This window comes from Geotrypetes seraphini, chromosome 12 (assembly GCF_902459505.1).
Source record: "Geotrypetes seraphini chromosome 12, aGeoSer1.1, whole genome shotgun sequence".
Classification (NCBI taxonomy): Eukaryota; Metazoa; Chordata; class Amphibia; order Gymnophiona; family Dermophiidae; genus Geotrypetes; species Geotrypetes seraphini.
Genome location: NC_047095.1, coordinates 15,452,105 through 15,504,174, shown reverse-complemented (window position 1 = coordinate 15,504,174; position 52,070 = coordinate 15,452,105). Strand labels below are relative to the sequence as shown.

Genomic DNA, 52,070 nt, shown 5'->3' with positions numbered 1-52,070 from the left:
CTCTCCCCCACCCCAAACCATCTCCATCAGCTTCTGCCCCCTCTTTCCACCCCACATCCACGAGCTTCTGCCTCCTCTCTCTCCCCCCACCCCTACTCCACCAGCATCCAGTTCGCTCTCTATCCCAACTCTCAACACTATCAATTCCTTCCGTCCTTACCTCTCAGTTTGGTCCAGTTTGTATAAAAGCACTGGTTGGTCTCTAGTTTGGAAACTTTACCTCAAAGAGCATGTATAGTATTCTTTTGTTGAACTTAGGAAGCAGAGCATTAGAGGTGGATGGATTTGAGGGGAGGTGATAGGGAGGGGAACTGAAGGAAGGTGTTCTATATACCACAGTTGTTATACAGTGATTATACTATTGGTCACACTTCTGGGATAGTGATAATGAAGACAGTGTGTAATATGGGACCAAAAGGGGAGGGACCAAATCTGCATTAACAAATGGCCGCATATGTTGTTTTGGATGTTGCTTATGTGCCTTATTGTAATGCACCGTATTCTATTTTTATATTATTTTGTTGAATTATATTGGCAGATTAAATAAAAAATTGTAAATATAAAACTTAAAAATTGTGGACTGCAACTGGCTCAATATTGAACCTATGTATTTTAAATAATTCACTTCCTCTTGGGCTTAATAATGACCTCCTCACTACCCTCCCCTCCCAAATAAAATTAATTTTAGTACTAGCCATTGCTTGCTAGACAGCAATGAATGAGAATGTGTGAATCTTTAATTTACTAGTGGAGCTGTATTTTCTGTCATGCTGGATTTCATAGAATGCTTTGGAGGTGTAGATTTTGCTCTCCCAGGTTGAGATGGAAAAGGTGGTGCTGACTCCTGAGACAAGTCACTTATACAGTACAATGATTATAGGTTATCATGTGACTCACAGGAGGAAGGCATAATAAGACAAAAAAAATTCCTTTGCTTCTAAAGTGCATCCAGCATATTTTCACTTCCAGAGGAGAGGAGGAGGGAGCACTCCAGAGGAGCCAAGAGTTTTTGTAAGGTATGAGCAGACTGTACTTCAGGCTCCTAGTAGAAAATTTGTTTTAAAGAGTTTAGGTTCTTTCACTAAAAGATTGATTTTATTAGATGTATTCTACTGAAATAGACAAAGAAGAATGATGAGATAAGCATGTTGGAGGATTCAGGTTGACTTTCCAATGGATCAGTCTCATTTGCATCAGTAGCCCCCTCTTGAGTATACATTGTGGTTTTGTGGCAAATAAAGTGTAACCTTTTACTGGGGTTCAAAGACAGAATTGTTTCAGCAAAGTTTAGTTAGACCCTGAGAAATGCAAAACTCTAGCCCAATACAGATTGATTGCCTGTGTAGGGTGTGATAACACAGTGTAATGTTATGTATATCTGTACCTTTGCAGAACTTTAATGTGGTAATTTATATATTACAATATTTAGAGTCATTTTACTAAGCTGCGGTAAACACTAATCTAATCTAATACATGATTTATGAATTGCACTAATACCAGATAGTTCAAGGCAATTTACATCAAAAGAAGCCATGCACAGTCTATGAGAAGATCCAAAAGCCCATTTAAACACCTTAAATCAAATTGCAATAAAATTTAAATGATGTCATATAAGAAAGTTTTCAACTTTTTACAAAATCTCAAATGACTAAATTCGGTTCATTTCATATACTGTAATAATTTATTGACATTTTAAATAACAATATAACAAAATAAAACACAACAATATCAGTATGAGAAATCAAAAAACAAATTATGCTTCGCCACAGGCTGTTTCAAGGAATTCCCCCTGAGAAGCAAAAAGTATAATCAATTGCTTAAAATCTTCTTTTCTATTTAAGTCCTTCTAAAGTGCTTCAATCAATTAAAACAATAACTTAGAAAACAGTTCTTAAAGCATAAAGTGCCTTTAAGTTTCCGATTCCATGTTACCCTACCGTAGTGTTCTAAACTAAACTAAACTAAGCCTTAAGTTTATATACCGCATCTTCTTCACGGAAGTGGAGCTCGGCACGGTTTACAAAGCTTAAAAACATATAGAGAAAGGAGAGAGATTTACAGGAGCATATAAATAAGGGAATATAAGCAGGGAAATAAACTTATATGTTAGAGAAAAGCCAGGTTTTCAGTTGTTTGCGGAATAATTGGAGGGAGCCCAGGTTCCGCAGCGGGGTAGTGAGATCGTTCCAAAGGCCCGTGATTTTGAAGAGAAGGGATTTTCCCAGTTTGCCTGCGTAGAGAATACCGTGTAGAGAGGGGAAGGATAGTTTATGTCTGTGGACGGCTCTGGTGGTAGCAGGCCTTGAGGCGTTAAAGGATAGTGGGATTAGGGGAGGGAGGATGCCATGAATGATCTTGAAAGCCAGGCAGGAGCATTTGAAATGAATTCTGGGAATCACTGGAAGCCAGTGAAGGTTGGTTAGGAGTGGGGAGACATGGTCAAATTTGCGTTTTGCAAAGATCAGCTTGGCTGCAGTATTCTTGATAAGCTGGAGTCTTTGAAGACTTTTTTTTGTTAGGCATAAATAAATGGCATTACAGTAGTCGAGTTTTAGAGAGGATGATGGATTGGACAAGGACGGCGAAATGTTTTGGCGAAAGTAGGATCTTACTTTCCTCAGCATGTGGAGGCTGAAAAAGCATGATTTTGCCAGGAAATTGAGGTGATCGTTGAGGGAGAGAGAAGAGTCGATAATGATGCCGAGGACTTTACTAGAGAACTCAAGGTGCAGGGCGGAGCCTGTGGGTAGTGTGAAGAGGGTGGGCAGGTATTCTAATTTTGGGCCGAGCCAGAGTAATTTTGTTTTTGATTCATTTAATTTCATCTGTACCGAGAGGGACCAGGCGGGAAGTCTCATTATGCATGATGTAATGTTCTCATGGAGGTTTGTGAGGTTCTGGTCTGTTTCAAGGAGGATAAGGATGTCGTCAGCGTATGTGTAGATTGTTTCCAGGGGGGAAAGTTTGAAGAGCTTCAGGGAGGTCATATAAATGTTGAAGAGAATAGGGGATAGGGGAGAACCCTGTGGGACACCGCAAGATGGAGTCCACGGAGCGGACCTGGAACCATTTGTGTTGACGATGTAGGAATGAGAGCGAAGGAAGCTTGAGAACCATTTTAGGACGATGAAGTCTATTCCTATCTCAGAAAGTTGGTAGATTAGTATGTCATGGTGGACGACATCGAAAGCCGCGGAGAGATCGAATTGTAGCAGAACAGCAATTTGTTTCGGGAGTGTAGTTGTTGCACCTTTAAAATTAGGGAAACTAGGAGGGACTCGGTGCTGAAGTTGGGTCTGAATCCATATTAGTAGTGTTGGAGAATGGAGAAACATGACCGTGGCTTATATATATAGATAGATAGATAGATAATTCAAAAGAGTCAACATCATAGCGTCATTAAGCATATCGAATCAACAGGGACAACCCCTTCAATGACGTGGAAGCTTCTAATTGGGTTATTAAATTAATGTTATCCACTCTATCTCGGCATTGAGACCCATTGATTTAACACAATTCAGAGTGAAGATCTATTTCTGCTCTTTAAAATTAAGTCTCTATATAATTCCCTCCCTCCCATCCTAACTTAACCTCATCGATTACCCTCCATTTAATATCACTAATCTTATGTTTCTTATCGTGCCAATGTTGGACCAACGGAGCATCCACATTGTGTGTATTAATTTTTGATTTATGTTCTGTTAATCTAGTTGATATCTTTCTACTTGTTTGTCCCACGTATATAAGATCACATGGGCATTTTATCAAATAAACTACAAAAGTACTTAAGCAAGATGTATTGAAGTTGCATGATGGATTTTCTTCGTACCTGGATCCTTCCAACAGGAACCTGCCATCGCCTGTGTACGCCACTGGCATTGGCCGCAGATGTATAAAATTTATTTCTTGATCTCTAGTTCTTATCTCAAATTTATTCAAAGAAAGCACTTATTAAATAATAAAATAAATAGACCGATGAAGAGGTTGGTGCTTTTGATCTCTGTGTGGAAACTGTTATACACACAGTAGCACCGCTGAAGTCTATGAGTGAACTATTTAAGGTATTTCAGTTAATTTATTCTTCATAGATACAGGCCTTAAATTAAATGTTTACGGTATAAAGTTTTGAAGCCTTTGAGTTTTTGTATTTACTCTGCATAAAACATCTTGCAATGACTACAGCCAGGAGAAAGATATTTTTCAATTCATATTACAGCATGCAAAAGCATGAAAGACTATCTTGAAGTCGTCTCTCTCAGATGATATGTTAATTGTTTTTTCATGAAATTCTCCAAAAGGCTTACTCTCGACAGAAAGCACTTCTGTTTTGCCTTACCAAGGTTACATCAGGGAAAAAATGGTATCTTCACTCATCATTAGTACTTTATTTATTCCATTTTTATTTATTCAATTATTATTTATTCACTTCCAAACGCTTTCACACAGCAAAAAAAGCAGGAATGGCATGCCCCAAAATGGCTGCGAGACTGGGAGACAAGCTCGGCTCATTCATAAAAGGAGCTGGGCATCATGACGTCATCGCTAACGTGATGTGTGATATGCTAGACACGGACCAAAAAAAGAAAACGTAAATACAGTCTAAAAAACTTCTAAAAACAAAAAAATTATATATATTTTAGCTATTAAGTGTACATTACAGAAAAATCTTTCATTGTCAGTAAGTGATACTAGAAAACCACCCTCTGTCACTACTAGCAGGGTTGGATGTGCTGCAAACCAGGAAATGTTTTCATAGGCCTCTCCAGTAGTAAGTGATCATGACCATGACTCATCTTGCATCTCCTAAAATGTTCTTTCAGGATCACAGGTTGAGTGTTTGCAGATCTATAGAAAGGGATCCAATTTCTCTCAGTGAGCAGAGCAGGAAAACGATGGCCAGGGCTCTTTAAAGGCTGCTCATAAGCAACCAATGGAGCATTATTGTTTTTTTTTTTATAAGGCCTTGGTGGCTAGTAGGCTGTATTTCAGGAGGGCAGGGGGAAAACTCTTTTTCTCTGACTCCTGCAGTCATGCCGGATGAGGACTAGCTCACTATCAACATCACACCTCTGTTGAAGTTCTCTCTCCTGGCACAGTCACGCTCTCACTCGGCCAAGGAAATCCTAATAGCAACAGTCTACTCTAGTCTAGTAAAGATAGAATCCGGATAGTGTTTACTTGGTGTTGCTTGATGAAACAAAATAACAAATGAAATTAAATAGAGAAATATTGAACAAAAATGAGCATGATACTGTTGAGCAAATAACACTGTACTTCAAGTCCTTCTATCCGGGTATCGGACAGTTTTATTTTTTTAGGTCACTTTCCCTATATCAGCTCCTCTGTTTTCCTTGATCCTTGATCTCAGCCTCAGTGAGGTCAGCTCTCAATTCACTAATCCAGGTGTGGATTTCATTTTTAACCACTGCTATTCTCCCTAAGGTCTGCAAACCACTCTTTAAACTCAACCTGATTAAAGCTTGTCTGTTGACGTTCTGTGCCATTATCAACTTTGCTGCTCGATTCCTCATCCTGCGTAGGCTTTGGGACCAGGCTCTGCTGTATGATCAGTGTCTTTCAGGGCCTGCTCTCCCCTTGGGTACAAAAACTCCTTTAACTCTGTTGTGTTCCATTAAGTTGTCTTCCCTTTCCCTCTTGTTTCTAGTCCGTGTTTTATGTCTACAATTTAGCTTTGTTAATTATTTTAAATTTGTATTCCCACCCCTTTTTTTTTTTTTTTTAAAGTTAATGTATATCGCTTAGAATTGTAATAGGCGATTAATCACATTTTTAATAAACCTTGAAACCTTGATCTACTCTATTCTCATTTGTAAGTAATCTTATGTTTTGGCTTAAAATACTTCAGATGTCCATTAGCTGAGTGTTGCTTTTCAGCCAGTCGCATCATCAAGCTCATCGGTCATTTGGATGAATGATGTAAAAAAATAGTGCAGTGGTTAAAGCTACTATGCTGCTCCTTGTGACCTTGGACAAGCCACCTAATCCCCCCATTGCCCCAGGTACAATAGATAGATTGTGAGCCCACCAGGACAGACAGGGAAAAATGCTTGAGTACCTGAATAAATTCATGTAAACCATTCTGAGCTCCCCTGGGAGAATGGTATAGAAAACTGAATAAATAAATAAAATCTAATCTGGAAGTGAATAGGAAAATACATTTATATAATGTGTGTGTATATATATTTGACATGTTACAAAATAGTTCACAACATTGATAGAAAAGATGGTTGGAAAATTGTAAGTTTGGCTCCTCTACTGACGCTTAGTCAATCTATTGGATTTTCTACATTTGCATATGCAGATGATATACAATTGCTTCACCCTTTAAACCCATTAGACTCAAATGAGATAATATCCATAAATAACAAGTTAACACAAATAAGCCAATGGCTTAAAGATAATATGTTAGTGCTGAATCCAACAAAATCTTCAGTGATGTTTTTCCCCTGGAAAAAAGATCTCAAAGAACAATTTTCATCTCAGATAATATTAAACAATATTCCCCTTCAACAAGTAAATAAAACAAAAATATTGGGAGTAACCTTGGACCAAGAATTAAGCTATCATAATCAAATTAGTACAGTTGTCAAAAACTGTTTCAACAAATTGCGACTTATCAGATCAATAGCAAAAGTTCTTAAACCAGAAGCACTTAATATTCTCATCCACTCCCTAATCATTTCTAGGTTAGATTATTGTAATTCTTTATACTGCGGCATAACTCATAAAGAAATGAGAAGACTACAAATAATACAAAATACAGCTATAAAAATTATAACAAACTCAAAAAAATATGATCATGTTACACCTCTCTTACAAGATGCACACTGGCTACCTATTATACATAGAATTACGTTTAAAATCGCATTATTAACATTTAAAATCCAACAAACACACGAGCCATTATTTCTGGACAGATTACTAATCCCTTACTCTTCATTAAGGACGCTGAGATCAACGCAACAAAACCTACTAACTATTCCTTCTTTAAAAATAATTGGGACAAGAAGAACCACTATATTTTCTGTACAAGCACCCCAACTTGTGGAACAATTTACCTATTTACTTACGGAACGAAACATCACTAATCAAATTCAAATGAGGTCTGAAAAGCATTCTTTATAAAGATGCATTCAATACATAGATAGTAATCGTAATAAACACAATACTTGTTCTTTAAGGAATTAAATGAGCAGAACATCAATATAGAAACTATAAGTGTTTTTAATCTTAATTCTCTTTTTTTTCTTTTCTATCAAATTATCATTAATATTAATCTGGATCTTCTTACACTCTTTATATTAAAATTTTTCTAATATTAAACCGTTTAATTATTCCTAATATTACACCTCCCCTACCCTTATGTACAAACCTTAATTGTTCCCTTTTTTTTTTTTTTCCTTTTTTATTAATATTATAAATTATTTAAATTGTATTTCCACCTTTTGCCTACATGTTTCAATTTGTATTAATAGAACATAATGATTAGTCTGTATTTTGTCTTATTTGTATTTGTCATCCCTGGTTTCTATTGTACATTACAATTATGTAATACGCATTGAAATATTTGATATTGCGTAAAATCAAAATTTAATAAACTTGAAACTAAATTATATAACAGGAAAAAAAGAGACAAAATGTGGCCACAGTGTAGAGTAAATTCAGAAGCAAAAAAAGGTAACCTTGTTGACAGCCAATAATAGTATTAAAATAATAATTTCATTAAAAGAGCAAAAATAAATAGGGATCTAAATATTCAAGATAGTCAAATGGTCAACATGTTTCAGCACAAAGGCCCAGATTCTCTAACCGGCGGCTACCTTAAAAGCGGCCGATGATTGTGTGTCAATCGCGCAACGGTGCCGGTTAGAGAATTGTGCCTCCGGCAAAGATAGATGGTGGAAATGGAGGCCAGGGGTTTCCAGACCTACATGTCTGGCACCTATCTTTGATGTAAATCGTGCCTCTGTCTGTGTTAGCCATTAGGCGCTGTAAAGTATCTGTGGAGGTGCGATTCCAGTGCAGATTTTGTAGGCACTGGTTGGCGCCTTGAAAATTGGTGAAAAGCCATGCATAAACAGTGTTTTTCACTGAGCTTAGGTGACTATTGGTGCTTAAAAAAACAACACTGGCTGCCATTCGAAGCACGAACAATATTCAAGTTCGCTTGCATATATTTTTCAAGCTAGTATGGGGCCTAGCCCCACAGACCTATTATCACACTTCGTACTATACGGTCCCACGAGACAAACCAGGAATTGCAATCTATTCGCATATCCAAGCATTACCGGCTGTAAATACAAAATCTTCCTGGACAGAACTTTTAAGTACCAAGCAAACAAACAACAACACTGGCTGGACAACTACATAAATGGAGCCAAACTGACCTACGTCACCTTTAGAAAACCCATAAAAACTGCCTTATTCGACAACTAAACTTCAACTTCACCTCTCTCTTTTTCCTTTTTCTTTAACCTAATATGTCCCCCCTGAAAAAAATTCTAAACAAACAGTATTATGTAATTCACCACTTTATCAAAAAGGACCTCTCTAAATTTCTAAATAAACTGTATATTAAAATTGCTGCATATCTAAGATTCTGTATTCTGTAATTTCTCTATCTGCATACTGTAAATCGCTGATTGTCCAGCTCTCTTCAGTTGTAAACTGCCTAGAAGCCACAAGATTATGGCGGTATAGAAGAATAAAGTTATTATTATTATTTTTACATCAGGGACAAATTCAGAAACCACTCTAGCAGGACTATGATCCTACATCTGGTGCAAACTCCTGAATTTCTCAAAAGGCCTGGTCCTAAAACTAGGATATTATTTGATATGATTTTTTCTGAAGCAAAAAACATGCAAAGAATAGTACTGTGTGGTAGAATATGAAAAGATTGGTAATGTGCAAAATTGAATTTTGGATGCATTATTATTATTCTTGTATTATTAACAAACTTACAGCCTACTAGCTTAATATGCACAGTGGGTTACAATATGTCAAACATAGGGGTCCTTTTAGTAAATTGCAATAAGAGCTAACATAGGACATGGAAAGTGTTTTGTCTCAAGTTTCAAGTTTATTTAAATTTTGTTATCCTGCCTTTTCAAAATTTCAAAGTGGCTTACATTCATAATACATTTGAGTGGTGTAAAAACAATTATGACAAAATAACAAAATGACATCAAATATTAAAATAACATCAAAGTTTAAAAACAACAACAACAAAACAACAACTTTAAAACAGACAAATATACTGGCACAAAAATGAAGGGGAAGAACTACAATATTTTTGAAAAGAAAGAAAGAAAATGGAAAAAATAAAAGGTAGAGTGGACACTGCAGTTTTTTCCTGAGCAGAAAGACTGGTCAGAAGAAAATTCTACTATTTGGTTAAAAGACAGTTGCAAAGCAAATGCATCTTCAAAAAGCGTGGAGGGGCATAATCGAAAGGAACGTCTAAGCCCGTTTTCATCTAAGTCGCAAGTCGCCCAAAGTAAAAAAAACAGCCTAGGACACATTTTCAAAAAATATGTCCAATATTTTTTTTGTTTCGAAAATCGTCTAACTATACGTCCTGCCAATCTGATCGTCCAAGTCTCTAAATCGTCCATCTTTATATCACATTTTTGTCCAACTTTTCGTCCAAGTCAAAAACACCTAGAGCAAGCCCTGTTGGACGTGGGAGGGGTCTGCAAAGTGATGGACTGAACACCCAGACATGGCACCTAAATAGTGGGGTATCTTACAGGGCACTACTGTGAATTTCACAAAAAGGGTGCCATGTCTTCTCCTCACTACAGCTCCCTTATAGGTCATGGTGAGCCCCCCCAAACCAACTTCAGAATCCCCTAGACCCAGTTATCTACCACCCTAATAGCCCTTATGGCTGCAGGAGCCACTTATATGCCAGTAAAAAAGGGTTTTGGGGGTGTATAAAGGAGTGCACATGTTTAAGTATCAATGAAGTGATTACAGAGGCTTATGAACATGGGTCCTCCTCTCCATGAGTCCCTAACCCACCACCAAGAAGGCTTAAGCCGTGCTTTCCTATGCCAGGCTGCAGGTGATGATGGTCTGGAGGCTGAATTTTAAAGGTGTGTTTACGATTTTTATGGGGTTGGGGGGTCGGTGATCACTGGGGTAATGTGTGGGGGTCTGTATTATGTGTTTGCAGTGCTTATTTAGTGATTTTAGGTGGTTTTTTGTGACTTAGACCATGTTTTAAATGGTCTAAGTCACAACGTCCAAGTTCTGTCGATCCTGGGCTGTATAACTTTCAGTTATACATGCTGTACAACTAAGTCTATGCCGGCCCATGTCCCGCCCAACTCCCACCCTCAACACTCCTCCTGAACCGCCACGTTTAGCGATGGTCTTTCAGTGGCACTATGGAGGCCTAGGTCGTTTAGATATATGTCTAAAACCTGTTTTTATTGTCGGCACATGGACATATTTTGACAATGTTTGTCCAAGTGCCGACTTAGGCCGGTTTTTGGACGTTTTTCTCTTTCGATTATGAGCCCCATAGTTTTTAGGCTGGATCTAAATTTGTCTAATGAATTAATTTCTCGTATATAAGGTGGTGCTGAGTTCCATAGTGTGGGAGCGGTGATGGAGAAAAAGCAATTTCTCATAGTATTAATAACTCTTAATGATGGGTTTACGAGTAAGTTCTGGTAAGATGAAAAGAGTGTACTTTGGGAGGAGTGGGATATAAGGAATCTATTAATGAATTCTGGCTGCCCGGTTTGTCTAGTTTTAAATGTCAACAATATTATTTTATAAGTGATATGATGCGAGAACATAAGAACATAAGAAGTTGCCTCCACCGGGATCAGACCAGAGGTCCATCGCACCCAGCGGTCCGCACCCGCGGCGGCCCATCAGGTCCATGACCTGTCAAGTGTTCCCTGCCCTAAAAAAAAAAAAAAAAAAAAAACAAAACTATCCTTACTTCTATCTGTATCCTTCAATCCCCTTTTCCTTCAAGAATTTATCCAAACCTTCTTTGAATCCCTGTAGTGTCTTCTGCCCCACCACAACCTCCGGGAGTGCGTTCCATGTGTCCACCACTCTCTGGGAGAAGAAGAACTTCCTGGCATTGGTTCTAAACCTATCCCCTTTCAGTTTCTCCGAGTGCCCCCTTGTACTTGTTGTTCCCCACAGTCTGAAGAATCTGTCCCTGTCTACCTTATCTATGCCTTTCAGGATCTTGAAAGTTTGTATCATGTCTCCTCTAAGTCTCCTCTTTTCCAGGGAGAACAGCCCCAGCTGTTCTAGCCTGTCGGCATATAAAAGGTTTTCCATACCTCTTACCATTTTCGTCGCTCTTCTCTGGACCCCCTCAAGCAATGCTATGTCCTTCTTGAGGTACGGCGACCAATACTGGACACAGTATTCCAGATGCGGGCGCACCATTGCACGGTACAGTGGCATGATGACTTCCTTTGTCCTGGTCGTGATACCCTTCTTGATGATACCCAGCATTCTGTTTGCTTTCTTTGAGGCTGTCGCGCATTGTGCTGATGCTTTCATTGTTGTATCCACCAGCACACCCAGGTCTCTTTCAAGGGTACTTACATCTAGCAATGTTCCCCCCATTGTATAGCTGAACATCGGGTTCTTTTTCCCAACATGCATGACCTTGCATTTCTCTATATTAAATTGCATCTGCCACTTTTTGGCCCACTCTTCCAGCTTCGTTAGGTCCCTTTGCAGGTTTTCACAGTCTTCCGTGGTTCTAACCCTGCTGCAGAGTTTGGTGTCATCTGCAAATTTGATAACCTCACATTTCGTCCCTGTCTCCAGATCGTCTATAAATATATTGAACAGGAGCGGTCCCAACACCGACCCCTGCGGAACTCCGCTCGTGACCCGTTGCCAGTCTGAGTATTGGCCCTTCACTCCAACCCTCTGTTTTCTGCCCGCCAACCAGTGTTTAATCCATCGGTATTCATCCCCCTCCACTCCGTGGTTCCACAGCTTCCTAAGTAGCCGTTCGTGGGGTACCTTGTCAAAAGCTTTTTGGAAGTCGAGGTAAATTATGTCTATGGGTTCCCCTTTGTCTATCTGGCTGTTTATTCCCTCAAAGAAATGTAGTAAGTTTGTGAGGCAAGACCTTCCCTTACAGAAGCCATGTTGGCTCTCCCTCAGCTGCCCATTTTTTTCCATGTGCTCGCAGATGCTGTCCTTAATAAGTGCTTCCATCATCTTACCCGGAACCGAAGTCAAGCTCACCGGCCTGTAGTTTCCCGGGTCTCCTCTTGATCCTTTCTTAAAGATAGGCGTGACATTTGCTATTTTCCAGTCCTCCGGGATCTCCCCAGTTTTCAATGATAGATTACATATTTGCTGGAGTGTTTCCGCTATTTCCTTTCTCAGTTCTTTTAGTACCCTTGGGTGGATTCCATCCGGGCCCGGTGATTTGTCGCTTTTTAATTTATCTATCTGTCGTAGGACGTCCTCATGGCTTACTTCTATTCGCTCCAGCTTTTCATCTAGATCCCCACTTATAGTCTCCTCAGGTTCTGGTACATTGGATGTGTCCTCGCTCGTGAAGACCGATGAGAAAAACTTGTTTAACCTGTCTGCTACCTCTTTTTCCTCTCTTACCACTCCCTTTCTGGTTCCATCATCCAACGGTACCACTTCCTCCCTTGCCGGTTGCCTCCCCTTCACGTACCTAAAGAACGGTTTGAAGTTTCTCGCCTCCCCAGCCAGCTTCTCTTCGTATTCTCTTTTTGCTTCCCTTACCACTCGGTGGCACTCTTTCTGGTGTTTTTTGTGTTCCTTCCGGTTTTCCTCAGTTTGGTCCTTTTTCCATTTTCTGAATGATGATTTCTTGTCGCTTATCGCCTTCTTCACTTCCTTTGTTATCCACACCTTGTTTTTTGTTTGATTCTGTTTGCGCCCTTTCCTAAACCTGGGGATGTACATGTTTTGTGCATTTTGCACCGTGTTCTTGAGTAGGGACCAGGCTTTCTCTACGGTCTCCATCTTCCGTTGGCTGTTTCTGAGTTTATGTCTCACCATTTTCCTCATAGCTTCGTAGTTCCCTTTTCTGAAGTTGAGTGCCATCGCTGTGGTTCTCTTCACTTTTGATGTTCCCATTTCTAGTTTGTACTAGATCATGTTGTGATCACTGTTTCCTAGTGGCCCTACTACTACCACCTCCTTTGCGGGGCCCCCTAGACCGTTGAGGATTAGGTCAAGAGTGGTATCTCCTCGTGTCGGTTCCTGGACCAGCTGCTCCAAGAAGCAATCCCTCACAGCCTCCAGGAACTTTGTTTCCCTCGCGCTGCTGGAGTGTCCAATGCTCCAGTCTATCCCAGGGTGGTTGAAGTCTCCCATAACCGTCACCCTTCCGCTTTTGCATTCCTGCCTCAATTCTGCTTCTAGGTCATTGTCACTTGTTTCTGGCTGTCCAGGTGGGCGATAATAAAGTCCCAATTTTGTGTCGGCTCCCTTTCTTCCTGGTAACTTAACCCATAGCGATTCCAAACCTTCTGCCCTTGTTGCCGTATCCATCCTGGTCGAGTGAATGGAGTCCTTTATGTATAGTGCTATTCCTCCTCCCTTCTTACATGTCCTGTCTTTCCTATAGAGTTTATAACCTGGTAGTACTACGTCCCATTTGTTGTCCTCAGACCACCATGTTTCTGTGATTCCAATTATGTCTAGGTCCTCTTTGTTGGCCATGACTTCCAGCTCTCCCATTTTGGTCCGTAGACTCCTTGCATTGGCATACAAGCAATTTAAGTTTTGGTTTTTTACTTTCCCTGTTGTTCTTCCTTGTGGGTTGATTCTCTTGTCGTCCCCTTCTTGGGGTGCCAGCCCCTGAGTCCCATTTTGTTCGTCCCCTTCCCATGGTGTGATTTCTTTGTCCTCAGCTGTCCTCCTCATTTCTGCATGTCCTTTTAGTTCCTGCTGTTTTTCCTTCTTTTCGCTCTCTAATTTCACTTGTTCCTTGAACTCCTGTAGTTCGTCTTTGAGTTCTTTTTCGCAATTTTCCCGCTTGCCTTGGAGGCCTACTTTGCATTTTTCCCTTTCAGTGTCTTCCTTTGATATTCCTTCCCGAAGCGTCGACACCAGATCGACTGTCAGCTTTCCCCCTCTCCTCAGTTTAAAGCCTTGTCTATTGTGCTCTTGACGTTATTTGCCAGCATTCTTGTTCCTGTCGTGCTCAGGTGCAGTCCGTCCCTCCTGTAGAGCTTGTTCTTACCCCAAAAAGTTGACCAGTTCCTTACAAAGTGGAAGCCTTCCTCTTCGCACCATCTCCTCAGCCATGCGTTTATGGCTTGCAGCTCGGTCTGCCTCCTTACATCTGCCCTCGGCACTGGCAGGATCTCTGAGAAAGCTATCTTCCGTGTCCTCAGCTTCAACTTCCTTCCCAGGGTCTGGAACTGCTCGGTTAGTGTAGTCCTGCTGTAATTTCTTCTGCTGACGTCGTTTGTTCCAACGTGGATTATCACCGCTGTCTCCTCTGTCTCCGCTCCTTCCAGGATCCTCTCGATTCTGTCGGTGATGTCCTTCGTTCTTGCCCCTGGGAGACATGTCACTAGCCGGTCCTCTCTCCCTCCTGCTACGTGACTGTCAACTTCTCTCAGGATTGAGTCACCCACTATGACTGCAGATTTCCCCTTCTTCAGTTTCCTTTTTGGTCTTAAGTCTGTATCTTTGGTGTGGTCCTCTACTTCTCCCTCAATCCAGTCGGGTTTTCAGGATTTCCCCAATGACTATGCATGAGATCTATTAGCATACAATGAAAGCAGTGCATGCAAATAGATCTCATGCATATTCAATGGGGAAATCCTGAAAACCCGACTGGATTGCGGCCCTCGAGGAGGGATTTTGCCACCCCTGTGCCAAGTGCTCCTGTGAGAAGGAAAGGAGTGGCCTAGTGGTAGAGCTGTTGCCTCAGCACTCTGATGATGTGGGATCGATCCCAGTACTGCTCCTTGTGACCCTGGGCAAGTCACTTAATCTTCCATCGCCCCAAGAGCAAAATAAGTACCTGTAAGCACCAAAAGGTGGAATACAAGTCCCATGCCCTCTTATCCAGTTAGCATGTATTAATTAGACACTCCTGATAGCACCTCCTAAATAGAATGGGAGGGGCAGCTTTAAGAGTGACTTCTAGGGTCAGGGAAGGGAGATTAAGAGAGAGAGGCTGCTAAACAGAGGAAAGAGGGACAGGGAAAAAGAGACACAGGGAGAGAGTGATTGCGGAAGATATAGAAGCAGGAAGGGAGAGAGATTAGAACATTCTAGCTGCCAGGGACAGGGAGGACAAATTGAGAGGGATAAAGAGTGACTACTGGGGAAAAAGGAAGAAGGGGAGAGAGAGAAACAGAGACAGAACTTGACTGCTGGGGATAGGGAGGGATGAGGAAACAGAGAAAGAATGACTATTAGGTTGATGGGGGAAAAAGAGAGAGAGAATGCTGAGTTTGTGTCTGAGTTGGGATTAAGTTTGGAGTTGAGAAAGGCCCACGGGTATCTGATGCCCTATGCAAATCTTACTTCAATCCACATACTTCCCATTTCCCAAAGGAGAAAACATCTAAGTTCAAACTAACAAGGCACTTTAAATTTAAAGAAAACAGAGACCCAAAACCAAAAATATAACTTAATATAAAGAGAGAAATGAATTCAGTAACAGTAATTTTGGATCTAAAATTGACATTATTATGACATATTTTTGCACGGAGACACTGTAAGGATTTTTATATATATATATTTATAGGTAAAAAAATACACACAGAAGAGAAATTTATTATGATGCAATGTCTGGTATCTCTGTCAAGAACTCATTGTTCTTTTATATACAAGTAGCATTGGTAAGCAGTATTTGACTGCCAATTTACTGAACTTATCTCTCTCATTATATTAGATAATATTTTTGGTTTTAGGTCTCTGGGTTGTTGTTTTTGTTTTTTTTTTGGGGGGTGGGGTTATTTAAGGAACTTTAGTTTGAACTAAGCAAATCTTAACCATGACCCTTCTAATCAGGTCAAATTTCCTTTCTCCCATAGTCAAGTATCACCTTTGTCTTCCTTACCCTACCCTATACTGCAAGACCAGCATTTCCCCTTCCTTTCCCTCCACACTCAGAATCTCCCCTTCTCTTCCATACTCTCCCATGTCATGTTTTCCATTTTTTCCCTACCCTACTCTATTCCCCATGTTCAGCATCTCCCATTACTTCCCCTACCCTACCCCTCCTAGTGTCCAGCATCTCCTCTTCCCCCTCCTTATCACCCAGGGAGCCTGCACCTCCCCATGCCCTCCCTACCTTCTTCTCCTCCAGGTGGTCAACATCCCATCTCCCCTTAAACTCTCTCCCCCCCCCCCAATTTTATACAGTATCTCATCTTTCCTTAACCCCTTCTGCTATATCTGGCACCTCATTTCCCCTTAACCTCTCCCCCATATTCAGCATCTCATTTCCCCATGCCACCCTGTGGCTACTGCATCCTAAGCTCTGCTGCCTTCAGCCAATGTTTCCCCGTGTTTCCCCAGTGCCTCCATTGTATGCAAATTTTTTTCATACATATTCAGTGTGGATATCCTGAAAACCTGACCGGGAAAAAGGTAATCTAGGACCAACTTCAATGCCTCAGGAAGATGTTTACTATGCCTAGTGTCAAGGATGGCCCTGGTTTGGAGCTAGGCAGGAAGGGGGTGTACAAAAATTTTGGAATAAAGGAACCAGGCTGGAGACAGGTGACTTAGCAGAAGCGAAGGGAGTGAACAGGTTCCTCTGATGAATCTCACTTGTCAGTGCACTCTAAAGCTTAATTAATGGGTCCTGAGCAGGTATTTCCAGTTACTTGAGAGAGAATGTTTTCTTCCTTTTCCAATCAATGTCTTAGGACAAAAAAGAAACCTCCCAGAGTTTCACTGACCTGTAATGTTCAGAAGGCTGTTGAATGTGTGTGAAAAATTAAGGGCTCCTTTTACTAAGCTGCGTTAGCGTTTTTAGCGCATGCAGCATTTTAGCGCACGCTAAACCTGCGCTACGCGGCTAGAAGTAACGCCAGCTCAATGCTGGCGTTAGCATCTAGCACGCGTGGCAATTTAGCGCACGCTATTCTAACGCGGCTTAGTAAAAGGAGCCCTAAGTGTTGAAAAGTACGGTAATACATTCTTAAAGTTAATTCAGATACAGTATATATTTGTATAGAAATCAGTTCTCCCATTTATATATTAGATCCTCCTGTATAAATTGATATACAAGACGAGGGATTCATATATCCCAGAAAAGCCAGAAGAATAAAGGAAAAAGTCTGACTGTATATTCTAGAAGCAATTATAATCAGAGAAGCCAAATTGTTTTTATCCTTTATAAAACATAGCCATATGTCCCATGGCCCTCCTGAACAGATTTCCCTACTCTAGCCCATAGTGCAACGTCAGTTTTTCTCTTATAGTTTTAATAGTTGATAGGAAAAGAGTTATTATGCCTTTGATATATCGCTTTTCTGTGGTACAACCAAAACAAGTTATTCCACACTTTTCTTGACACTTTCCGTTTCATATCATTGAAATGAAAAGTGTCACGAAAAGTGTGGAATAACTTGTAAGTTTCACGGCTCCACATCATTCTCTTCTTGGTTGGGCTGAGAAATTTTCAGCGGCCCCTCAAACGGAATCCCCCTGAAGGAAATACCTTTCATATTATTTTCTTTTCCTTTACAGATGAATCCTTCATTTTCCCCTGTGCTTATTCTCTTTGCATTTGCTTGCCCTCACCACATTTATGCCTTTGGAAATGGAAGAGTCGAAGCATCCTGTTTCAACATGGAGCCAAAACATCATTCAACTGCCCAAACATCACCCGTCCCATATAACATCACCATAAGTCAAGAAACATACAAAGCAGGAGACCAAATCATAGGTAAAGAGAAAAACTGTCTTATTATACTGAAATCTCATTGGAAAAGTAGAGGAGTCTGGGGATGTTTGTTTTCCTTTTATTCATATTTTATTCATATTTTCTTCATCTACTCATATTATTGAGAAATTATTTACTTTGCCCAAGTACATTATTTTAAGAATAGGTGGAGGGGCATAATTGAAAGGGACGTCCGTTTACGTTCATCTCGCAAGTCGTCCAAAGTTAAAAAGAGCCCAAGACACATTTTCGAAAGATACATCCAACTTTTTTTTACTTTCGAAAATCGTCTAATTATACGTCCTGCCGATCTGATTGTCCAAGCCGCTAAATCGTCCATCTTTATACCACATTTCCGTCCAACTTTCCGTCCAAGTCCAAAACGCCTAGAACAAGCCCTGTTGGACATGGGAGGGGTCTGCAAAGTGAAGGACTGTACACCCAGACATGCCACCTAAATAGTGGGGTACCTTAAAGGGCACTGCTGTGAACTTCACAAAAAGGGTGCCATAGCTTTTCCTCACTACAGCTCCCTTATAGGTGATGGTGAGTCCCCCAAAACACCTCCAGAATCCCCTAGACCCACTTATGCCCTTATGGCTGCAGAAGCTACTTATATGCCAGTAAAAAAGGGTTTTGAGGGGTGTATAGGGCAGTGCACATGTTTAAGTATCAATGCAGTGATTACAGGGGCTAATGGGCATGGGTCCTCCTCTCTATGGGTCCCTAACCCACCCCCAAGATGATTTAAGCTGCCTCTGGGCTGGACGACTAGACTTTCCTATGCCAGGCAGCCAGATGATGATGGTCTGGAGACTGAAATTTAAAGTTGTGAATAAAATTTTTATGGAGGGGGTTGGTGATCACTGGGGTGATGTGTGGGGGGTCTGTGTTATGTGTTTGCAGTGCTTATCTGGTGAGTTTAGGTGGGTTTTTGTGACATAGACCATGTTTTACATGATCTAAGTCACAACGTCCAAGTTCCGTCTAGGCTCTGTTGTTAAACTTTCGGTTATACATGCTGTACGACTACTAAGTCTAAGCCAGCCCACGTCCCGCCCAACTCCCGCCCTCAACACGCCTCCCGAAATGCCCCGTTTAGCTTTGGACGTTGAGCGGCACTATGAAGGCCTAGGTCGTTTAGAAATACGTCCAAAACCCAGTTTTATTATCGGCGCTTGGACGTTTTTGAGAGATGTTCGTCCAAGTGCCGACTTAGGCCGGTTTTTGGACGTTTTTCTCTTTTGATTATGAGCCCCATAGTTTCTAATCCCTGGCTTAAAATTGTCCCCTTCACAGCAGTTAAATACAGGTGCATGTACATTTCCAGCGCCATTTTAGACAGGTCACAAAAGTAGGAATTGAGACATACAGGTCGGTGCATCTCAATTTTCACTTGTATTTTAGAACAGAATCTGCTCTTTATATATTTATTTATTTTTGTGCAGTATAAGCATTCGAAAAACATAGAATATAGGCATTTAGGGGTCATTTTACTAAGGTCTAACAATTAGTGTCTACTAAATGCCATACAGCTCATATGTATGCAATCAACTATGTGGCATTTAGCACACACTAATCACGAGTATGCACTAAATCTATTAGCGTTCCTTAGAAAAAAGACCCCTTAGAAAGTCGGCATATAACCGGTTATTTTTCTAAGCCCACACTTTTGAGGCTGCTTTCAACTCTTACCTCCCACTCATTCTAAGATACCTATATCCATCCTTCCATTCTCCCTGCAAGAAACTCCCCAACCCCTATATGTCCTGTCTGTCTGTCCAAATTAGATTGTAAGCTCTTCTGTTAGATGTACAGTGCTGTGTATGCCTGTCAGCACTATGGAAATGATAAATACCATGTTTCCCCCAAAATAAGTCACTGTCTTTTATTAATTTGAGGCCCAACAAAGGCACTAAGCCCTATTTTCGGGATAGGTCTTCTTTTTTCATGTACAATGAGCATCTCTCCCTTCCTCTTCTCCACCCCAATTGTTCCTATTTCATTTCTCTCCCCCCACATATGCAGCATCTTTCCTCCCCTCTCACCCATACCCTTGTGCAGTGTCTTTCGATCCCTCCCTACCATCCCCCTGTGCAGCAGAACCCTTGCAGCTTGTATCCCTCCCTCCCCCGCTGACCCTTCCATCTCTCCTGCCAACCGTGAGACCGAAATACTGTACCTTGTAACAAACGGCAGTGTCTCAGCAATGTAGACAGGCTGTTGGCGGCCTTCTCCTGCCTGGGTGCGTGTGGTGTGTTGCTGATGGCATCATAGGTGATGCAGCAGAGGAACGCCCAGGCAGGAGAAGGCCACAAAGCAGCCTGTCTACATTGCTGTGATGCTGCCGTTTGTTACAAGGTACAGTATTTTGGTCTCATGGTCAGCGGAAGAGATGGAAGGTTTGGCGGGGGTAGGGAGGTCAGCGTGGGGACATGGGGAAGTGCTGCTGCCGATGACTAGGGCTTATTTTCAGGGGTAGGGCTTATATTAAGACCTCTCCCCCAAATCATGCTAGGGCTTATTTTCAGAGAAACATGGTAGTAGTAGGGTGCATATGCTATATATGAGTGTACTTTATAAACAGCTTAGATGTAAGATATGGATTATACACTAACAGGATCATAACCAAAATATTTAAACATCCAAAAACCAGCCTAAGTCTGCACTTGGACATCCTAATAGCCAGCACATCCAAGAGCTGATAATCCAAACTGACTTTCTGGACGTCCAGCAGTGTAATCAAAGCTTTCCCGGGACATACTAAACGGAACTTAGACACCTGCAGTTAGATCTGTTTTAGTTGTGTCTAGGTACCCCAAAGCTACCTAAACTGACCAGATAACCACTGGAGGAATTTAGGCATGATCCCCCTTACTCTCTCAGTGGTCACCGACTGAAGCTAATAAATAGCTATACTACCTAAGGCCGATATAGACTGTGGAATCTCATTCTATGCATGTGGTCCTATACAGTGTTTCTGAAGCAACCAGAAACTTTTTTTTCAAAAGGCAAATGTTTTAGAATCTGTTCCACATTTCTAAGATAGCTCACGTTATTCACGCTATATACTCCCATGAGAAATGGGAGTTAACACTGCCTTTTACTCAAGGTAAGGGCTGGGTTAAGGAGAGTATCAAACAACATGAGGGAAGAAGGGGCAAGTTGGACTGGAAATCTGGACTAAGCCAGATGCTTGAGGGAACAGCAAGGTACAGTTTTCAGCAGGTAAGGCCAGTACATTGTATGATATGTTGCAAGAGAGCAAGTGATGGGCAATGATGGAGTACATAAGCAGTAAATCATGGGAGTTGCTGAGGAGTACTTCTATGATTAAAGGTGCAGTTGCAGTCCTGGAATTAATATGTCTGAAATAATGAATAGTGTGTTGCAATTGTGAACCTACTGCCAGAATTTAAGTGCAAATATACATATATGTCCACAATTCACCATCAGTGACAGCTTGAGAAGGCAGACTTCAACTGACCTGGGTAGGGGAGAGAGAATCCTGCAACTACCAGCTGCTTTGAAAGACTGATCCAGGCAGCTGAGAGTCAGTTGGAGCTGGGAAGGATGAGGATGTAATCTTAAAAGACATCATCAACATCTTCTCTCACATCAGGCAGTATTATGGGATAAAGATGTGGAACAATTGCTTACGCCTCCTACTTAGGGGGAATTTAGGAAACACCTAAAAACATATCTGTTCCTGAAGAATTTAGGCAACTGACCTGTACAATTTTATTCCACAATAACTGAGCTCTAGAGCTGTTAATTCACTATCTTTTATCTTTGTTAATTCTACTCAATTTGTAGCATCTTTTAATCATTGTAAACCGCATACTTCATGGTCCTGCGGTATATAAACTGTTGTTATTATTATTAATATGAAGAGCTAAAGCAGTATAGACAGGAAACAGACCACATACAGCAAACAATGCAGACAGCAGACAATTTATTGAATAATAATAATAATTTACTTTTATATACCGCCATACCCAGAGCAGATCAGTTAAAGATATGGCTACGTTAAGGCTAACTCATTTTACCACATTCTCCGGCAACAAATTCTAGAGTTTAATTATACGTTGTGTGAAGAAATATTTTCTCCGGTTTGTTTTAAATCTACTACTTAGTAGCTTCATCGCATGTCCCCTAGTCCTAGTATTTTGGGAAAGAGTGAACAAGTGATTCACATCTACCCTTTCCACTCCACTCATTATTTTATAGGCCTCTATCATATCACCCTGAGTCATCTGTTCTCCAAGCTGAAGAGCCGTAGCCACTTTAGCCTTTTCTCATTTTTGTTGCCCTTCTCTGTACCTTTTCTAATTCTGCTATATCTTTTTTGAGATAAGATGACCAGAACTGCACACAGTATTCGAGATACGGCCGTACCATAGAGCGCTACAAGAGTATTATAGCATTTTCATCTTTGTTTTCCATTCTTTTCCTGATAATTCCTAACATTTTATTTGCTTTCTTGGCAGCCACCGCACTTTGAGCTGAGGGTTTCATCAAAGCTTTCCCGGGACATACTAAACGGAACTTAGACACCTGCAGTTAGATCTGTTTTAGTTGTGTCTAAGTACCCCAAAGCTACCTAAACTGACCAGATAACCACTGGAGGAATTTAGGCATGATCCCCCTTACTCCCTCAGTGGTCACCGACTCCTTCCCACCACCCAAAGATGGGTGGAAAAACAGTACATTCAAGGTTTGCCATCACCTGATCGCAGCAGGGGAATCCCCATCAATCCTCAACAATGCCACCTAGATCCTTTTCCTAATATTCGTCATGCTCCATCCATGGCAGTGTTCAAATCCAAGCTAAAGGCCCGCTTTTTTGAAACTGCTTTCAACTTTTAACCCCCCACTCACTGCTGTCAGATACCTATATGCACTGTTTCATTTCATCTAGCATAATCTCCCCAAACCTGTAATGTCCTGGCTACATTAGATTATAAGCTCATCTGAGCAGGGACTGTTTATTGTATGTTAAAATGTACAGCGCTGTGTATACCTTTTCAGTGTTATAGAAATAATAAATAGTAGTAGCAATTAACATAGAACCCAGCATCATGTAGCTATAGGTCGGGTTCCTCTTTCCCATATGCATCACTTTGCACTTACTCACATTAAATGTCATCTGCCCTTTTGATGCCCAGTATCCCAGTCTCACAAGGTCCTTTTGCAATTTTTCACAATCCTCTTGCGATTTAACAACCTTGAACAACTTTGTATCATCAGCAAATTTAATTATCCCACTAGTTATTCCCATCTCTAGATCATTAATAAATATCTTAAAAAGCAGCGGTCCCAGCACAGACCCTAGAGAAACCTTCTCCATTCAGAATATTGACTATTTGTATTTTGTTTATTTATTAATCATCTTATACAAAGCGAAGGACAAATGAACAGACATAATAAATACCATTACAAGCAACAAACCATACAAAAATACAATAAAAACATAAAACAGTCAACAGACTCATCTTCAACATACACAGCATCCTCCCCTACTCTCTGTCTTCTGTATTTCTTTTTTCTTTATAACTTCTTACTTTTACAATCAAGCAAAATACAACTTGAAAAAAGATCAAATACTTCACATTAGAAACAAAATCCTAATAAGGAAACAATACTATTTGGTTATTTAGTCCACAATATTAATAGTAAAGAAAATCAACAGGCAATTATCCCTTAATGAAATTAGCTTACATTATAGGGAAGCAGTAATACTCTTCATTACCTAAAGCCGGTAAAGCAAGTTACACATCATTTGATTCAATAAATTCTACCAGCTGTTTGGGTTAAAAAAAAAAAAAAATTCTTAGTTTGATAGGTAACTAAACATTTTACTGGACATTTTAACAAAAATATTCTTCCTAAGGCCAAGATTCTTGGCCTCCATGCCAAGAATTCCTTTCTCCGCCTCTGGGATTTTTGAGACATTTCTGGAAATATATGAATTTTAGAATCCCAAATCTGATCATTTAAGTGTCGGAAATACAATCATAGTATAAATTCCCTATCACTTTCCAAAGCTAAGGTAACTAACAGGGCTCTCCTTTCTGTTACAACCTCCAGCGAGCTCTCCCAAAAAGTTGTTAAGTCCATATCCACCCATTTATCTCCTTGATTCTCATTAGGAGTAGAAACTCCTACAGGATTTTTTTTATCTGAAGGTAATTAACTCTGACAATACGAGGTAAATTTTCTGGTGGAATACTTAGCACTTCTTTGAGGTATTTCCTAACCATCTCTATAGGAGAGATCACAGGGGATTTAGGAAAATTTAAAAGTCTCAGGTTATTTTTTTCCCAATTGGTTTTCAAAACTCTCCATTTTTCTTAAAATATAAGTTCTTTCCTTCACCAATTCAAACTCTGTCTGTTTTATTTCAGAGAGTTTTATCTCCTGCTTCTCTACTTTTTCTTTTAATTGAGTAATAGTCAGTCCCTGTTGTTCCACTTTGGAAAAGATAGTCCCATAGTCAGTCGATAATGTAGAAAAAGATAACTTTAGATTAGCATCCATAACTGATATGGCTTGCCATAGTGCCTCCAAATCTATCTTTGCGGGCTTTTCCAACACCCCATCATGGCAACGTCCGCGCACTTCTGGGTGCCTCAAGCTGTAGCCACTACCTTTAGTGTGCCCCAGCTCCAGAAAGTTTGAGAGACACTGCCCTAGAGACATATATTGAGCTCCTATTATCGTCGATAAATTTTCCGTTGCTATTAACAAGATCACTTTCAAATATCTCTGAACCATTTCCACTGCTGACACAATTGGAGATTTTGGAAAATTTAACAATCTCAAGTTATTCTTCCTCTGTTTATTTTCCATAAATTCCAACTTTTTTCTGAATTAAGGCTCTTTCTTTAATAATCTCTACTTTTAAAGTCTTAATTTGTTTAAGCTGCTCTTCATGTCTTTTTATCATTAAATATATTTTATTGAGCAAATACAATCAAAATCAAGAACAAAGAACAACAAAGTAGCTCAAAATTGTATACAAAAACCATCCAACCCCACCCATCCCCCCATCCTTCCCCTCTCACTGATGCTAAACAAAATGAGGTAAATAAAATATTAATACCCTAACAGTTCAAAAGGCCACCGGAGATAGTGTAGACCAAAAAGGCTCCCAAATCCGTTGAAAAGCCCGTCCAGGCAAGGAAGAAATGTCTTGAACATTTCTCCGCTCCCAAGAAAGCAACGTAATCATTTGACTACGCCAAAGGAAATAGTCAGGAGCTTCCGCTTCCATCCACTTAATCAAGATGCACTTGATAGTCACCACAGCCATCCAGCGGAAATATGCAGAGGCCCCAGGTCTACGAGGATGAAAATGCAAGGAGGATCCAAATAACACCAAGGCTGATCTTTGAACTGTAATGTTCCAGATGTTATCCACAAAAAGAAAAACAGCATTCCAAAAGGTCTGTATAGATGAACAGGACCAAAACATGTGGCCAAGATCAGCATCCGGAGCACCACAACGCCGGCAGTCTGCAGTCAAACAGAGTCCCGCCAAAAAAGCTCTCCGAGGAGAAATATATAGGCGGAGAGTCAATTTAAAGTGTTGTTCCCAAAAAATGGCATATTTACTATACATAAGCAATTTTTTTAATAGCATTCAAAATTTCTTCATCAGACAATTCCATATTCAAATCTCTCACCCAAGCACCCCGTAATTTCAAACAATCAAGCATAGGGGACTCGTCTTTCAGATGTCTATGATAAAATTTCAACGGAACAGGCTGTTGGGAACCAAATGTAAAGGCCTCCATCAATAGTTCTCGACAAGAGGCCGAAAGATGAGTATTTGACAAAGAAGAAATGTAGTGGCGAATCTGAAGATAGGCAAAGACATCTGTACAAGGTAGAGAAAATTCCTCACAAAGCAGATCAAAAGATTTGATCAGACCCTCATCATCAACTAAATGAAACAAAAAGTGAATCCCCTTTGCTTCCCAATGTATAAAGCTAACATTGTCCACCCCAGGAGGAAAACAGGCATTATGTCTTTTTATACTTTCACCTGGCTCTTGTAACATTTCTCCATGGATATTTACCTTTGAGTTGATAGAAGCACAATCAGATTTCACTATAATTACTGCTTTTCTGAGATTGGAGTCCATGATTTCAATAGTCTCCACAGTTCGTCCATATTGACTATTGCAGGTTTTACTAACTCTCCAAATTGCTCGTTCTCTCTCACGGAAGGCAGGATCTCTCCAGCCTTCACAGTGAGTGCCGGCTGCCACTACATTGTTGGGTGAGGTAGGGAGGGGGGTTGTCAGGACCAGCTTTGCTGCTTCGGGAATGCAGGGGAGGGAGGGAGAAGGTTGTCAGGACTGGTTCTACTGCTCTGGAAACTGAGGAAGGGAGGGGATTGTCAGGACTGGCTCTGCTGCTTCGGATAAGGGAGGGAGGGAGTTGGGGGAGGGGAGAAGAGGGAAAAGAAAGGAGGGTAGAAAGGGGAAGAGAAAGTGGAAGATAAAGAGGGGAAGAAGATGCTGGACCTACAAGTGGGGGTGGGAGGATAATAGAGTGAGATGGGAAGGGATAATGGAGATTCTACTGTATATATATATTCCAGGAATCATTAGAAAATCAAGTAGAAAAAAAGTAAATAGTTTGGCTAAATAAATATCCACCACTTGCACTTTGGGAGTAATCCTAAATACCTAACATTCTGATGCAATCAATTGCCTTCTAAAGCACACACCAAGTGAATTGGTTCTTGCTGTATTATATGAATCAATACAATTTGACAGGATAAATTCCACAGTTCTTCTTAGTTCCATCTGCTAGATATTGCATTTGAAAGCAGAGAGGCAACCAGGAGGGTTCCGCTGCCCATGAGGTAGAGCACTCCTCGGCACCTACAAGTCAGGCGCTGTTTATAGAATCTGGATTTAAATGCCTAAGGCCCAGATACACGATGCTGTTTTTTTTAGGCACCCAAGCTCAGTGAAAAACGCCATTTAAACGATGTTTTAAACTGATTTTCAAGGAGCCTAATGGCGCCTAAAAAAACAGCATCAGAATCGCACCTCTGGCAAAAGTAAGCACCAGATATGTAGGCCAGAGTTTTCTAGGCCTACATTTCCGGCGCCTACCTTTGACATGAATCGCGCCTCCATAAGCGTTTTATGGTGCCTAGCACCACTTCCGGTGTTAGCCAGGTCTACAGTGGCGTTAGGCACTGTGCTTTACAATGCCTAACGCCACTGTAGGCGTGGCTAACACCGGAAGTGGTGCTAGGTGCTATAAAACGCCTATGGAGGCGCGATTCACGTCAAAGGTAGGCGCCGGAAATGTAGGCCTAAAAAACTAAGAAACATAGAAACATAGAAACATAGAAAGATGACGGCAGAAAAGGGCTACAGCCCATCAAGTCTGCCCACTCTTCTGACCCACCCCATCAAGTCTGAGTGCTAATGACCCAGATCCTTAGCTCGACCCCCATAGGGATCCCACGTGGATGTCCCATTTATTCTTAAAGTCTAGCACGCTGGTGGCCTTGACCACCTGCACCGGAAGTTTGTTCCAGTGATCTACAACCCTTTCTGTGAAGAAATACTTCCTGGTGTCACCATTAAATTTCCCTCCTCTGAGTTTGAGCGGGTGCCCCCTTGTGACCGAGGGTCCCCTGGGGAAGAATATATCGCTTTCCGCCTCGACACGACCTGTGATGTACTTAAATGTCTCAATCATGTCTCCCCTTTCTCTACGCTCCTCAAGAGTGTATAGCTGTAGTTTGCCCAGTCTTTCTTCGTATGTGAGACTCTTGAGTCCGGAGACCATTCTAGTGGCCATTCGCTGGACAGATTCAGCTCGAAGCACATCTTTTTGGTAGTGTGGTCTCCAAAATTGCACACAGTATTCCAGGTGAGGTCTCACCATGGCTCTGTAAAGCGGCATTATGACTTCAGGTTTGCGGCTGATGAAGCCTCTATTGATACATCCCAACATCTGCCTTGCCTTGGATGAGGCCTGCTCCATCTGTTTGGCAGCCTTCATATCAGCACTGACGATTACTCCCAAGTCCCGTTCTTCTGAAGTCCTAGCTAGTGTTTCCCCATTTAAGGTGTAAGTTTTGCATGGATTTCCGCAGCCGAGATGCATGACCTTACATTTCTTAGCGTTGAAGCCCAGCTGCCATGTCGAGGACCAGTTTTCCAACGTGATCAAATCCTGCGTCATATTATCCTTGAGATTGCTTTCACTTACTATATTACACAGTTTGGCGTCGTCGGCGAACAATGTTACTTTACCCTGAAGCCCTTGGGTCAAGTCCCTTATGAATATGTTGAAAAGGGATGGTCCCAGGACCGAGCCCTGCGGCACTCCGCTAGTCACTTCCGATGTCTCAGAGAGGGTGCCGTTGACCACCACCCTCTGAAGTCTTCCACTCAGCCAATCGTTGACCCATGCAGTTAGTTTCTCACCTAACCCCATCGACTTCATCTTGTGCAATAGTCTGCGGTGTGGGACACTGTCAAAAGCTTTACTGAAATCCAAGTACACTATGTCCAGAGACTCTCCCGAGTCTAACTTTCCCGTCACCCAATCAAAGAAGCTGATTAGATTGGATTGGCATGACCTACCCCTAGTGAATCCATGTTGACAGGGATCCCTTAGGTTCCCCTCGTCCAAAATCGTGTCTAGTTTACCTTTAAGTAAAGTTTCCATGAGTTTACATACTACTGATGTGAGACTTACTGGTCTGTAATTTGCAGCCTCTGCTCTGCAACCTTTTTTGTGCAGAGGAATGACGTTGGCTGTTTTCCAGTCCAGGGGGACTCTCCCCGTACTTAGGGAGAGATTGAAGAGTACTGCTAACGGTTTTGCCAAAACATCGCTTAGCTCTCTGAGCACTCTTGGGTGCAAATTGTCCGGTCCCATGGCTTTGTTCACCTTAAGTTTTGACAGTTCACTGTAGACATCAGCAGGTGTGAACTCAAAATTCTGAAATGGATCTTCCATGCTTTGCTTCATTTCCAGCCTTGGCCCGTGCCCTGGTGCCTCGCAGGTAAAGACCGAGCAGAAGTAATCATTCAGCAGTTTGGCTTTATCGGAATCTGTTTCCACATAATTCCCGTCTGTCGTTCTAAGGCGTACTATCCCATTTGTGTTCTTCTTCCTGTCACTAATGTACCTGAAGAAGGACTTGTCCCCTTTCTTAATGTTCTTCGCTAGAGTTTCTTCCATTCGAAGTTTGGCCTCCCTGACTGCTGTTTTGACCGCTGCAGACTTTGTCTTGTATTCAATGTTTGCTTCCTTCTCCCCGGTGCGTTTGTATAAGAGAAATGCTCTTTTCTTCTCCTTGACGCGGTTCGAGACCTCATCAGTGAACCATTTGGGTCTCTTGTTTCTTTGTTGTTTATTTACCGATTTAATGTAGCGGATAGATGCCTCATGAAGGGTCGACTTCAAGGTTGACCACATAGCTTCCACATTATTAGTTACTTCTTGAACCTGTAGTGTCTGATGAACGAAATCTCCCATGCGTGCGAAGTCAGTGCCCCGGAAATTGAGTACCCTTGTTCTTGTTTGAGATCTAGGGAAGCCTTTCCTAAGGTTAAACCATACCATGTTATGGTCACTGGTGGCTAGCGTTTCTCCCACCGAGACCTCCGAGACGCTTTCCCCGTTCGTAAGTACCAGGTCCAGGATGGCCTGGGCCCTAGTAGGCTCTAGCACCATTTGTTTGAGCTGTACTCCCTTCATGGACGCTAATATCCTCCTGCTATCACAAGTTGTCGCTGAGAGTGTGTTCCAGTCTACATCAGGCATATTGAAGTCTCCTGATAGAACAACATCCCCCCGCAAGGTGATATTCTCAATGTCTTCGATTAATTCTGCGTCTTTGTCCTCCGATTGTCTAGGAGGTCTATATACCACACCAAGGTATAGGCATTTTTCTCCGCCTCTGGCCAGGTTTACCCAGATAGATTCCCCAGTATACTTGACATCCGTGATCCTGGTTGTCTTAATGTTCTCTTTGATGTAAAGTGCTACCCCTCCTCCTAACTTACCCTCTCTGTCTTGGCGAAGCAAGTTGTATCCTGGTATAGTCATATCCCACCCATGAGAGTCCGTGAACCATGTTTCGGACACAGCCACTACGTCTAAGTCTGCATTAACCATTTCTGTTTCCAGTTCTAGAAGTTTATTCCCCAGGCTGCGTGCGTTAACATACATAGCTCTCCACTCTTGGTGTTTACTAAGCTCCTTATGAGTTAAGGTGTCTCCTAGTGAATCTGTTGCAGTAAGGGTATTTACCTCGGACTTAGAAGCGGAGTTTTTGTTCGCCACCTCAGGATTGTTACTTACTGCTCCGGTGTAAAAGTGGGTACCCACCCCCGACTTACCTAGTTTAAAGCCCTTCGAAGTAGGCGGGCTAATCGGTGTCCGAAGACGTTCTTACCTCTGTTGGTCAGGTGGAGTCCGTCTGGTCCCTGTAGTCCCTGTAGTGCCTCACCGTGATTCAGGAATCCGAAGTTCATTTCCCGGCACCATCGTTGTAGCCACTCATTCGTCTTCAGGATACGTTCGTCCCTGTCCCTTCCTCTGCCCCTAACAGGAAGAATTGAAGAGAATACTACCTGTGCCTCTGTCTGCTTCAGCCTCCTTCCCAGAGCTCCGAAGTCTCTAGCTATATCCTCCAGGGTGTTCTTGGCAGTGTCATTTGTTCCGATGTGGATGAGTAGCATTGGGAAGTGATCCTGGGGCCTTAGAAGTCGATCAAGACAAGCGGTCACATCTCGTATTCTGGCTCCGGGTAGACAGCAGACCTCCCTCGTCTGTAAATCCGGTCTGCATATTGGTCCCTCGGTGCCCCTCAACATGGAGTCCCCGATGGCTATCACTCTACGCTTCTTTTGGGGGTGTCGATCTGTTGTCCCCGGAGATGGGGATGTGTGTTGATCCTGGTCCTGCTCTACGTCGGTAGTCTCTTCCTGCTCTACGTCGGTAGTCTCTTCCTGCAAAACCAGGAATCTGTTCTTCAGATTCAGATGTGGAGTCGATGTGAAGCTGCCCTGGTGAGAGAAGGAGTAAGAAGGTGAAGAGATTGTAAATGAGGGGGGGGGAGAGGGGGGGTTTCCTACGTTTACCTGTGGAGGAGGTCACTAACTGCCAGGAGTCAGTGTCTCCATCCATCTCCTGAACTCCAGCAGTTGGTTTCTGTGTCGTCGGCCCTGGTGTCACCATGAGAGATCCGTCACGGGCCCGTTCCGTGATTTGGGATAGTTCCTGCACTATTCCATCGATATAGGCCTCATCCTCTCTGATGCCTCTCAGACGTTTCACCTCCTCCCTGAGGCTCCTTAGTTCCTGGATGATGTCGTCATCCTGCTGGCCGACCTCCTCTGTCTGTGTAGAGGCCGTAATGTACTGCTGTGGGATGGTCTCGGTCTGCACGGAGACGTCCTTTCCCGGTGCTGTGCTCTCCTCCGTCTGTATGTAGGCTGTGGTCAGCTCCCGGATCACCTCAGTGCAGGGGATGCCGATCTTGCTTGTGGGTTTCACACTCCTTGTCCGCCCTGCCATATCAAAAAAAGGGAGAGAGTGAATGAGAGAGAATAATCGAGAGAGAGTAAATGAGAGAGTATGAGAGATAGTATGAGAGTGAGGTTAGGGCCTCTGGAGGGTAAAGTTGAAAAGATAGATGTTAGAGAGATCTGAACAGTAGGTGTTTAGAATGTAGGATTTGCCCTACGGTGTCCTGTTGCCCTGGATTAGGCTCTTCTTAAGGCTCTTCGCAAAGGCTTACTTTTGCCAGAGGCGCGATTCTCTAACTATCACCGTCACATGGTTGACACACGATCGGCAGCTGCTTTTAAGGCGGTCACCGACAAGAGCGCCAGTTAGAGAATCCGTGCCTAAATGCCTACGATTAGTTGTGATAAAGTTAGAATTGTTTCTAAGGTATTTGGCTGTTTGTCTTTCAAATCCAACATTTAGTTTAACTGAGTGTTCATAATGTTTGGAAAGCACTTCTTTTTTGTTTTTTCATAAGACCTCAGAACCACCACTCCTCCGTCCCACCAAAGTGTCTATACGGGGAGTTACAAATGGTGAAATCCTCACCGGTCTCTTCAAAGTTTTAAATAACATGCATGACACTAATGGATTTGAAGTGCATTGTAGTGGGTAGACCCCTGACGAAACTTCAGTGAAACATGTCGGGTCTTACCGTTCAGTCCGCATGAAAAACAAGATTTCACCATTACTAAGTTAAGTAATAATACACTAAGAAATGCATGTTATTTAAAACTTTGACGAGACCGGTGAGGATTTCACCATTTGTAACTCCCCGTATATACACTTTGGTGGGACGGAGGAGTGGTGGTTCTGAGGTCTTATGAAAAAACAAAAAAGAAGTGCTTTCCAAACATTATGAATACTCAGTTAAACTAGATGTTGGATTTGAAAGACAAACAGCCAAATACCTTAGAAACAATTCTAACTTTATTGACCAGATTTCTAAGGAAACAATCAGCCTTTTCATACAATTAGGTGTGAGTCATTACATCAGCCACTGAGCTAGTGTAATTGCTCATGCTTAAGATTAGGCGCATGAATGTGGATTTCTGCTAGTATTCTATAGTATTCATACTTAATACACATCATCCTGGCTCCTAACTTTAGGCTATCTTTACAGAATTACCCTCTTAAGGGCTATAATTCTATAAACAGCCGCTAGGAAAATGGCACCATTTACAGAATTGTGGCTAGCGGCACCTATCTATAAACTTAAGTACCTGAAATTTAGGCAAGGGTTTTAAAGGCCTACATTTCAGGTGCCTAAGTTTTTGAAGACTTGTGCTTAAGGCTCTGCCCATAGAAATGCCCACTTTAGCATTAGGCACTGCTAAGTGCCATGTGATAGGCGCCTGCCTCTTACAGAATCAGATAGGTGCCTATCGCCCAATTAAATTTTTTTTTTTAACCAGTTGAGGCTATTTTTGCCAATTAAGTTAGGCACCCTTTATAGAATCATTCCCTTAATGTACTATAATGAGGTTTTGTTATGCTGTATTTTTATTATATAATTGATTTTCCATGCAATATAAGCTTTAAAATTTGCTCCCTTAAGGGGCAATTTTTTTAAGTATTTCCATGCATAAATCAGGGTTTTATGCACTGAAATCTGAATTTACATAATCCCTATTTTGATACAGCAGATAGGTGATATAAGATTGTAAGGAATTCCAGAGTGCCGAGCTGTCTAACCACATACTTCTCTCTTTGCATTTCAGTGACTCTCACAAGCAATAGGAATGACACTTCATTTGAGGGATTTCTTTTGCAAGCAAGGGAGGCTTCAAATGGAGAAATCCCTCTGGGCTCCTTTCTGATCAGTAACTCAGATGATATGCAAGCATTAAACTGCTCTAAATCTTTTGTAAGTCCTGATTCCATGTTACACATGTAGAGAGAATTAACAGAGCACCCTCCCATGACTCAACTGTGCTTCTCGCCCTGTGAATTTCCCCCTCACATTGAGAGGCTGATAAGTAAAACAAGTATTACACAACCAGGGTGTACAGGGCAAAGTTTTGAATTGGAGAGATGGGTTCTTATCCCAATGATCATATATGGTCTGTTACCTACTACCTGGAAAATGGGTTGTGGGGTACCACAAGGTTCCTAAAGCAGAAACAAAGATGAATACGTGAGGCAATTTGAAAACTTCCACAGCAGATATCAACCTCACTACTAAAGGATTTGATTGTAGAATGGCTTCACAACTTCTGTCAATATTCTGCTTATATTCATTCAAGCCTTCTATAAGATGATAGTAGATATGCTTATTCAATCAGCTTAATTGCTTACTGTTATATTAGCAGCTCCAGCCCCTAAATTGTGAGGACGCTGAAATAAGAGCTCCTGTTTGAACCCTTGAAAAAGCCCGTATGGGCGAAACGGGTCCCGTCGGGACAGGCTTATGCTTGAGACACTGCATTAAAGGATAAGTAAAAGACTTATAAGCGGCTGTTTTTCTTTATTAGATATTCATTTAATATAACAGTAAACAATTAAGCTGATTGAATAAGCATATCTGCTATCATCTTATAGAAGGCTTGAATGAATATAAGCAGAATATTGACAGAAGTTGTGAAGCCGTTCTACAATCAAATCCCTTGGTAGTGAGGTTGATATCTGCTGTGGAAGTTCCACAAGGTTCCCCCTTGTCCCCAAAATTGTTTAACATTATGATGCAATCTTTGTGTAAGATACTTGAAAACCTTTATGCAGATGACATCAGTATTCTCTTGTCTTTTAAGGATTCTGATAAGTCTGTATTAAAGTTGGGGCTTTAGAGAAATGGGTTACAACCCATAAGTGATTTATTCTATTTATTCATTCCATTTTCTGTGCCGTTCTCCCAGGGAAGCTCAGAATGGTTTACATGAATTTATTCAGGTACTCAAGCATTTTTCCTTGTCTGTCCTGGCGGGCTCATAATCTATCTAATGTACATGGAGCAATGGGGGAATTAAGAGACTTGCACAGGGTCACAAGGAGCAGCGTGGGTTTAAAATAATAAAATGTTGTTTTCAACAGATTTCAGAGGATGGATTTTACTTTTTCCAGTTCACAGATTTTTATTGATTTTAATAAAATACAAATGTAATACAAATATAAATGGTAACAAGGCAAGATACAGACAAGTTGCACAAAGCAAAGAATCATAAAATATTATCTATGCAATACAACAAGCTGACCCCCGCCTTTCTAAAAACAGAGTGTCAGCCAACCTACAGCCATAACCATATACAATATCCAAAGCAGAGGAACACCAAAGTTCCCCTCCCCCCCCCATATAAATATGGATAGCGAGCCATGATATAATGCATAAGTTCTGTTGTAGATATCTATATCCTAGCACGATAACTGAATGCCATCAGTCTGTATTGCAGTGAGAGTTTACTTTTTAACCGCAGACTGTTTATTACTGTACATAGCAATTATTAGGACAGCTTTAAAAAAAAATAAATTTATTTAATTTGTTTTCTATTCCGTTGTCCCCAAAGAGCTCGGAATTGGTTAAATGGTTCATTCTTGAGGTTTCACATTAGAATTACAGCAAAGATAATGAAATACTCATTTGAATTGTTACAAGCCAGTCCGGCAGGGCTAGGTGAGAGGGTATATATGATAGGGAAACCATGCTTTATAGTATTATTCCAACACATATGTAACTATGTGTATGTGTGTGCCTTGTATATGTGCATCTGTGCCAGGGGGAGGGGTCAGTGTATAAGTGCATGTGTTTGCATGTGTCTATTTGAGGTGGTTATTAATGTCAATATATGTGTGTGTTTTTCTGTGTGCATATTACATTACATTGATGTTTACTATCCCGCCAATACCTTTCAGTTCTAGGCGGTGTATCTCTGTTTGCTCTGACTGTGTCTGTAACAATGAAAGGGGAGAACAGAAGTGCAGTTTGAAAGCAGCAATTCCCTAACCACTATGGGGTTGGTAATGAAATTGATGTAACCGACCAGAAAGAGCTCCTGGCCAGTTAAATCGCTTGTTTAGGGCTAACCAGTCATATTCAGCAGCACTTAAGTGGATAGTGCCACTGAAAATGCAATGCAAAACCGACTATTTTGGGTGTGTTCAAAGGGTGGAGTCAGCATTTGGCTGGTTAAGTGCCAATATTCAGTACTTGACAAGGTAACCACCTACTGTAAATAAGTGTCCTAGATAGTATTTATTTATTTATTCATTCACTATTCTAGCCCGTCCTCTACAGGAGTCCAGAACGGGTTACAAGGATACATATACAAAGTATTCAGGAACAGAGATACATGCATTACAGAGTCAATAAAAATCAGTCCTGTTGATATGTAGTTCACCATAGCCGGTTAAATGCTGTATGGAGGGGCTTTTACAATACAACGTCTACATTTGATTTTGGACGATTTTCCTAAAATGTCCAAAAATCCAGTAGAAAAAATGGCCATTTTCAAACCAGAAAAACGTTTTATCTTTTCTTTTTTTGAAAATGGCCATTTCCTAGATGTGTATGTCATCTTTTTGACCCTTTTTCAGGGAAAAAAAACATCTAAATGAAAAACACGCAAAAACCAATGGAGGGTTGGGTGACTTGCCCAGGGTCACAAAGAGTGGCACTGAAGTAGCTGTTCAAACCACTAGGCTACTCCTCCACTCCATTCGATTTGTGGAGAGTAATTTTGTCAATGCATTGTCATTTTGTCATATTGTCAGCCCCTTAAGTATAATTAGTTTCCAATGTTACATTATACAGTTTTTTCCATTTGACTTCTCTGATTGGGGGGTATGTTCTCTTTTGTCTGGTTGAGGTGGTTCGGATTAGACGGTTGTTTAGGTATATTGGGCTGGGTAGAACTTGAATTGTATTCTTGCTTGAATTGGTAGCCAGTGTGAGAGGAGGTACGCCTCGGTGATGTGGTCATGTTTCCTCAGAGAGTAGATGAGTCTCAGGGCTATGTTCTGGACTGTTTGCAGAGATAGAGAATGTTACAATAGTCTAGGAGACCCAGCATTAGGGCCTGGACTAGGATCCGGAATTGTGTTTTGTCAAAGAATTTTCGCACTTGTCTTAGATTTCTCATGATTGCGAAGGATTTCTGTATTATTTTATTGATTTGTAGTTGCATGGTACAGCACCTGTCAATCATCATTCCCAGTAGTTTTAGAGTGGTTTGCATGGGGAATGTGTTGAGTTGATTACTAGGTTTGTAATGGATGGTGTCTTATCATTTTCTAGGAGAATGAATTTTGTTTTGTCTGAGTTTAGTTTCAGTTTGTGGTCTTTCATCCAAGTTGTTATTGTTTCTAATGTTTTATGTATAGTGTCTGTCATGGAGGGTTTTGGTTGATCAAAAGGGAGAAGAATGGTGATGTCGTCTACATAGCTGTAAGAGATTATGTTTGATTTATCTAGATAGGTGCTGAGGGACACGATGTAGAGATTGAAGAGTGTGGAGGATAAAGGGGAATCCCTGAGGTACGCCACAGGGGGTTCTGACTTTTCGTTGCCTGATTTTACACTGTAGGATCTGGTGTTTAAGAATCCTTGGAACCATGTGTGCACTTTGTCTGTGATACCAATTGCATCCAGAATTTGTAGAAGAATGTTATGGTCAACCAGGTCAAACGCTGGGGTTAGATCTAGTTGTATGAGGAATATTTTTTTTCCTGTACTGAGGAATTGTCTAGCTGTGTCCAAGAGGGATCTTAGTAGTGTTTCAGTGCTATAATTGGTTCTGAAGCCAGATTGTGTATGGTGGAGTATGTTGTGGTCTTCTAGATAGTCAGTGAGGAATTTGGCTATTAGGCCTTCCATTATTTTGACATAAAGTGGTATTGATGCTATGGGTCTGTAGTTGGAAGGTTGATCCGTTGCTCCTTTAGGGTCTTTTAGGATAGGGGTGACAATGATTTCGCTGAGGTCTTGTGGGAAACGGCCGTCTGTGAGCATTGTTTGCGTCCATTGTAGGAGGAGAGAGCGGAATTTGATACTGGCTTTTTTAGTAGATATGGAGGACAGTGGTTTAGGACACAGGCTGAGTGACTGTATTTTTTGTAGAGTTTGTTGAAGTCTTACCATTGTATAGTGGGGAAGAGGGACCAGGTTCTATCTGATGCTGTTGATTCTTTGTCTGAAGGGATTATAGTGATCTCATCTAGGAGACTTGGGTTTCCAGTGAGGTTGGTCCTGGCATTTGTGATTTTATTTTTGAAGTGTTCTGCTAGCGTGGAGGCTGAGGGGGGAGGGGTGTTAACATTGGCCAGGTAAGGTTTGGTGTCTGTGAGTTCTTTCAGTATTTGGAATAGTTTTTTAGTGTCTTGGGTTTCTCTGCCTATTAGGTTGGAGTAGTATGTTTTTCTTTTTTCTTTTAATTGTAGCTTGTATTGTAGGATGAGTATTTTCCATGCGATTTTTGTGGGTTCTTGGTTGGTTTTCCTCCATTTTCTTTCGAGTTGTCTGCATTGTCTTTTGAGTAAGAGTGGTTCGTTGTCAAACCATTTGTCAGATCGTCTGTTGATTCTGGTTTTTGTTTGTATTGGGGCTAGCTCATTTAAGGTGGCTTTACTTAAGCTGTTCCATTGTGAAATGAAGTCTTTGGGGTTAGATTGTTGGATTAATTTGTCTATTTTTGACCAGAATTTAGAGGGGTCGATATGTTTACGTGAGTTGTAGGTTAGTTTTTGGGATTTTGGTTTGGATTCAGTGGCGTACCTAGGGTATGTGGCACCCGGGGCCCATCATTTTTTGACACCCCCCCCCCCCATGTAAAAAAATATTTTTTGTAATGACCATGAAACAGAATAAATGGTCAGAATAGAAACAGGCAGTGAAAATTTTCTTATATTCCAAACATAACATAACATAAATTATGTCTGAATTGTCATGACATCAGAAGTACATATGGAGTAGTTGCAGGTGATGCTTGGGACAGTTCTGATTGTGTTAGTTCGGTTTTATGTGTTTTTTGAATAGAAGGGTTTTTATTTCTTTTTGAAGGTTTTGCAGTCTGTGGTCGATGTCAATTGGTTGTAGAGTTGGGGGTCGAGTGTTGCAGCTCGAATGGCTAGGAGGTTGTCGAACAGTTTTTTTTCTTTTGACGTTTTTGGTTGGAGGGTGTGTGAATGGTGTGTGAGTTCTCCTATGTCTGTTTGAAGTGAATTGAATTATTTAGCTGAAGAAATTAGTTACCCCCTCATCCCACACACATTAATTCTCTTCCATTTTTGTTCCCATTATAAAAAACACTGATAAGTTCCCAGAAAAAAAATACATTAAAATAAGAAGTGAAAACAAAGGCCCCTACAGATGAGAACATAACATAAGAATAGCCTAACTGGGTCAGACCAATGGTCCATCATGCCCAGTAGCCCATTCTCATGGTAGCCAATCCAGGACACTAATACCTGGTCAAAACCCAAAGCGTAGCAACATTCCATGCTACCGATCCAGGGCAAGCAGACACTTCCCCCATGTCTTAATAACAGATTATGGACTTTTCCTCCAGGAATTTGTCCAAATCTTTCTTAAAACCAGCTACACTATCTGCTTTTACCATAACTTCTGGCCACTTCATTTTTAAGTTTAGATCTTTCCTTTCAAACAGAGACCTTGCTAGATGTCAAATACAGCACAAGGTAACTTCACATGGATTTAGCTGTGCAGGAAATGTGAATCTCCTCATACACCCACCATATAGTGCAAAAATGTGCAAAGGTCTGTTTTTTTCTTTCGATCACTACATAGCCTAATGCCACACAAGCAGCGCTGTTACAAACATATTCTGTAGGTCAATGCTAAGGATAACAAAGTTTCCTTCCTTGGACCAGAAGGAGATAAACCACTGGAAGAGATCCCAAAACAACACCCAAAGACCCACTCAGTGTGTGAACCAGTTGAGTGGAGTGGACTAACTGGGGGGTGGAAATGGGCCCGGAGTTTGCTCAGCAGAATTTCCCAGACCACCTCTTCCTCTCAACACATTGACACGCTGCCACCATCACCACTAGGAACACCTCACTGGGTAGGCCAGCTATGCTATAAACTTTATAAAACACATTATTATATTTTCTTATAAAGCACATATTTTAACTGAACTCTCTGACATCCTCAGCCTTTCCATTCACAAAAATAGAAGAAAGAAAAGTTCCCATTTCCTGCTGTCTCATGTCCCCGGCCTATACAATATTTTTTTTCTGCAGACCCTTCAAAAGTCTGACCAAATCCTCGTTTCACTTGCATTATAAAGTACTGAGGATGCCATCTCTCCCCAAACCCAGGTCCTAAAGTCTAAGACAGTAGCGCAAACTAATGCTGCCAGATACAGGAAAAAATTTTTTGATTCGATTCAGCCCTATTGAATTGGTTTTTCAATTCGATTTTCCTGCCCAGTTGGGTGATTTTTTTCAAAACTCCTGGTGGGTTTTATAGCTTTTTCACCCCCTTTGGCTTCTCCTAACCACACTGGCGCTGTGGTGTAAATAAAATAAAGAAACAAAAAGGACTTTTCCTCTCTCTGTTAAATCCTAGCTCACGTTTGCAGTCCAACACCAGCTCTGGCAGGATACACATTTCAAATCTGACATATTATAATCACAAAACAGAAAATAAAATTAATTTTTCTACCTTTTGTTGTCTGGTTATATTTCAAATCTTGTTGGTCCAAGGCTCTGGTTTTCTTCTGATAACTTGCTTGCCAGGGTCTCCTTCTTTCTGCATGCTAACCATCCATCTGCCAACTCTGTACTCCATTTCCATTTCCCTTCCCTTCCCAGGAAGTCTGGTATCTTTCCTTTTTTTCATCTCCCTCCACAGATCCACCTTTTCTTAAATACCCTTTCATCCGGCATCTCTCCCTCCTTCCCCACTACCCCAGAGTCCACCATCTCTCCCTTTCTTTTCCTAATTACCCTCCTATCCAGTATCTCTATCCCTCCTCCACACCATCTCTTGTGTCCAATTTCTCTCCCTTTCTGTTCCTTCCCTCCCTAAATCCCATGGTCCATCATCTCTCTCCCTCTCCTCTATTTTCAGACCCATTATTTCTTCCCTCCCCCCCAAAGTTTGGCATATGCACGTCTCTTTGAACATCCCTTTCCCTCCGTGTACTTCTAAATCATGGTCCCCCCCAAAGGCCTGTCCCCCCTTAAAGGTCTGCCTGTCCCCCCTTGAAGGCCTGCACCCCCCTTGAAGGCCTGTCCCATTCCATTGTAGGCCTGTCTCCCCCATGAAGGCCTGCCTGTCCCCCCCTTGAAGGTTTGCACCCCCCGAAGGCCTGCATCCCCCCAAAGGCCTGTCCCCCACTTGAAGGCCTGTCCCACCCCCTTGTAGCTTCTCCCCCCCCCCTTGTAGGCCTGTCCCCCCTTGAAGGTCTGCCTGCCTGCCTTCCCCCCCCCCCTTGAAGGCCTGTCCCCCCTTGAAGGCCTGCACCCCCTTGAAGGCCTGCACCCCCCCCGAAGGCCTGCACTCCCTTGAAGGTCTGCACCCCCCGAAGGCCTGTCCCCCCCTTGAAGGCCTGTCCCACCCCCTTGTAGGCCAGTCCCCCCCTTGTAGGCCTGTCCCCCCTTGAAGGCCTGCCTGCCTGCCTTTCCCCCCCTTGAAGGCCTGCACTCCCTTGAAGGTCTGCACCCCCCCGAAGGCCTGTCCCCCCCTTGTAGGCCTGTCCCCCCCTTGAAGGCCTGCCTGCCTTTCCCCCCTTGAAGGTCTGCACCCCCTTGAAGGTCTGCACCCCCCCAAAGGCCTACACCCCCCCGAAGGCCTGCACCCCCCCCCGAAGGCCTGCCTGCCCCCCCTTGAAGGCCTGCACCCCTTGAAGGTCTGCACCCCCCCCCGAAGGCCTGTCCCCCCTTGAAGGCCTGCCTGCCTGCCTGTCACCCCCCTCCCCCTTGAAAGCCTGCCTGCCTGCCCGCCCGCCCCACCCTGAAGGCCTGATGCCCTGACCCACCCCGAAGGACCGCTCGCCCCCCTGGCCTCCCCGCACCACCTATGAAGCAGCCGCAGCAGGATCGCGAAGTCAGCGTCAGCGATCACTGCGCTGCTTCCTGCACCACGGTCCCGCCCCTCCTCTGACATCAGAGGAGGGGCGGGATCGCGGCGCAGGAAGCAGCGCCTAAGCAGCGCAGGGATCGCTGACGCTGACTTCGCGATCCTGCTGCGGGCTGCTTCACAGGTGGTGCAGGAAGGTCAGTGGGGCGAGCGGTCCTTCGGGGGTGGGGGGGGACTGAACGGCAAGGCCGGGAGCACTCCCTTAGGGCTGGCACCCGGGGCGCACCGCACCCCCCCCCCACCCCCCCTTGATACGCCACTGTTTGGATTTGCTTTTGGCCCAATTGATATTGAAGGAGTATGTGTAGTGGTCTGACCATAGTGATTGAGACCACTTTCCATTTGATATCTGAATATCTGGGAGAAGGGGCTGTTGCGTCTGAAGGCTGCGATGTCGATTTGGTGTCCTTTTTCATGGATGGTTTGTGGGTCTAGGATCTTGTATGTTAAGGCTTCGAGAAAGGATAGTAGGTTTTCTACTTGTTTTGGAGGAGTGATCTTCGAGATGAAGGTTTAGATCTCCTAGGATTAGGTTGTATGAGGTCGTTAGTGAATTTCGGTATATGAAATCTTCGAATTCCGATTTTGCAGTGTTCCAGTTTCCTGGTGTTATATAGCATAGCATGCATGTCATGGATTCTTTTAGCATGGAGCATGAGAGCTGGCATGCTAGAAGGTCCATGTAAGGAGTGGATATTTTGTCTAGTGTATTTATGTTAAGTGATTTTCTGATTATAATGGCTAGACCTCCTCTTCTTTTGTTTTCTCTGTAGGCCACTTCTGTTTTGTAGACTTTTGGGCAGATTTCAGTAATCCTGGGGTCTTCGTCTGATGTTAGCCAGGTTTCTGTGAGGAATAGGCAATCTATGTTCTCGTTTTTTATCCAGTCTTATATGTGTTCTGTTTTTGGGCCTACGGCTCATATGTTGAGGTAGACACATGTAAGAGTGGTGAATTCTATTTGTGTACCGGTTGTTGTTAAAGGGTATATGAGTGTTCTTGGGTAGGTATATGTTTTGGACTTGGGGGGGTAAGAAGGTCTTCCTTTCCAAGTTGGAGTGATGGTGTGTTGTATATAGGTCTGGTGATTGTGTTCCCTGTGATAGACCTGTTTGAGTAGATTCTGTTTGTAGTTGTGATGATTGGTATTGAGTAGATATAGTTTGCATTTGTCTTGCTGTTGGTTAGGAGCAGGAGTAAGATTATGACAATTAGCATTCTTTTCTTTGGTAGTTGATTCATCTTGGGAGTTGGTTGTTTTGGGTTTTTTTGTACTGGAAGTAGTTTTCTCACACAAGCAGCAAGATTAGACCACCAACTCTCTACTTTGTTGATAACGACTCCTAACTACAGAACATTTAGAAAAGATATAAAAACCATACTATTTTAAAAAACCCTGATACCCAACAATCGAAACCAACCTAATGCCTCTCTGCTCTCTAAAACAACCTAACGCCACAAGATCTACCTCATCTCTACGAACCAATCTAACTATTCTATAATTCCTCTGGAAATGGCCAGATAGATCCTTTATGTAATCCGCCTTGAACCACAAGGTAACGGCGGAACAGAAATCACTAATGTAATGTAATGTTCCATTGAGTTGGAAAGAATATAAAGAGGTGTACGTACCTTTATTCCCACTCGTATTAATAGAAAGTAATTTAATAACAGAGCACCTAGCTCTCTGATCTCGTTTTCTTTATATTCTTCTACACAGATGTATATGTCCTGTCTATTTTATAAAGGCTGTCAAAAAACAAGGAGTGAGGGTTGACCAATGGCTACCAACAAAGTGTCCCAGAAACAGGATTAGTATATAACAAAAAATAGTTTATTGATTTCCTATTTTATAAAGGCAAAACAAGCCCCCTTTTATAAAACCGTAGTGCGGATTTTAGCACCAGCTGCGGTGGTAACAGCTGTGACGCTCAAGAATTCTATGGGCATCAGAGCTGTTACCACCGCAGCAAGTGCTAAAAACCACACTATGGTTTTGTAAAACAGGGGGGGGGGAAATAAATGAACAAAGTTTTATCTGCAAAGAGGCAGGAGTACCTTATGTATATATATGTCAATAGAAATTGGGGCATATGTGTGTGGTTTATAAAATGCATGTGCTGTCACCAGTCCACCCGGATTGAACTTGTTCTTTTCATCTTCTGTGGGGGTTTTTTCCTGACAGGATGCCGTAAGTCAAACATCTAATAAGAAGAAAACAAGCATTCAAGTAACTTGGATTGCTCCATATGGCTTTACCAGTGACATTGAAATCAAGTAATTCATTTATTTATTTATTTATACAATTTCAAATTATTTTCCAAGCATAACATCTTTTACAGAAAGTATGTTCAAGAAATATAAATTTAAATTAACTTTCAATCCTGAAAGATAAATCAAACATATTAAAACATAAGAAAAGCATATAGCTATTTTAAACTTGATCCACTCGAGTCCACAAACTTGGATCCAAGACTTTAGAAAGAGTAATTTTAAGTAATTCTATTTTTTTTATGCATCCTACCATGCAAATTACTCCTACCTGTGCTATTGCATGCTATGAACTTCAGAAGGTCATTGACAAACTTACTCTCCACAAATTGAACGGGCATACTACAACGTCTTTCCGAGAGATGGAGATCATGCCATGGTTGAAGTTGTCAGTGCTCATCTGTAAAAGAAAAGGAAGGAGGCGATGATGAGGAATCGAAACCCATGTAGAGTTTCTAGAGTTGAATGGACAAGCAGTGGTGTGAGTTAGGCTGATTGTGGTGGTGAAAGTAGTCAGATTAGGTAGAGAAAAGGATACCCAATGTCAGGTCAGGATGAATGAAGGCGAGAAGAGAACATCATCATTGTTAGGGAGTTTAGTGAATCGTGTTGAGGACTAATAGTTGGTGGGAGCACCTCAGATTGAAGTTGGGACTACATCATTTTTTTTTTATAACGTGTAGAAATAAAACAAAAACCTAAAGGAAAAAATAATACATTTTTTATTGGACTAACTTAATGTAGTTTATGATTAGCTTGTGAAGGTAACACCTTCTTCCTCAGATCATGGCCACCATACCATTTCAGGTTTCTTTTTAAATAAGGTTACCATATGGCTCCAGGAAAAAAAAAAGAAGACAGATTGAGATATCCGGGTTTTATTTCTGGTGAAAGCAATGGAAGTAAAACCCAGATGTCTCAATCTGTCCTTTTTCTGGAGCCATATGATAACCTAGTTTAAAATTCCTGTTGACTATTGCACCAACTCCAAGCTCTCATTCTTGCTAGGGCTTAAAAATATGTAATTGAAGGGGTAAATGTGCTTAATCCCCAGTACATGAGAAGAGCTACCACTGCATGGGACATAATCACTAACATACAGACAGCCATAGAATCAAAATTTACATATAATATTCACAAGAAATTGGAAAAGACATAAAAGCAATTAAAAAAAAATAAAAAACAAAACCCACTGACCTTAGAACAATGAACAGGCCTTCAGACAGATAGTGAGTAACTTATCAGAACAAACCTTAACACAGTGGGCTAGCGTTCAGACAGACAGCAGTATGCCGGAACAGCTTTATAAGACACCACAGACCGTCTATTCTTAGGGCAACGTCTCTCAAACTTTTTTAGCTCCGGCACACTAAACGGAGCAAATGGTTTTTGCAGCACATTATATTTGAAATTATAAAAACAGCAAAACCAACAAAAAAAAATGACCCCCCCTCCCTCCCCCCATTTTATGAAGCCATGTTATTATTTATTAGTGCCGGCCACAGCGGTAAAAGCTCTGATGCTTCATAGAATTCCTCTGAGCGTCATTACGTTTACCACTGTGTCTGGCGATAAAAAACACCAATGTGGCTACATAAATGGGGGGGTAAATTTGAGAGTTATTTATTTAAAGTTCTTTTAACACCCCCCTCCCCCCTCTTTTACTATCTACTTTAGTTTCATCGTTGTTACAATAACTTACCCCCCTTTTACAAAACCGTAGCGCAGTTTGTAGTACTGGCCAAGGTGGTAACAGCTCCGACGCACATAGCAATTTTATAAACGTCGGAGCTGTTTCCATTGCAGTCAGCACTAAAAACTGTGCTATGGTTTTGTATAAAGGGGGGTAAGTTATGCATGAGTAATGGTAACAACGATGAAACTATAGTAGATAGAATAGAATTGGTAATCAATGCAATGGATGAGCTTGTTTTTGAGTGCAAATTGACTCAATGCAGCTTGATGGTCAAGAAGCAAATATGCATTTCATCGTCCACCATCTGAAAATCCCACGTTTGCAACGTTAAGAAGATCTAAACGGTAACAAAGCTCTGAATGCTTTGTTGCTCAGGTTAGGGTGACTACGGCACACAAATTTAAAATAAAATTACTTGCTGGACATAAACTGGATGGAGTCAGTCTAGAGCAGTGGTCTCAAACTCAAACCCTTTGCAGGGCCACATATTGGATTTGTAGGTACTTGAAGGGCCTCAGAAAAAAATAGTTAATGTCTTATTAAAGAAATGCCAGTTTTGCATGAGGTAAAACTCTTTATAGTTTATAAATCTTTCCTTTTGGCTAAGTCTTAATAATAATATTGTCATTTATAGCTAAAGAGACATATGATCAAGAAACTGTTTTGTTTTACTTTTGTGATTATGATAAACTTATCAAGGGCCTCAAAATAGTACCTGGCCAGTTGCATGTGGCTCCTGGGCAACGAATTTGAGACCACTGGTCTAGAGGATGGCTACTAAAATGGTCAGTAGCCTTAAACATAAAGGCCCTGATTCTGTATAGGACGCCCAGGAGAGGTGAATCGGTCCTACACTAAACCCCGATTATGTAACCGGCGTCCATGGTACAGACGCCGGTTAGAGAATCGGGTTAAATTAGACGCGGCCGCTATACTTATGGCAGCAAGAGATCTCCCTGCTGCAATAAGTATATCGGCCGTGGTCGCGGCCGCCTGTCCCATCGCCGACAGGAGGATGCCCAGTCCTCCTATCGGAACCCCCCTGGAACCCCCCTCCCCCCAAACTGGTATCCGCGGGCAGGAGGATGGCCAGTCCTCCTGCCGGAATGCCCCTGGAACCCCCTCCCCCCAAACTGGTAATCGCGGGCAGGAGGATGCCCAGTCCTCCTGCCGGAAAGCCCGATGACCCCCCCCCCCAAACTAATCTTTACATGTTGGTCGGCTGAACGGGTCTTGCTGCCGTTCAGCCGACGGGCCCGCCTTGTGGAAATGAGACGGGCCCGCCCCTTCCCGGCCCATCCCCGCTAAATCTAAGGCCTGATTGGCCCAGGCTCTAGAAGCCTGGACCAATCAGGCCTTAGGCATAGTGGGTCCGCTAATCCTAAGGCCTGATTGGCCCAGGTGCCTAGCCTTAGATTTAGCGGGGATGGGCCGGGAAGGGGCGGGCCCGTCTCATTTCCACGAGGCGGGCCCGTCGGCTGGACGGCAGCAAGACCCGTCCAGCCGACCAACATGTAAAGGTTAGTTTGGGGGGGGGTCGTCGGGCTTTCCGGCAGGAGGAATGGGCATCCTCCTGCCCGCGATTACCAGATTGGGGGGGAGGGGGGTTCCAACAGGAGGACTGGGCATCCTCCTGTCGGCGATGGGACAGGCGGCCGCGACCGCGGCCGCTATACTTATTGCAGCAGGGAAATCCCTTGCTGCCATAAGTATAGCGGCCACGTCTACTTACAATGTAGACCAGCATTTTGCTGGCCTACATTTTAAGCGTCTCTTCCTCTACTAGGGAGACGAGTAGGGCCACCTAGGTTCGCCTAAGGCGCTTAGGCGAGCTTAGGCGTCTTGCGGGTCTCCCTAGGCTCCCGGAGGCGCCTTCAGTATAGGCGGTCTGCCTGGGGAGCATTTTTTTAAAAAACGTGCATCCGATTGGCTGATTAGACAGCTGTAGGACGCCTACAGATGCCTAAAATCGGGACACACTTTGGAGAATCAGGCCCAAAGTGTATGGGGACAGACTTAAAGATCTCAACAAAAGAAAGTTAGGAGAAGGAAGATGTGATAGAGATATTTAAATATCTCGGTGACATGCGCGGGTAAGGGTTTTATTATATTAGATACCACTCCCAGTGGCATAGCAAGGGAGGTTGACGCCCCCATCGCCATGCCACACACCCCTGATATGCTCTTCCTCACTGCCCCTGCATTGCCACACCCCCTCCTGCACCTCTTCACATCTTCGCTGGCAGCGAGTAGGCTTTCCTACCATTGCTTGCACCGGCTGCACCTTCTTTAAGTCATCACTTCCTGGTCCAACAAACGGGAAGTGATGTCAAAGAGAGGGATGAGGCCAGAGTGAGCAGCGTGTAGGACAGCCTTCTTATTGCTGGTGAAGATTTGAAAAGGTAGGGGGGTGGGAGTGCTTCTCAGAGACTCCTCCCATTACCGGGGAGGAGGGGAAGATGTGAGGTGTCGACGCCTCTGCCAAGTTGACACCCAGGGCCCTCTGCCCCGCACTCCACTATACCACCGGCCACTCTTCAAATCTTCCAGCTTCTCTCCCCTCCCCCACAGAAGAAAGATAAATAGCAAGTGAATCTACAGTACAATTAGTACTGAACATTCTCATAGCTTAGCATAAAGTAATATGATTTATTTTTTTCTTTTTAGGGCCACTTTTGTAGCTAATAAACCCACTTACTGGACTAATGTTCAAGGACCAAGGCTCTCATACAGTGGAGCAAACAGCGGGCCCACCATCATGGTTGGTATCACCTCATTTGGCTTAAACTGAAGTATCCATCTGAAATGCTTTTGAGGATCTTCATTACAAATTATGGGCCCCTTTAATCAAACTGCGCTGGAGGCTTTTAGCGTGAGCCGGCGCGGTAAATGTTCTGACACTCAAAGAATTCCTAAGAGCGTCGGAGCACTTACCTCGCCGGCCCGCACTAAAAATCTCTAGCGCAGCTTGATAAAAGGTGGGGTATGCTAGGCGCAAAGCTTAACTTAGATTTAAGTCATGCCTTTTAAGCTCAAGGTGAGTTACATTCAGGTATTTCCTTATTCCCGGAGGGTTTACTATCTAAGTTTGCACCTGAGGCAATAAAGGGTTGGGGGGGGAGGCAAGTCTATAGCATGAGTGCCACAATTTCTGTTATAATTTTTATTTATTTTTATTTATTCAATTTTCTATACCGTTTTCCCAGGAGAGCTCAGAACAGTTTTGCATGAATTTGTTCAGTTACTCAAGCATTTCTCCCTGTCTGTCCCAGCGGGCTCACAATCTAGCTAATGTACCTGGGGCAACGGGGGGATTAAGTGACTTGCCCAGGGTCACAAGGAGCAGCGTGGGTTTGAACCCACAACCCCAGGGTGCTGAGGATGTAGCTTTAACCACTGCGCCACAAGAGTAATATTTAGGGCACACTACTTACGCGTAGCAGGAGTAAATGCATGTACCTAAATGCACGTAACTTATAGTATGTCCATGCTGCTTCCTCTCAGAATGGCCCCTAGCGTCTGCTCTCTAGAGTTATAGAATACTGCTGAGCACATGTCTAACACTTAGGCGTGTGCTTGCTACAATTACACAGATGCTAGTATTCTATAATCAAAACATCTGATATTCAGCCAGTGGTGGTCAGCATTTTACTGCTACCGGCTACCGGTGTCTAAGTTAGAACATAAGTACATAGGAATAGCCTTACTGGGTCAGACCAATGGTCCATCAAGCCCAGTAGCCCGTTCGCACAGTGGCCAATCCAGGTGACTAGTACCTGGCCAAAATCCAAGGTGTAGCAATATTCCATGCTACCGATACAGGCCAAGCAATGGCTTCCCCTGTGTCTTTCTCAATAACAGACGATGGACTTTTCCTCCAGGAACTTGTCCAAACCTTTCTTAAAACCAGCTATGTTATCCGCTCTTACCACAACCTCTGGCAAGTTAATTAAGAAATACCGTTTAAAACGGCAAAAAACATTAACGTTGAAGCGCCTACCAGCGCCTAAAAAATTAGCCAGAATCACACCTCCATAGGCGCTTTAGGCTGCCTAATGCCACTGTGGGCGTGATTAATGCCGGAAGGGGTGTTAGGAAGCCTAAAGCGTCTACAAAGGCATGATTTACAGCAAAGATAGGCACCGGAAATGTAGATCTGGAAAATCCTGGCCTATTTTTCCGGTGCCTATCTTCCCTGGAGGCACGATTCTATATACAGCACCCTTGTGTGATTGACATACAATCAGCAACCGCTTTTTAGGTGGCTGCCAGTATCAGCACTGTATAGAGAATCTGGGCCTAAATACGCAATTGGCACCAAACTTTAGACCACCTGTTATAGATTGAGGGGCTGACTTGCCCAAGATCACAGGAAGTTTCAGCAGGACTTACTTCTCTGATTCTTAGCCCACTGTTCTACCCATCAGATGCCAGCACCAAGATAATTTGCCTCTTTGCGGATGATACCAAAATCTGCAATAGAGTAGACACGCTGGATGGTGTGAATAACATGAAGAAAGACCTGGCGAAGCTTGAAGAATGGTCTGAAATTTGGCAGCTAAAACTTAATGCTAAGAAATGCAAGGTCATGTATTTGGGCTGCAAAAATCCGAGGGAACGGTATAGTTTAGGAGGTGAAGAACTCATGTGTACGACGGAAGAACGCAGAGAGAGGGGGGACATGATCGAGACGTTCAAGTATCTCACGGGCCGCATCGAAGCGGAGGAAGATATCTTCTTTTTCAAGGGACCCACGGCAACAAGAGGGCATCCGTGGAAAATCAGGGGCGGGAAACTACGAGGTGACACCAGGAAATTCTTTTTCACTGAAAGGGTGGTTGATCGCTGGAATAGTCTTCCACTGCAGGTGATTGAGGCCAGCAGCGTGCCTGATTTTAAGGCCAAATGGGATCGGCACATGGGCTCTATTCACAAGGCAAAGGTAGGGGAGGGTCATTAGGGTGGGCAGACTAGATGGGCCGTGGCCCTTATCTGCCGTCTGTTGCTATGACTTGGGTGTGATTGTATGTGATGATCTTAAGGTGGCCAAACAGGTTGAAAAGGTGATGGCAAAAGCTAGAAGGATGCTAGGGTGCATAGGGAGAGGTATGGTCAGTAGGAAAAAGGAGGTATTGATGCCTCTGTATAAGACTCTGGTGAGACCTCTTATAGAATATTGTGTACAATTCTGGAGGCCACACCTTCAAAAAGATATAAAAAGGATGAAATCGGTCCAGCGGGAGGCTACTAAAATGGTGTATGGTCTTTGTGATAAGGTGTATGGAGACAGACTTAAAGATCTCAATCCATTTACTTTGGAGGAAAGGCGAGAGAGGGGAGATATGATAGAGATGTTTAAATACCTACGTAATATAAATGAATGTGCATGAGTCGAATCTCTTTCATTTGAAAGGAAACTCTGCAATGAGAGGGCATAGACTGAAGTTAAGAGGTGCTAGTCTCCAGAGTAATTGGAGGAAATTCTTTTTTACGGAATGGGTGGTAGATGCGTGAAACACTCTCCCAGAAGAGGTGGAGGAAACAGAGACTGTGTCTGAATTCAAAAGGGCCTGGGATAAGCACGTGGGATCTCTCAGAGAGAGAAAGAGATAATGGTTACTGTGGCTGGGCAGACTAGATGGGCCATTTGGCCTTTATTTGCCATCATGTTTCTATATGGGTGCAAATTAATGTTTTATGTCAACTGATGTACTTTAAACACTGATCTTGTACTGCTTTCTTTCAGAATCCTGCTATCTATTGTGGCTTATTCATGCTGACTGCTCTACTGAAATGATTGGGAGGATGATACCTTTTTCAGTGACTGGAAAAACTCACATTTTACATATGTGGTTTTAAATATGTTTGAATAAAATGCTATTGATGATACTTCGGCTTTTAAGCAATGTGAATACAATCTGTAATTGAGTCTTGCATGGTAAAGATTTTGTATATTGGCCAACAGGCCAGATTAATTTGCAAATAGGCTCTTTTCTGAGAGTTTTAAATTGGCCAGAAGGGGTTCCCTGAATGGCGAAATTTAAAAAATTATTATAGCTTGCAGTTCTATGCTTCCAGACAGATTTGATAGAACATCAGGCCGCCCGATGGTATAAATTAATATCTGAATTCTTGAATAAAAAGTCAAAAACTTATCTTAGAGACATTTGGAGCATTGAGATAAAGCAGAATATTTCTGCATCTTAATGGCCACGAATTTGGACTTGGAGGATGAAATGTACAGCATCAGCATCTATGAGACAAAGATGGGTTTTTTTGTTACATAGAAGTTTATGGACCCCTGTTCGTTTACAAAAATTAGACAGTTCTAAATCTAATAGATGCTGGCACTGCCATCTTGATGTAGGGACACTGGATCATCTGCTGTTCTATTGTCCTTTGATACTTAACTTTTGGAAGTCAATATGGGGACAGATTAATACCATACTGGAGGCATTGACATATGAGGTAGATATATGTGGAACGTTATTGCATATTGAGCCTCCCATGGACCGCTATAAATGCTGGCTTTTCCTAATTATGACCAGGATAGCCCATGCAAATGATTACTCGCAATTGGAAGA

At 42.3% G+C, this 52,070-nt stretch overlaps 1 protein-coding gene across 1 annotated transcript; it reads left to right on the top strand.

Moving 5' to 3' along the window:
• The first annotated feature begins 955 nt into the window (after window positions 1–955).
• On the top strand, window positions 956–51,707 carry LOC117346939 (putative ferric-chelate reductase 1). Its single transcript, XM_033917228.1, has 6 exons — window positions 956–1,016; window positions 17,728–17,926; window positions 33,208–33,353; window positions 43,705–43,796; window positions 48,154–48,247; window positions 51,233–51,707. The coding sequence occupies exons 2-6, from the start codon at window positions 17,728–17,730 to the stop codon at window positions 51,281–51,283; spliced, it is 582 nt and encodes a 193-aa protein (XP_033773119.1). The 5' UTR covers window positions 956–1,016; the 3' UTR covers window positions 51,284–51,707.
• The last annotated feature ends 363 nt before the right edge of the window (window positions 51,708–52,070 follow it).

Coding starts and splice junctions, on each gene's coding strand:
- LOC117346939 (XM_033917228.1), top strand. CDS start 17,728: ATGAATCCTTCATTTTCCCCTGTGCTTATTCTCTTTGCATTTGCTTGC. Junction 17,927..33,207: donor AGCAGGAGACCAAATCATAG/GTAAAGAGAAAA, acceptor TTTGCATTTCAG/TGACTCTCACAAGCAATAGG. Junction 33,354..43,704: donor TAAACTGCTCTAAATCTTTT/GTAAGTCCTGAT, acceptor TTTTCCTGACAG/GATGCCGTAAGTCAAACATC.